Consider the following 72,089-nt stretch of genomic DNA (forward strand, 5'->3'; position numbering starts at 1 on the left):
CAATGTGTTCTATGGGCTATGGGGTCTTTTACTCCATAGGGTCTCATATGTTTTTCTATGTGTGTTACACCGCACCCTACGTGCCGTAACACTGGGGCGTCCTAGCAGACCTCCACCATAGACTCCATACCCGTGGACTGACTACTGTCTCCCCGGGCATGTAAAGTCACCATTGGCTTTACTAGACCTAAATTTACTAACAGAACTAGTACAAACCATCTTATTGTGGACGTACTAGTAGGGGTAATTCGATTACTCCTGGATCTGTTATTCGGGGGGGGGCACTGTCCCGTCCCCCCTCGTCGAGTTTTGGCTGGTGGCAGTGGAAACTACTTGTTATGTTCGACCCCGAACATAACCCTATGGGATTCGTCCCATTGTTGGAGATTGATACTTTTTCTCGTTAATCTCTAACGTACCACCGGTCTACTTATCTTAAATAAGTTTATCGGATGGTATTTTCTGCCAGAACTCGGTTTGTAAAATGGCGTCTGTGTTAGTCTCTGTGACTCCTAAACCAAAGTTTGAGCCCTTTGTTCCACTTTTGGCGGGCTCTGTACAGAGACCCTCCAAAGTGGTGCCATTCTGTCTGGGTTACCACAGGGGTGTGGGAGGGGGTTTAGGCACCCTGGACCGAGTTGCCTTGCCAACTCCGGTCGCACTCTGGAGTGATTGGCCCAAGTGGTGAGCCTCCCCGCTCACCACTTAGCATGTGTTGATTGACAGCTAGGCTGAATGAATGGGGGTTTCTGCATAAAAGCAGGGCTTTTCGGACTGGATCTTCAGAAGTCGCCACAGGACCTAAGAATCCGATGAGGGTAACGCTGAGCCGACCTGCACGATGACACCTCCGGTGGAGCCCTGCGGAACCGACTCACCACTTCCCGACGACAGAGGAGATCTCCCTGCCGGAGAGTCTCTTCCCCTGACTGGTGGGAACAACCAGTCCCCTTTGCTTTTTCTTCGCTCCAGGACGCAGTGGTCGAATTGCCCGTGCAGAGCACCTCGGCAACCGGATAGCCACTACCCCTGTACTGTGACCAAAAGGTGGTGCCTTGTGACGGAGCACTCCGCGGCTGGTCTCTTCCCTGGTGGTGCACCAGACTTCACTTTCCTTCGACGACGAGAACATCTCTACTCTTGGCAAAGACCAGACGTGCATCCACCACCAGGAACAACTGCCCCCGCCGGAGCTGCTCTCCACAACAAGATACCGTGTCCGCCTGGCTTCCCTTTCGATCGGTTCGAGTGAGGTGTCTTAATCCTCTCCTTTCCGTTGGGTTGCCTCCAAGCTTTCTCACATATTGTTCTGAACTGGTTCAATCTGCCGATAACAATTTGCTACAAAGACTCGAACGCATTTCCTCTAGAGACTTTTGGGACATATCGCCTTGCCTCTCTCCGAGTGGGCCTGGCCTCTGAACTTTATGATCTATTGTGATTCTTGCCTTCTTGCCTTGCATTTTTCCCGTGAAGTATTTAACTGTGTTGCTTTCGTAACCTGCCTATTTTCCTCTCCCGTCCTAACTAATATTAGAGTGCCATCTAGGTTGAGGCATACACCTCTGTCTGTAAATAAGTGGTGCTGGTAAAACCTAGACTTGTTGAAATATTGCTAGGGGGATTGATCGTTTCTTCTTCGTAGAGTACTTGTGTTTGATTTGTTTGCCTTGATAGTGCTATAGTGTTTTTGATAGATGTTTCGTTATAAATAAATACCTTAAGATCTTTACACTAAAGCCTTGTTGCGTGTTTGCTTGTCTTACGGTGAAGAATTGTCCTATATTGTATACTCCACATATTGCTTAACTCTTCTTGAGGGAAGTCTGACTGCTCAGCCACAGCTACCAACAGTGAATCTGTGTGGTACAGACTGCTACCAAGTGGGTTTACTGCCAAACACCTGTAGTCCTAAACCTTTTGCAGTGGTCCCAGAGGGAACTGCACAGGTGTCCGCCTAACACCAGCTATGCTCTCCTCCTCTTCCTTCCAGATCTTTCCCTTCTCCAGCTCCAACCTGTCCCCAGCTAGGTTCCCCTCCTCTTTCTTCCAGATCTTTCCTTCTCCGGCTCCATCGTGTCTCCATCTCGGCTCTCCTCCTCTTCCTTCCATATATTTCCATTCTCCAGCTGCAACCTGTCCCCAGCTAGGCTCTCCTCCTCTTCCTGCCAGATCTCTGCCTTCTCCAGCTCCATCCTGTCCCCATCTCGGCTCTCCTCCTCTTCCTGCCAGACCTCTCCCTTCTCCAGCTCGAACCTGTCCCCAGCTAGGCTCCCCTCCTCTTCCTTCCAGATCTTTCCCTTCTCTAGCTCCATCCTGTCCCCAGCTAGGCTCTCCTCCTCTTCCTGCCAGATCTTTCCCTTCTCAAGCTCCAACCTGTCCCCAGCTAGGCTCTCATCCTCTTCCTGCCAGATCTTTCCCTTCTCCAGCTGCAACCTCTCCCCAGCTAGGCTCTCCTCTTCTTCCTTCCAGATCGTTTCCTTCTTCAGCTCCATCCTGTCCCCAGCTAGGCTCTCCTCCTCTTCCTGCCAGATCTTTCCCTTCTCCAGCTCCAACCTGTCCCCAGCAATTTTCCCCTCCTCTTCCTTCCAGATCTTTCCCTTCTCCAGCTCCAACCTATCCCCACCTAGGATCTCCTCCCCTTCCTTCCAGATCTTTCCCTTCTCCAGTTCCAATTGTCCCCAGCTAGGCTCTCCTCCTCTTCCTTCCAGATCTTTCCCTTCTCCAGTTCCAATTGTCCCCAGCTAGGCTCCCCCACTCTTCCTTCCAGATCGTCCCTTCTCCAGCTCCATCCTGTCCTCAGCTAGGCTCTCCTCCTCTTCCTGCCAGATCTTTCCCTTCTCCAGCTCCAACCTGTCCCCAGCTAGGCTCCCCTCCTCTTCCTTTCAGATCTTCCCTCCTCTGGCTCCATCCTGTCTCCATCTCGGCTCTCCTCCTCTTCCTTCCATATATTTCCATTCTCCCGCTGCAACCTGCCCCCAGCTAGGCTCTCTTCCTCTTCCTGCCAGATCTCTCCCTTCTCCAGCTCCATCCTGTCCCCATCTCGGCTCTCCTCCTCTTCCTGCCATATCTCTCCCTTCTCCAGCTCCATCCTGTCCCCAGCTAGGCTCCCCTCCTCTTCCTTCCAGATCTTTCCCTTCTCCAGCTCCATCCTATCCCCAGCTAGGCTCTCCTCCTCTTCCTTCCAGATCTTTCCCTTCTCCAGCTGCAACCTGTCCCCAGCTAGGCTCTCCTCCTCTTCCTTCCAGATCTTTCCCTTCTCCAGCTCCATCCTGTCCCCAGCTAGGCTCTCCTCCTCTTCCTGCCAGATCTTTCCCTTCTTCAGCTCCAACCTGTCCCCAGCAATTCTCCCCTCCTCTTCCTTCCAGATCTTTCCCTTCTCCTGCTCAAACCTGTCCCCAGCTACGGTCTCCTCCCCTTCCTTCCAGATCTTTCCCTTCTCCAGTTCCAACCTGTCCCCAGCTAGGCTCTCCTCCTCTTCCTTCCAGATCGTCCCTTCTCCGGCTGCATCCTGTCCCCAGCTAGGCTCTCCTCCTCTTCCTTCCAGATCTTCCCTTCTCCGGCTACTTCCTGTCCCCAGCTAGGCTCTCCTCCTCTTCCTTCCAGATCTTCCCTTGTCCGGCTGCATCCTTTCCCCAGCTAGGCTCTCCTCCTCTTCCTTCCACATCTTTCCCTTCTCCAGCTTAAACCTGTCCCCAGCGAGGCTCTCCTCCTCTTCCTTACAGATCTTTTCCTTCTTCATCTCCATCCTGTCCCCAGCTAGGCTCTCCTCCTCTTCCTGCCAGATCTTTCCCTTCTCCAGCTCCAACCTGTCCCCAGCTAGGCTCTCCTCCTCTTCCTGCCAGATCTTTCCCTTCTCCAGTTCCAACCTGTCCCCAGCTAGGCTCTCCTCCTCTTCCTTCCAGATCTTCCCTTCTCCGGCTGCATCCTGTCCCCAGCTAGGCTCTCCTCCTCTTCCTTCCAGATCTTCCCTTCTCCGGCTGCTTCCTGTCCCCAGCTAGGCTCTCCTCCTCTTCCTTGCAGATCTTGACTTGTCCGGCTGCATCCTTTCCCCAGCTAGGCTCTCCTCCTCTTCCTTCCACATCTTTCCCTTCTCCAGCTGAAACCTGTCCCCAGCGAGGCTCTCCTCCTCTTCCTTACAGATCTTTTCCTTCTTCAGCTCCATCCTGTCCCCAGCTAGGCTCTCCTCCTCTTCCTGCCAGATCTTTCCCTTCTCCAGCTCCAACCTGTCCCCAGCAGTTTTCCCCTCCTCTTCCTTCCAGATCTTTCCCTTCTCCAGCTCCAACCTATCCCCAGCTAGGATCTCCTCCCCTTCTTTCCAGATCTTTCCCTTCTCCAGTTCCAATTGTCCCCATCTCGGCTCTCCTCCTCTTCCTGCCATATCTCTCCCTTCTCCAGCTCCAACCTGTCCCCAGCTAGGCTCCCCTCCTCTTCCTTCCAGATCTTTCCCTTCTCCAGCTGCATCCTGTCCCCAGCTAGGCTCTCCTCCTCTTTCTTCCATATCTTTCCATTCCCCAGCTGCAACCTGCCCCCAGCTAGGCTCTCCTCCTCTTCCTGCCAGATCACTCCCTTCTCCAGCTCCATCCTGTCCCCATCTCGGCTCTCCTCCTCTTCCTGCCATATCTCTCCCTTCTCCAGCTCCAACCTGTCCCCAGCTAGGCTCCCCTCCTCTTCCTTCCAGGTCTTTCCCTTCTCCAGCTCCATCCTGTCCCCAGCTAGGCTCTCCTCCTCTTCCTTCCAGATCTTTCCCTTCTCCAGCTGCAACTAGGCTCTCCTCCTCTTCCTTCCAGATCTTTCCCTTCTTAAGCTCCATCCTGTCCCCAGTTAGGCTCTCCTCCTCTTCCTGCCAGATCTTTCCCTTCTCCTGCTCAAACCTGTCCCCAGCTAGGATCTCCTCCCCTTCCTTCCAGATCTTTCCCTTCTCCAGTTCCAACCTGTCCCCAGCTAGGCTCTCCTACTCTTCCTTCCAGATCTTCCCTTCTCTGGCTTCATCCTATCCCCAGCTAGGTTCTCCTCCTCTTCCTTCCAGATCTTCCCTTCTCCGGCTGCATCCTGTCCCCAGCTAGGATCTCCTCCTCTTCCTTCCACATCTTTCCCTTCTCCAGCTGCAACCTGTCCCCAGCTAGGATCTCCTCCTCTTCCTTCCAGATCTTCCCTTCTCCGGCTGCAACCTGTCTCCATCTAGGCTCTCCTCCTCTTCCTTCCAGATCTTCCCTTCTCCGGCTGCATCCTGTCCCCAGCTAGGCTCTTCTCCTCTTGTTCCAGATCTTTCTCTTCTCCAGCTGCAACCTGTCCCCAGCTAGGCTCTCCTCCTCTTCCTTCCAGATCTTTCCCTTCTCCAGCTCCAACCTGTCCCCTGCTAGGCTCTCCTCCTCTTCCTTCCAGATCTTTCTCTTCTCCAGCTCGAACCTGTCCCCAGCTAGGCTCTCCTCCTCTTCCTGCCAGATCTTTCCCTTCTCCAGCTCCATCCTGTCCCCAGCTAGACTCTCCTCCTCTTCCTTCCAGATCTTTCCCTTCTCCAGCTCGAACCTGTCTCCAGCTAGGCTCTCCTCCTCTTCCTTCCATATCTTCCCTTCTCCGGCTGCATTCTGTCCCCAGATAGGCTCTTCTCCTCTTGTTCCAGATCTTTCTCTTCTCCAGCTCCAACCTGTCCCCAGCTAGGCTCTCCTTCTCTTCCTTCCAGATCGTTCTCTTCTCCAACTCGAACATGTCCCCAGCTAGGCTCTCCTCCTCTTCCTGACTGATCTTTCCCTTCTCCGGCTGCATCCTGTCCGCAGCTAGGCTCTCCTCCTCTTCCTTCCAGATCTTCCCTTCTCCGGCTGCATCCTGTCCCCAGCTAGGCTCTCCTCCTCTTCCTTCCATATATTTCCCTTCTCCAGATTCAACCTGTCCGCAACTAGGCTCTCCTCCTCTTCCTTCCAGATCTTCCCTTCTCCGGCTGCATCCTGTCCCCAGCTAGGCTCTTCTCCTCTTGTTCCAGATCTCTCTCTTCTCCAGCTCCAACCTGTCCCCAGCTAGGCTCTCCTCCTCTTCCTTCCAGATCTTTCCCTTCTCCAGCTCCAACCTGTCCCCAGCCAGGCTCTCCTCCTCTTCCTTCCAGATCTTCCCTTCTCCGGCTGCATCCTGTCCCCAGCTAGGCTCTCCTCCTCTTCCTTCCAGATCTTTCCCTTCTCCAACTCGAACCTGTCCCCAGCTAGGCTCTCGTCCTCTTCCTGACAGATCTTTCCCTTCTCCGGCTGCATCCTGTCCGCAGCTAGGCTCTCCTCCTCTTCCTTCCAGATCTTCCCTTCTCCGGCTGCATCCTGTCCCCAGCTAGGCTCTCCTCCTCTTCCTTCCAGATATTTCCCTTCTCCAGATTCAACCTGTCCGCAACTAGGCTCTCCTCCTCTTCCTTCCAGATCTTCCCTTCTCCGGCTGCATCCTGTCCCCAGCTAGGCTCTTCTCCTCTTGTTCCAGATCTCTCTCTTCTCCAGCTCCAACCTGTCCCCAGCTAGGCTCTCCTCCTCTTCCTTCCAGATCTTTCCCTTCTCCAGCTCCAACCTGTCCCCAGCCAGGCTCTCCTCCTCTTCCTTCCAGATCTTCCCTTCTCCGGCTGCATCCTGTCCCCAGCTAGGCTCTCCTCCTCTTCCTTCCAGATCTTTCCCTTCTCCAGCTCGAACCTGTCCCCAGCTAGGCTCTCCTCTTCTTCCTTCCAGATCTTTCCCTTATACAGCTGCATTCTGTCCCCAGCTAGGCTCTCCTCCTCTTCCTTCCAGATCTTTCCCTTATCCAGCTCCTACCTCTTCTGTGCATTTGTTCTCTCCTCTGAATTCTTTATCTTCCCTCCCCCTCCTCTAACGCTAACCCTTTCCTGTGTCCCATTCTTTCCTTTTCCTTCTTTGTCACGTTTTGCTCTCCGTCCTCAAACGTAACCCTTTCCCTGCTGCTCGTCCACTCCTCCTCCTCCTGCTTTTCTCTTTCTTTTCTCCCATCACCAATTCCAACTTCAACAAATGTATCAAATATGTTCCTTCGAGACAGTTTCAATCAGCCAACCAGTTTTGCTTTCTGTGCCCTGTTACTCGGACCTATATGGGAGGTAGCGCCATCACGGTGGCCGCCCGACCCTGTGGAATTCTCTGCCATATTCTCTGCGTGCCATCCCTGACCACCTGGCATTCAGGAAGGCATTGACGACGTTTCTTTTTTCGTTAGGCGAACAAGAATTGTTCTCTGCTTTTTGTGTTTTCTCTCTTTTTTCTGTGCACCTCAATGTGCATCTCTCCCTCAAGATACCTCTGGGTCTAAGCTGCGCTCTACATATTTCCGATTAATTCATTCATTCAACCTTTCCCTGCTGCTCCTTTTCTTATTCTTTACCGTTCCCTCTATCCGCATCTCTCTTGCTGTGCGCTCCTTTACCTCCATCTTCCATCCAAACTCCCTCTGCATTTGATTGCCAAGGCCCAATTTGCTACTGTGGGGATATCCTTAACTGGTTGAATAACTCCTGTGACTGGTGGGTCCCTCATGTCACTCAGCTGGATTCGTGGGATCTTCTCCCTTCTCCTGATCTTGCCTCATAATCCACTCAAGGGTTTCATGGGCAGCTCATGAATATTCTGCAGATTCTTTTCCCTTTTCCATTCAAAGCCCTGGGGTCATGATACGAGACCCAAAAAGGGCCATTCACCATCTTGGAATCAGGTTGTCCTGTCATGATGGCCAACGTACTCATCTGAGTGGCCGCAGCTACCTGTTTACCTTTCCTTTCTTTAGTTTGTGGGGCCCCGGAATTCCTTCTCCAGTCTTAGAAGACTGTCTCCATTCTAATGGGGGTAAATGTGTGTATCCCTGAGCATCCATGCGGACCACATCTCAAAAACCTCTGTCTATCAGATATGCATGGGACTCTTCGTGGACTGTGTTCGTGAGCTGCACCACTCTTCTGATGGGATCCTGTTTCACTTTCCACATGGCTGGTGGTGTGGTGGGCAAAGTGCCTGGGCAGTGAGACGGGGGAGGGGAGGCAGGCTTTATGGGATAACCCATATATGGCCTTTGGGGTCAGCACTGAAATAATTCTTTTCTGTCCCCAGAGTCTCCCATAACCCCTCTCCAGTCTCTCATGTGTGACCTAGTGCTTGTTCTTTTTCAGACACAAAGGAACCCTCAGAGGTCGTGAGAAACAAACAAAGGGCCATGAGATACATTGTTTTAAGGAATGTGACTGGGATCATTTGTTTTTTGTGCTCTATAGCGCCAGTGTAGATAAGCAATTACTTTATCCTTGAGGTATCTAATGATTGAAACAAATATATAATCTACTGAGATATTTAAAATGCGGCCCAGCTTATTATATAACTCAAAAGAAATCCCCTGAAGAATTTCCTGAACCATCTGGAAAGAAACATGTTGGTTTAAATAAGTGTGTAAAAACAATTATGCAGACAAAAAGATTATGTACAGTTTCACAGTGCATGGAGTTTTTTCATAATCAAGAAGTCTGCCTCCCAACAACATCTTGAAGGAACGTGGCACACAGACCAGTAATCTCACAGGGTAATCACCATAAACGAGTAAGGTTAACCCTCTTCAGTCTTGTGCTTGTTGTAAAATCTCAAAAAATAGGGATGAGTGATCCAATGAGGATTTCATGCTGGTTGTGCATTTATAGCAATGTTTTCTAGATACAGTATGTATTGTTTTTTCTATCAAAGCCCTGAATGAGCCAGAAAAAGAATACACAGTATTTATTGCATTTCCTCTCAAAATACCAAATTTCCTCTGAATCATGGCTTCTCCTTTCTCACTGCAAAAAAAAAACAAAAAAAAACGAATATATGTAGAGTGGGCCTCTATGCACCAGAACATTATATGAAGACAGTTTCTAGGGAAGAACACGAGTATTTCTTTTATGTTTACAGCAGGCATTGCATGGGTGGGATTCCGAGTCCCATTTCAAGATTTGATTTTGATTTGTGACCTTCAAATATCCGCACAAAACTGACTAGAAGTGAATTTAAGGATCAATTGATTAAACCTACATACTCTGTTAGTAGGACTGCAGAAGGACTAGTGAAACATCTAATTGGGCTCCTCTGCAAGCACACAAAGAGGAACCTAATAAATAGCATTGCTCTAATGGACACACAGTAGGGAATCTATTCATTACAGCTTGTAATGTCCAACAAGACAAAGGCACCAGGTACTGAAACCGATAAAGGCCAACCCCCAGAGAAACTGATCAAACTAGATCCAATGAACCATCACAAACACCGAACAGAACTTCTCTGTGAATGTCTTTCCAACTACAAACCTAACCAAGCAGAAATGCATTATGTAAATCTGCCATTTGACCTTCGTTCCAATGTCACCAGGAATGTATAAGCAGAAATGAGGCTGGCTGCTGGCTGCTGGCTGCTAAGCTAATGCTAAGCACTGCCGGACTCATCAAGCTGTCATTAAAAGTCAATTTGATACCCATGATAGTACCGCCGTGAGCATGAATCATTGCGCTATGGACCACCGCCTGTTTTACAGTTTGTTCCCCGCTGAAGCCAGGTTCTTTCTGGATTGGTGTATGCGAACAGTTTGTTTTTAAGGGGACATTAAAATAAGTATGATATTACTTTCACTTTCTTCCCTGAAATATCATCAATTTTTGTTGCGCAATAACCATCACTCTGAATCCAGCGAGAACATTCCTTGCATTACAAACAGACATATAAGTGTAACCCCGGCATGTTATGGATGTCAAAATACATTTGCAAATAACTGCAAAACTAGACTATTCTCCCTGACTAGGTTTTCTTCTCCAAATATTTTAGGATCAAGAATTGTCCTTAAGTGCCAAGGACGGGTATACTCATCCCTTTTTTATTAGACTTGTATAAAAGTCTGACAGTTTTAAGACAGTATACCGTTAAATGCCCATCCCTGACTGTAGAACCAGTTCCTGGAAGAATGCATTTTGCAACAGCTCGTGCACAATTGATATTGCTGGTGTGTTTTTGGAATCAGAAGCAGAGGCCCTATTGGGCAAGTTGTTCCTGGTTCACAGCAGGGTTTACTCCTAGGTCACTGGGTGAGTTACTGATTGCCCCCCCCCCACATTGGTTAGCGCATTGCCAGGTTCACCTTTCAGCGTGCACCAATTGACCACCTGTAGGCTGGAAACACATGGGATGGAGATCACCCGTAACAATGAAAAACACCCATATAACATCTCCTGACCTACTTCTCAACATTCCTAAGCTTTATACAACGAGCCAGTATGTTGACTGGGTGTTTCAAGCATCTTGTGAAGACCTAAATGAACCAGAGTCAGAAAAGTATTATAATTACTAGTCATATAGGGGAGAACAAGGAGAGAGAAGCAGATCACAAGAGATCAGTAGAGGTGTCAGGGAGCTAACCCCAAGGACTGGTGAGGGTGGGCAATTTGGCAACAAGGTGAGGAAGAGAGAGGATCAGATCACTGAGTCTCAGGTTAGGTGGGGTGTGGACCTAGTTTCTAGGGTGGAGCCATTCCTTGAAGACTAGGTTCTTGAACTCCTTGTATAAGTGAGGGAGTAGGTTTGGTGTTGATGCTGAGGAGGACGCAGAGAAGGCATGTCTTCTGGTTCTTTTCTTCCTGCACCCGCAGAATTCACGTCTGCCCATGTCCTTGCTTCGGGTGGATCTTAGGCCTCTGGAGATGCTGAGCTTCTCATTGAGGTAGCCCAGGGACTTCAGTGTGACAGCCTCATAGAGGTTGGAGCAGGATTTGAAGGCAATATATCCTGGTAGTGACAGCCAGTGGGGTTTGATGAGGGTTGGGGTGATGCAGTTGAATTTGCGCAATCGTCTGATGAGTCGTGCGGAAATATGTAGGACACATCTCAGGGCTGCCAGGGTGGTCACCGGAAGGCCTTCCAGGAGGGAATTTCCACAATCCAGGTGGAAGAGGATCAAGGCATGGACTTCTTATCTAAATTTGGTTACTATTATGAGGGACTATATATCCCACAGAAAATAACATTGCACAGGCAATGCGCATAGAACCGTGTGACACTTACCATAATGTTTTTGTTTCAATCAAATGACAAAAAAGTTAATTAGTTCATGGAAGCTGTTAGCACCTTTACAGAAGAAGAGTTTAGTTCACTGGTGTGCAATGTAAATTAAACCTGATACACTGGGCATAATTAATGTTCTTTTTTTCAATTGGAGGATTTGAGATATTGTGCATTTATTTTTCCTCACACCACTGGCAAACATTCTGAAAATAATACCTGGAAAATCCTTTTTTATTTTTAATCAGCAAAATGAGCAAACAGCAAAAAATTATGTGCGTTGAGAAATTCTGCTGGCATCATGTAGAATGTGTAAAACATTTTTAAAAAACTCAGTTGGAAGACTGCAATTCCTGCAAATGTCAGATGAACTTTTTTAACTTCTCTAATGTTCACCAAGATCGTGAAAATGGCAGAATGTGGTAAAAAACTTGACAACATTTTCATCATGAAATTACCTACTTTTGCTCTAAACTATTTTAGTTTATTCCCCTTGTGAGGAAATCATGTTCTTTCAATTTAAGTTTGTTGCAAACAGATGCACCTTTCCTATCTTTTCATGCTAAGAGAAAATATATTTGCATAGTATAGTAGCACCTTCTGGCGGGGGGGGGGGGGGGGTTATCGCCTTTCAGCAAAGAATATGTTTGCCTTGGAAGGGTTTGTCACTTTGGGGTTTTAGTTGCCTTTGCATTCTGCATTTCTCTGTTTTCCTATGCAGATTTACATATGTCTGTTTGAGCTGTCAAGTCAGGCCATGGCATCTGTGCTGTCACAGTGCCTGGACGCCCCCAGAGGCTCAGGCGTCCCCTGATGGGCTACCTACCTCCCCCTCTGAAGGACTCCTGTGAAGATACTGAGCGATGCAAATCTCCCTTCTGTCAACTGCCTGATGCACAGCACTTTCTGCCAGCTCTCAATCTTTTTAACATTTGAACAAACCAGCTTTCAGCCCTTTCTCATGCCAGGCATGTCATGCAAGGTTTTGATATGTTAGCAATCTCTAGTGCCAGCTTCCACAGAGGCAATCATATAGTTAGCAACAATAGTGTTATACCTTTACTAATTCTAGCTCATCTCCAGGGAATGCACTCTGATAAATGCTCCAGGGCTGTCACCCACATCTTCCCCTTCATCAGAGAATTGCACACAGTAAATCTAATCTGGGCATAATGTACACTAAACAATATGTGACCCCCTAACAGGTCTCACTCGTGGAAGGTGACATGATGTATAGTGCTGGGATAAGAGCAGCCAATCTGTCATCATTCAGATGTTTTAGCCTACAACTCCCATCAGCCCCCGACATCATGGTCAGTGGTGAGGGCTCATGGGAGTTCCAGGCCAAAACATCTAGAGTGTGACTGGTTGACTGCTCCTGATCTAGAGCGTGGTTGGCACAGTTCTTCATCAGAGGCAGTGTGTTAAGTGGGCCGGGGCCTGCCGAGGCCGGACCCCAGGATTCTCCCAAAAGTGGGGTTGATCCGGGGCACTGCTGGGTCCCACCACAACATTGGCGGAATGCATTATCCCGCCGCGGCCGCAGCCAGGACGTGAGATGCGCCTGCCATTAAGTCAGGCAAGCTGACAGAAGTGCCAGCCAGTCACAGCAATGCTGTGACTGGCTGGCACTTCTGTCAGTCACTGTAAATTCCTCTGGTGACCCCTCACGTGAGATGTCACCAGTGGAAGTTACTGTGCCTTTGTTTCCCCAGGTCACTGAGGCGTCTTTAAGCCTCGGCAACCCTGGGAACTCCTCGACATATTTTTAAGGTTTATTTATTTATATTTATGTATTACATTTGTTACACGCCCTGGGGTATCATGGCGAGGTTACAGACAGTTTGGTAATAATTGCTCAGGTGAGGTACTTTTCAATATATAAACATGTACAAATATATACATAATGTGAGCATTGAGACAGGAGGCTAACAATGATCAATTATACAACAGGTAGGCAGAAATATTTACAAAAGATGGTTTATAAAACATGGCTTGAAAAGTGCACAATTCAAGCCATCTTTCTATAAAGCTTTGCCAACAGACAAAGACGCCTCAGAAAAAGATGGATTGAATTGTGCACTTTTCAAGCCATCTTTTATAAACATAGAAATGTTGAAGAAAGACGGCTTGGAAAGTACACAAACCATGAGGTGTGCACACAAATGTATAAATGCTATATATTTGTGTGCGTATCTTACTATGGTTTATGTACTTTTCACGTCATTTAAGTACACAAACCATAGTAAGGCACACAAACAAATATATAAATGTAGAGTATTGAGACATATTTCTATGTTTATAAAAGATGGTTTGTGTACGTGTTTAAAGCCTCGCCCATCCACAAGCCACGCCCCCAAATGCCCCCCCCCCTCGATTTCTTACCCCACCTAAAGCCCTGGTCATAGGTATTACCTTTCAGACACACAGGTTTAGTGGAAGTGATCGCAGGACGGAACTCCATTTGATTTTTTAGAGGTTGCATCATAAACCATGTTTAGTCTCTGGCTCTATCTCTGATCTTACCCTATGATTGCTCCCCTTTGCGTATCCCAGGTCTTTATGGCTGCAAAAAAGTCTTTACTACATAGTAACGCCCCTATTCCTCACCCCAGACTGTCATTTTTTTTTCTGCCACTGACGACCTTCACTGGCCTCTGCCAACCCTAAACTAGGGTGACCAGACGTCCGGGTTTTCCCGGGACAGTCCGGGGAAATCACCTGACGTCCCGGGGTCCCGGGAGTTTTTTTAGTTTATAAACCCCGTCCGGGGTTTTGATTACAGACCTTTTTTGCCGTTTTTTTTTTGCCGGGCCCCGATTTCGAAATCCCGAAATCGGGTCCCGGCGCAACTTTTCCTGTGAGAATGGGCCCCCATTTCCTCCCCCTTCCCCTCCCCAGCGCTCTCCTCCAATGCGAGGAGTGTGCCTGTTAGCACACCCCCTCCATGACCCCCGCAACGGGCCAACGAAACAGAAGTAGGACTAAAGTCGAATGTGTATTTTCTTTAGTCCTACTTCTATTTCCATAGCCCGTCCGGGTTTTTTTTTAAGAAAATCTGGTCACCCTACCCTAAACCCACATGCATGCCCCGAACCATCCACCCATCCCCCCCCCTCCGTCCTCCTGGTTTGGTGCAAGCATTCGGCGCAAAGCCAAATTCCCTTAAACAAATTCAGCGAGAAAGGGTCCCGCCTCTCTTGCACAGGGTGGTAATAGCTTTATACACCTCAGAGGTGGCGGGGAGGGGATTGTTAAGGCCTTTGCTTCTCTTGGGCCTGTAACTTGTGTACACGGGTCCTTAGAAACCGTTAATGCCCTCCTTCCCTGTGTATATTGCGCAAATCAACTTCTATTTTCGCCAGGCCATCCAAGCGTTTTCCCTTAATTTGAAGACTCTTATTCTGTTCTATAGTAACTCACGATTCTCCTCTGATAAGTCTCATCTCATGACCATTTTTTCTAGATATCTTGAGACACACTTTTGCCGAAATTAAGCATCCATCGACATCATACAGAACCTCTCTGTTGGCCACATTCGAATGAAATGGCGGAGGCACAGCAGAGAGGCCAAACAATAGCCATGTCACGGGAATGACTGCTGGCACGGTGAAGTTTCTATTCTACCCCACACAAGGCCTTGGGGAATAGAAGCATTGCCAGGGATGCAAGATAATATCCCCTGAAGGCTCCATCATTATAGGTTGAGGGAACCGCTTTCAAACCTTTACATAGAATGTGTGGGGCTGACCTACCACTGGATTGGTGTCACCCTATCCTAGGTTGGCTTGGCTGTTTTATGATCCTTAATAAACCACGTAAATTATGAGGTGGGGGGAGCGGGTGATTCTTTTAAAATTGGTGGGGTGTACCACATGCTTTCAAGCCACAATAAGAAAACATATCTAGACTGTTTACACCAATGTAGGCCAGTATCTACATGTAAGAACACCCGTCATGTCGGCTTTACCATTGAGGCTAGTAAAAAAAAAAAAAAAAGATAATGCAGTGCCACATTAGGAAACATGTCCAAGTTGCTGCACCAGTGTAGGCAAGAATGGGCATGAAAGAACATTCGTGTTAACTTTCCCCTTTATGACAGTAAAATTACCACCCTATAGTAAGAAAACCTGACTAGATTGTTTGCACCAATGAAGGCTAGTATGTCCAAGTAAAAACAATCATCACGTTGGCTTTACCCTTAATTCCAAGAAAAAATGCCAAGCCACATTTAGAAAGCAAGTCTTTGCTGGCTGCACACATGCCCGCCCATATAAAAACCCTCATCATGTTGGTTTTAACCTTGATGCCAGAAAAAAGTACTGTGCCAAAGTAACCAATCTGTCCAGATTGACTGCACCAATGTATGCCAGTATGGCCACATCAGAAGACTCATCAAGATGGCTTTGCCTTTAACACCAGAACATTCCAAGCCAAAACAAGAAAACATGCATTTGCTGGCTTCTCAATTGTGTCTCCTGTCCCCCATGTAAGAACACTCATGATATATGGTTACCCTGAACACCAGTATACCATGACATGCCACAATATGAAAACATGCGCATGGATGCTGCACACATGCATCCCATGAACACTCATCTCGGTGGCTTTGTCCTTAATGCCAGTGTAAAATGCCATGCTACAGTAAGACAATGTACAGCTGTCTGCAAACATGCCCCTCCATGTAAGAACACTCATCATTTTAGCTTTTCCTTAAACACCAGAAAATAAATGCCACACCACCATAAGAAAACTTGTATTTGATGGTTGTTGGAATACTCCCCTATGCAAGAACACTTGTGATGTTGGCTTTGTCTTGACCACCTGAATAAAATACATGCCACAGTTAGAAAACAGGCCCTTTCTGGATGCATTAATATACCCCTCAGATGTAATAGCACTCATTGTGTTGGGTTTGCCCTTAACTTCACTGTAAAATGCCAAGCCACTGTAAAACTCTCGTTGCTGGTGCAAAGATGCCTCCCCTCCACTTGTAAGACCGCTCATCATATTGGCCTTGCTTTTACGACATGTATACACAATAAGAACACATTTCTTTGGTGGCTCCTCAAATACCCTCACCTTTCTATAAGACCACTCATGGTGTTATTTAAGCACACTCACCCTGTAGGCTTTGATATTAACATTAGAGTAAAATGCCTTGCCACAGTAGGAATGTCTTTTCTGGCTGGCAAAATACCAGGATTGTTTAAAGACTTGCTTGTCTTGGAAAAAGATCTGTAAAGAACAGAGTTGACCTCTACACGCTGTATTGAATAAGCATAGGTGCTACTTAACTGATCCATTTAAGGGTATTCTGGAAATGTGATTACTGATAATCAATCATGCTTTTGTCACTAGCACTTTGCTTTTTAAATGTATGTGATTGTATCATATTTTATGAATATTTAAAGAATATATATGTTTTGTAAGTACTTCTGAGACTTAAGGATTTACTGTTGGTCAGTGTTTGTTAACCCTGTTTCCTTATTTTGGTATCTACCTCATCCCCAACTGAGAGGGTGTATGAACCCTCCCTTTGCTGTTGAGAGTGTTCACATGGGGTTTCCCTGTTGATTTAGAGTTATGCAAACATGTCCCCCATATGTTGGAACACTCATCATGTTGGCTTTCCCCTGAATGCCAGTATACAACAATATGCCACAGTAAAAAAACAGGCCATTGCTGGCTGCAAAAAAGAAACGCCCCCTGTGTGATGACACTCATCATGTTGGCTTTCCCCTTGAAGTTAATATAAACAGCTATGACAGAGTAAGAAAACAAGACTTTGGTTGCTGCACAAATGGTCCCTCCAGATAACAACATTCATCTATAAGCCCCCCATTCATACACACTCACACATTCAGTAGCATTCATTCACTTGCATATTTAATATTAATTTGCTTGCACACTCACCAATCATCTGCATTCATTCACTCACACATTGAAAAGCATTCATTTACATCTACGATGCCCACCTCTCCAGGCCCAACTACACCATCACTAAACACAGATTGGTTGGTGTACTTGCACCTGCTGACCCAACACATTACTTCTGTGCTCTGCAGGGAGAACTCCTGTTCTGCTTACACACTACACGTGGAAAGAAGCCCCTCCACAGAGGATACCTTAGATGAAAAGCTGGTTCTTGATCCGCTTCCCTGCCCAGAACTAGGCCAATGCATGATTCTTCATTGCTAAGCCGTGCCCTCCCAGCCTTCCCAAGGCCTACCTCGTTCCCTTCTTCTGGCCACCCCTCTGAACACGGATTGATCGGTTTACTCGCACCGGCTGACCCAACACATTACTCCCATGCTCTGCAGAGAGAAATACTTTTCTGCTCGCACACAACACGTGGAAGGAAGCACCTCCACAGAGGACACCGTGGGTGAGTAGCTGGTACTCAACCAGCTCCCCTGCCCAGAGACAGGCCTCTCTCGTTCCATAACAAAGGGGGGTCTGGGAATCTCTCTACCAGCACGAACACAGCCCAATGACCTCTTCTTGGGTGAATAACCCCTGGGAGAGACTCTACCAAGTCTTTAGCTCACTGTCCCTTTCACAGAGAAGAAATTTCCCTGCATATCAGCCTTTGTCCTGCCCAGGGGCAGTCCAGCGCCAAAATGCTAGGCAATTCTCCTCTGAACAAGAGTACCATCAGTAACCCCATACACGTGTTTCAGCCTTGTTGGGCATCATCAGTGAGGTGAAACTGTTGCCTCTCTAAGAACAGTGAGCAAGTGGTCCACGTCTGGATCGCCCTGTTAACTTAGGGTGAAACCCAAAGTTAATTTATTCAAAACAAAGGGGGTCTGGGAATCTCTCTACCAGCACGAACACAGCCCAATGACCTGTTCTTGGGTGAATAACCCCTGGGAGAGACTCTACCAAGTCTTTAGCTCACTGTCCCTTTCACAGAGAAGACATTTCCCTGCATATCAGCCTTTGTCCTGCCCAGGGGCAGTCCAGCGCCAAAATGCTAGGCAATTCTCCTCTGAACAAGAGTACCATCAGTAACCCCATACACGTGTTTCAGTCTTGTTGGGCATCATCAGTGAGGTGAAACTGTTGCCTCTCTAAGAACAGTGAGCAAGGGGTCCACGTCTGGATCGCCCTGTTAACTTAGGGTGAAACCCAAAGTTAATTTATTCAAAACAAAGGGGGGTCTGGGAATCTCTCTACCAGCATGAACACAGCCCAATGACCTGTTCTTGGGTGAATAACCCCTCTCTCGTTCCATCCCTCTGCCTGCCCCTCTAAACCTGGATTGGTTGGTGCACTCGCAACAGCTGATCCAACACATTACTCCTGTTCTCTATAGGGAAACATTCTTTTCTGCTCACATACTACATGTGGAAGGAAGACCTTTGGTGAGTAGCTGACCACTCAATTTCTCCTTCTTGGAGACTTTAACATCTACTTGTATGCTTCCTGTCCCTCCTCTGGACTCTTTCGCAACCTCTGCGACTCTCTCTCTCTTTCTATTCTCCCCTCTGGCCTGACTCACTCTGCAGGGCACACTCTGGATGTTCTGATCTCCTCAGACCTCCCTCTCTCCATCCCCCTCACCACTCCTCTCTCCTGGAGTGATCACTTTCTCATTTCCACCCTTCTATATCTCTCTACCCTCAGACCAAGGCAACTCCAGCACTGCCACCTACCTTCTCGGTCATCCGACCCATGAAGCGTGTGTCAGTTGAGGCCTTTGTCGCCACTGTCTATCCCCCTCCTCCTCCTCTGGCTGACTCACATCCTGACACAGCCCTTCCCATGCTACACTCTTCTATCTCTGACACTCTTGATGTTATTGCCCCTGTCATGAGGATCCACTTGAAGCCCAAAGCCAAGTGCAACACCTGGTACGACTCAGGCCTCGCCACCCTTAAACGCAAGTGCAGGGTGGCTGAGAGGAAATGGCTAGTTTCTTGTGCATCCTCTGACAAACTGGCCTGCCCCCTGCTCTGAAGGCAATACTGGCTCTCTCTCCGCACTAAGAAGAAAAACCACATCCAAGCCTGTGTCCCTGCGGCATCTAACAACTCAGCCAAACGCTTTAAAATCTGCAAGGAGCTGGCCAATCCTGCTACAGTCTCTACCTCTCCTGTACCCTCCCAGGCCCCATGCACGGCCCTGGCTTCTCATTGCATTTCTAAAACTCAGGACATACTGTCCACCCTCTCGTCCTCTCCTCGTCCTCCCTCTACTCTCTCCTCTACCACCGTCTCCCCTTGTGGGCACCTCTCCTCCCTCTTTCTCCTCCTTTCCTCTCTTCTCCCCTGACAAGGTTTCTAGACAAGGCCAATCTATGAAAGTCTTGTCAAAACAGGTCTTCTGTGTTCTTCCAAAACCATCAAGGACCACATTGACACCCTCGCTTCTGCCCTGGCAGACTTCTGCAACCACTCATTTGCCACTGGAGCCTTCCCTTCCCCCCTGAAGCACACTCTTGTGCACCCCTTCTCAAGAAACCCTCAGCCGTTCTCTCCTGCCCAGCTAATCTTCATCACTCCTTTCCTGTGCAAACTCCTGCAAAAGCTGCCCGTCTCCCAACTTAATCTTCACACTGAATCTTTTGGTTGTCTCCATGTCCATCAGTCTGGCTTCAGAGCAGCCAGAAGCCTGGAAACTGCTCTCCTGAACATCCGTGAAGACCTGCTCTCTAACCTTAATTCTAATCTGCCCTCTGTCCTTATCTTCATCTTACTCGATCTCTCTTCTGCTCCAAGTGGCTGCAAGGGCTAAGTTCAATACCCTCTGAATTGTCCACAAGTCCTTCTGGGGCCTGGGTCCTCAATACCTCCAAATCTCTCTTTGTCAATACCTTCCTACTCGAGCTCTTCACTCCTCTACCTCCAACTCCCTTAGGGTCAGTCGCTTCTCCAAGCAACGAGTTGGTGGTAGATCTCTTTCTATGGCTGGGGACTTCCTCTGGAACAGTCTCCCTGCCTCTCTGAAACTCAAGAACCATCTCCGGTTCCGGAAGCACCTCAAGAAATTCCTCTTTGCTTCTGCCTTCTCTCTTCCTCTTCCTTGCTGAATTTCCTGTCTGATACTGCACTGGTCACCTGGCTACCTTCCGATTTCGGGCCCAGGTCCCTACCCGCCCAGTTGCACACCTGCACTCCCTCCAAGCAGCCATTGCACTTGGGTCTGTATCTGTAACCCTACAGTCCCCCTACCTGCACTTTTGGACACCCGCTGTCTGCACTTTCCCTTGCACCTGCCACCCAATGGCTGCACTTCTTGTTATTGTTTTGATCCCATGTACAGCACTGCCCCCAACCCTTTCCCCTGGCACTTTTCCCCTCCCTTGCACTTGCACGTTCTCAATGTCACTTGGCCTAGTAAGATTGAAACACTTGTGTATAGGCGCATTACAAATGCCATATCATATCATATCATACTACATGTGGAAGGAAGCCCATCCACAGAGAACAACTTTGGTGAGTAGCTGGTACTCTACCCACTTCCCTGCCCAGAACCAGGCCAATGATTGCTTCCACGATGCTCCGATGTGCCTTACTGCCTCTTCCCTCAGGCCTCCCTCGTTCCCTCCCTCTGCCCCCGCTCTAGACCCACATTGGTTGATGCACTCATCTGTTCTGGTTTTGCAGTCTTTTAAGCAAAATACCCAGGGCAGCCTTCTCCAGGAAGTTTGCTAAGGGCTCAGGCAAAGGGCACCTTCCCTGGGCACTGTGAGGAATTGGACCTCCTGCATGGTGGGTGTGCGCTCACCTGGACCTTTTTGAAATTTTAAATGAAACTGTGGGGCTAATCCACACACATTTTCCTATGCTCACCCCACGATATACACTTAGACCCATGTACTATGGGTGGACACAACCTGCAGGTGCCACCCCCCCCCCTGTCATATTTAGTTGGGATATGACAGCCAAGAGTACATCAACGTATCTAAGAAGGGGGAAGGCTAAACCTTCCTGCTGCCCTAGCCAACCTAATTAACTATCAAAGGCTCCATTGTCCTTTTGTTTACCCTCTGCAGATGATGGCAGCAATTAACATAATTAGCATACTAATAGAATATACTTCAAAGAGGCCCACATGGAACCTGGCTGCAAAGTTTTAACAAAAGAGACATGAAACCTGAACAACCATTGATATGCACTGTGTCAACCTGAAGCCTGCTTCTCAGTATAAAGGGCAGTGAACTGTCATGTCTGGGACTATTTGATTACAGTAGGCCACCCCAACAGGGGGACCCATTTCAAAGGATATGAGTATGTGGATTTATGGATACAGAAAGTCTGTCCTCCCTGCAGCTTCAAGGTAGACCTGCCGCTTTAATCAGGAACCACAGAGAGCTCCATTAACCAGAGAGACCCTTTGATCCTCAACAGGCAGGAAGATGGGTGGCACTTAGTATTACATGTTTTCACCCCTTTACCTATTCTGTTGCAAAGCACTCTGGTTATGACCTCATGCATACAGAATATTGTTGGTGGGGACCCATGATTGGTTCGTTAAGGTAGGCTTAGACTTCTCCAATCACTGTGGCCCATTCGGCTTCAAGCCAGGGCTGAGCCCCTTTATCTGCCAGATCATCTGAAGACTTCGGAAGGAGTAACAAGACAAACTAATTGAACCCTGGCTGAAGGTATAGTCTGTGTTACAGCTTCCGCCAGTGAAGGAAGGCCAGGATTTCCAAGGAGGAAAGCAAGATCCCTTCCCCAACCTTCTTCCAAGGAACAGAGGGTGATACTGAATCCAGAGGACCTTCTGAGCAGCTCCAGAACCGGTACCCAGCCTGCACACAGAGTGCCCTGCTAGGTTCTGCAGCAAGGTTCCACGGTGGGAAATGCCAGAGAGTCTCTGAACCAAACCAAGGACAAGGCCGTTGCCTGCAACATGCTCCTCAGCTGAAGAAGCTAGGTGGAGTGCATCAACAAGCATTAACCAGCATCCACCTTACAGGATCAAACCAGTTGAGTCCCTCGAGCTACATCCGACTGAATCACTGACTGTTGTAATGCTGCAGTTGCTAACATCGTCCGAGACACCTCGACCAGTGCTTTAGACCTGCCAACCAGCAATGAAACAATAATTCCTGACTCAGAGATACTCTGTAGGCCAGCCTGCAGCCATCCGTCCAGTCTCGCTCCCCGAACTGCCTGCCGCCTGATACCCGCAGTTGTCTCCCATCTTGAACTCTGTCACAGGAGCTGCAAAGTGCCCTGAAACTGACTCGAACCATTGAGCACCAACAACTTTTACAAGCACAAGTTACATTGTGGTTCTGACCCCCTGGTCCTTCTCCGAAGGCCCCTAATGACATTGTATGACCCATTGCTCCCTTTGGGCTTAAACCAAGTATCATTGAACTATTGTGATTAATTACTTTACCGACTACCCTCCTGTCAGTATCCAGAGTACATACATTTTCCTTCTTTAAACTGTCTGTCCTCTGCATTCCTTGAGTGAGTTGCATTTTGTGGTGTTGCTAGAACTGTCAGTTGAATAATAATAAAGTAGATATTTTTATACATCCTTGACTGGACAGTCCCTTATATCATTGGTTAATAATTGGATTTTCGCTTTGTTGAACTAACCAACGATCCTTTCGGAGATACGCCTGCTGCTCTATCCACATTACCAAAATTGGACAAGGAGGTGCATAATTTGTTTGTGTTTCCAATCTGCTCGGTTCCCTTCTGGTGTACTAGAGGTGTGGGGCTGATTGATGGTTTAGAAACGAATATTCAACTCTGGACCACTTGTGCCGGGAAGTTGATCCTTCACAGGCACCATCCATACCTGTTTGCCCTGTTGCACTGTTTGCCCTGAAGGATTGAGCCCTGCTTGAAGCTACAATCACATAGGATATTACGTGGTGTGCTTGCAATTTGATTCTCATTGTAGATGTGTGCATGTTTTCTACAGGGATTGTGTTCTGGGTTTGCAATTTGATTCTCACTGTTGCTGTGTGCATGTTCTCCACAGGGATTGTGTTGTGGGCTTGCAATTTGATTCTTGTGGTTGTTTTGTACCACCTCTATGCATTTATTTCCGGCAGGGATGGTGTTGTGGGCTTGCAATTTGGTTCTCGCTGTTGCGTTCTCCCACCTCTCTGCATTTTTCCCACGGTGATAGTGTTGTGGGTTTGTATTTGAATCTCACCATTGATTAGTGCATTGTCTCCACAGGGATAGTGTTGTGGACTTGCAATGTTGTTCTTGCTGTTGGTTTGTGTCACCTCCCGTGGCACAGCCAACCACACGCATTTAACTGCCATAACTGCTACTCGAATTCACAACACACATCACCACTGCCGTTAGAATGCAGCTGAGTCCCTCGAAACATGTCTCCTTGACTCACTTACTCTCCTGACTGTCTATCAAAGCACCCTCGCACTGTCCAGATCTTCATGGGTCGCCATCAGGGACTTAGCCACCCCTACCTACCTTTGTGATGGCTATAATACACACCTCATACTTCGGTCCTCCAAGGGCGTTACCCCACAGCTCTTTGAGGCCATACCAATGGCAGTAGGCGCTATACAAATGCCACATAACATAACATAGAAATGCTGCACTCACTCACAAGCACACACATTCCCAAACACACACCTATACACAGTGCACTGCCCATCAGGCAGTGAACAGGGCTTGTCAGGTGTTTATCAGGAAATTGCTGCAGCTATCAGATCCCCTGATTGCTTTTCCCATGAGCAAGCCCCTGTGTCTCCAATATGGCCCTGGCCCCCCTCAAACACAGCCAGCCACAGGCTAAAAATCAATTAATCCCTCCGCAAGCGCCCTCGCTCCCTCACCCCTCTCCCACACCCGACACCCAGCTCCCCACCTACCTGGTGTTGTGGCATGTAGCAACTCTTAAATTTTGGCTGCAGAATGTTGCTGAAACCCTTTTGAATGGCAATCCAACAACACACAATCCCGAAGTTGTGGTTTCTCTGGCTCCCTGAGTAGCTCCCGAGCTCATTCTAAAGCTCTGGTCAAGAGCCAAAGTATGAACGATGGAACAAGACTGCTGGATGGACTGTTCCATTGCAGACGAGAAAAGGGGTGTGTTTCCCCGCAGGCAAGAAACTTAAAAAGATCCCCACATCAGGTGCAGGCAGTCACTTACGGTTTCACAGTTCACAAAGTAAACATGCATGGAGTATTTACTACATGTTAAGTGCTTGATCAGGGAAGTGCAGTGAGGGGGTGGGCACAGGACCCTGGCTACACAGAGATAGGGTGGGGCTGTCAGGGCTTCTCCTCTACACAGGGTGTCAACTGCCCTCAGGGGGTGGAAGGAACAGCCTCGCCTCTAGCCAGCTACTTGCATTGAAAAACAGTAGGGCACTGGGCTGACTTTCTTGAACAAAGTGGTGTTCTGTCTGATTCATACCCTTTATTAGTACTTTTGCACAGGTTGGTATGATATCCTAGGATATCATCAAGATTATATTTGCATAGTTTAGAAGCTAGTCCAAAAGGTTAATAAATGGCATATGTTTCGGCCAGTTGGTTCTCTTTTGATGACTTAATCGTGACTTTTTGCATGAGGATTCCAGCAACCTGATCCAAGTCTCATTGCCCTCAGCTGGATTTGTCCCATTGAAAGAATGTGTCACAAGTCGCGACCTGGACCTTCGTTTGGCATTTTGGAACTTAATTGTATGTGATCAAACTGAAAAATCACAGTTTCATTGACATGTTTTTCTAGTCACTCCTTGTTAACGTCAGCGAGAAATATTTCAACATCACTGGAAAATGACATTAAATGTATTAATAAAAGCCAACATCCTATTATATTAAGACTAGGGGGGCTTATGTTTCATGAGCACATAGTGTAAATTAATGCCATTCATGTATGTAACGGCTCATATTCAATCATTTGTAGGGCCGAGAGGATGGGGGCGGAATGCAACTTACGTTCTGCCGCCTCCCTTCCTCTCCGCCACGCAAATGCTCCAGCGTTTGCACCGGCATGGATCTTCATGCCGGCGCAAATGCTGGCGATTAATCATCAGCAAAAAGTAGTTACAATTCTGTGTCATAGTCATTATTCCGATCTCAGCAGATTGCTTAACGTTAACATTACAACATACTTCAAATTATTAAAAAAATATGACGCCGACAGATTTTAAAATGGCAGCAAAGCCTAGAAAGTCACACAATTTGCCAACTAAGGATCAGAAATGCATTTAACTCCACTTTATTTTTAAATTTTTTTATTTAATCATTTTTTTATAACACACCCAATATCATACCTGAGTTTGGTTTCTAAGCACGGATCCAGGGTTCGAACCTCCGTTGCTCTGCATTGTCTTGCACGGTCTTGCTTCCAAGACCAGCATGTTGTCCCTGTGCTTTCCTCCGTTCACGATTTTCATTCATCGCTACCCCATGGTAGTGTCTTTACTGGCCTGCATTGTGTCCTAGGTGTTTTCTAAACTTGTCCTTGATCAATGTCATCTTTTTAAGTTGTGACATGTAAGCATGCGTCCATACGTGTGACTGTGCATGTGTGCATGTATATAATATAATCAAAGGCAACATATAGATGATGCAACATGAGTATTGCCTGCCCAGCTGTAATCTTTACTAGCAAAAAGACTGCACAGATTAATTGACAAAACATTAGTTTCACTAACACTTTCTTCAGGACCCAAAACCCTAAAACCATTCAAATCTGCTGTGTAAATCCATGTGCACTGTTTCTCTGATGTCCGGGAAAAGAGAATTCCATGCAAGTGGAGCAGGAACAAAGAAAGAGCGAAAGTGACAAACTGCACAGGGAGGGCGAGGAGCCACAAGGGTAGTCGTGGAGGCAGAGCAGAGATTACGAGAAGGCTTGTAGAGTTGGATAGAGAAGGATCGATACAGTGGGGCCTTCCCGTGGATAGATTTGTGAACCAGGAGACGACATTTAAATCTAGCCCTGTTTTGCATCGTTAGCCCTCCAGTCTGGTGACGGTACGAGGAAGTCGGTGTGAAGTGAAGGAGTTCAAAGATAGTCCTGCTATATAAGTTATTGACCTCATTGAGAAGAGAGAAAGCATAGCTGGGCAGACCAAAGAGGATGCCGGCACAGCATGTCCAGTTTAGAGAAGAAAAGATGATACATAGACCACCTTTTGGCCCTTCTACTTCCCTGAAGGTGCCACCAAGCGGCTGATTTGCCAGCCAGTCTGTGCCACAGCATCTCATGCCAGGAGTGTCATTCAGGTATCCCCAGGGGGTGAATTTTACAAGTATTTATTGTAAGGATAAAAACTTGCATCATGTCAGTTCTTGCAAGGTATTTAACGTCAAAGGTCATATGCTACCAACATCTCTATTTCACCAAAAAGAGAAATAATCTGTTTTAATCCACATAGTGTAATGGGATGGGATAGTTCAAGAACATTCAAGCAAGAGGGCCGTAGTGACATGAAGTCATACTCACGGATTCTGAGACTGACACAAATGACAAATTGGGGTCAAAGGGCAGGTGAGATCACTTTGACTACCACTATGTTTTTGAGAGAAACGATGCTTGTGGTTTCTAACTCACGCCTGGCCCTTTCGCTCACCACCGTCCCAGTGATTTCTTACTCACTATCTGGTCACAAGTCCTTTGTGTCACCCCCTGATTTGTAAGTCATGGTGACACCCTCATTCCTCCTACTGTCTTCCCCTGATTCTTTTCTCATCGTTTGGCACTGATTCTTCTCGTTTCAGCACCCCCGAATGTTCCCCTCTGCTCTCAGATCAGTTTACCAAGGACCGCATTCAGAGACAAATTAGTTTCAATTGTGTACGTGTGGCAAGGAAATAACACAACACACCACAATCTCAAAGGCTTTTGGGGAAAGGTTCTTAAGCTAGTACATTGTAGAGAGTTAAACATTGTGTTTGTAAAAAACATCACTTTTTTCATTGTATTATTGGTTTGTAAGACGCACAAGGGAAAGAGCATAGCAGAACGGTGCACGGGGACGATTTGTGGAAGGACACCTGTGAGGGGGTGTAAGGTGGAAGTTTTATGTATTACAGATGTAAACCCCTGAGTTTTATTAAGGTAGTTATTGAGCACGGACCTGGCTTTGGGACTTACGACATAGCGTAGCAGAAGGAGCAGTGCAGAAGGGGCAGTGCACAAGGAGCAGTGCACAAGGAGCGGTGCAGATCAAGCAGTGCAGAAGGAGCAGTGCAAAAGGAGCAGTGCCGAATGAGTGGAGCAGAAGGAACAGTGCACAAGGAGCAGTGCAGAAGGAGTGGTGCAGATCAAGCAGTGCATGAGCAGTGCAGAAGGAGAGGAGCAGAAGGAGCAGTGCAGAAGGAGCGGTGCAGATCAAGCAGTGCAGAAGGAGTAGTGCAAAAGGAGCAGTGCAGTTGGAGTGGAGCAGAAGGAGCCATGCGGAAGTGGCTGTGCAGAAGGAGTGGAGCAGAAGGAGCGGAGCAGAAGGAGCGGTTCAGATGAAGCTGTGCAGAAGGAGCAGTGCAGAAGGAGCAGTGCAGAAGGAGCAGTGCAGACGAAGCAGTGCAGAAGGAGCGGAGCAGAAGGAGCGGAGCAGAAGGACAGTACAGAAGGAGAAGTGCAGAAGGCGCAGTGCAGATGAAGCAGTGAAAAAAGAGCAGAACAGAAAGAGCAGTGCAGAAGGAGCAGAGTGTAGCAGAAAGAGCAGTGCTGAAGGAGCAGTGCAGAAAGAGCAGTGCAGACGAAGCAGCACAGACAGAGCAGAGCAGGAGGAGCAGTACAGAAGGAGAAGTGCAGAAGGAGCAGTGCAGATGAAGCAGTGCAAAAGGAGCGGAGCAGAAGGAGCAGTACAGAAGGAGCAGTGCAAAAGGAGCAGTGCAGACAGAGCAATGCAGAAGGAGCGGAAAAGAAGGAGCAGTGCAGAAAGAACAGAGTGTAGCAGAAGGAGCAGTGCAGGAGGATCAGTGCAGACAAAGCCGTGCAGAAGGAGCAGAGCAGAATGAACAGTGCAGAAGGAGCAGTGCAGAAGGAGCAGAGTGTAGCAGAAGGAGCGCAACTGAAGGAGCGGTGCAGAAGGAGCAGTGCAAAGGGAGCATTGCAGAAGGAGTGGAGCAGAAGGAGCAGTGCAGAAGGAGCAGAGCAGAAGAAGCGGTTCAGATGAAGCGGTGCAGAGTGAGCGGTGCAGAAGGAGCAGTGCAGAAGGAGCAGAGCAGAAGGAGCAGCACAGATGAAGCAGTGCAGAAGGAGCAGAGCAGAAGGAGCGGTGCAGATGAAGCAGTGCAGAAGTAGCAGAGCAGAAGATGCAGTGCAGAATGAGTGGAGCAGAATGGGGGCAGAAGGAGCATTGCAGACGAAGCAGTGCAGAAGGATCAGTGCAGAAGGATCAGTGCATAACGAGCAGAGTGTAGCAGAACGAGCAGTGCAGCAGGAGCAGTGCAGACGAAGCAATGCAGAAGGAGCCGATTATAAAGACAGTACAGAAGGAGGAGTGCAGAAGGAGCAGTGCAGATGAAGCAGTGCAAAAAGAGCAGAGCAGACGGACCAGTGCAAAAGGAGCAGTGCAGAAGGAGCAGTACAAAAGGAGCTGAACAGAAGGAGCAGTGCAGAAGAAACAGAGTGTAGCAGAAGGAGCAGTGCAGACGGAACAGTGCAGGCGAAACCTTGCAGAAGGAGCAGAGCAGAAGGAACGGTGCAGAAGGAGCAGTGCAGAAGGAGCAGAGTGTAGCCAAAGGAGCAGTGCAGAAGGAGCAGAACAGAAGGGGCAGTGCAAAAGGAGCAGTGCAGTAGGAGCGGAACAGAAGGAGTGGCACAGAAGGAGCAGTGCAGAAGAAGAAGTGCAGAAGGAGCAGAGCAGAAGGAGCAGTGCAGAAGGAACATTCCAGAAGGAGCAGAGTGTAGCGGAGGAGCAGTACAGAAGGAGCAGTGCAGACGAAGCAGTGCAGAAGGAGCATAGCAGAAGGAGCAGTGCAGAAGGAGATGAGTGTAACAGAAGGAGCAGTGGAGACAAAGCAGTGCAGAAGGAGCAGAACAGAAGGAGCAGTGCAGAAGGAACAGTGCAGACAACGCAGTGCAGAAGGAGCAGAGCAGAGGGAGCAGTGCAGAAGGAACAGTGCCTAAGGAGAAGTGCAGAAGGAGCAGAGTGTAGGAGAAGAAACAGTGCAGATGAAGCAGTGCAGAAGGACCAGAGCAGAAGAAGCAGTGCAGAAGGAGCAGAGTATAGCAGAGGAGCAGTGCAGACGAAGCAGTGCAGAAGGAGCAGTGCAGAAGGAGCGGTGCAGAAGGAACAGTGCAGCAGAATGTAGCAGAAGGAGCAGTGCAGACTAAGCAGTGCAGACGAAGCAGTGCAGAAGGAGCAGAGAAAAAGGAGCAGAGCAGAAGGAACAGTAAAGAAGGAGCAGTGCAGAAAGAGCAGATTGTAGCCAGTGCAAAAGAAGCAGTGCAGAACGAGCAGAGCAGAAGGAGCAGTGCAGAAGGAGCAGATCAGAAGGAGCAGTGCAGAAGGAGCATTGCAGAAAGAGCAGAGCAGAAGGAGCAGAGCAGATGGAGCAGAGTGTAGCAGAGGAGCAGTGTAGAAGCAGTTCAGACGAAGCAGTGCAGAAGGAGCATGGTGTAGCAAAAGGAGCAGTGCAGACGAAGCAGTGCAGAAGGAGCAGTGCAGACAAAGCAGTGCAGAAGGAGCAGAGTGTAGCAGAATGAGCTGTGCAGAAGGAGCAGTGCAGACGAAGCAGTGCAGAAGGAGCGGAGCAGAAGGAGCGGTGCAGAAGAAGAAGTGCAGAAGGAGCAGTACAAAAGGAGCTGAACAGAAGGAGCAGTGCAGACGAAGCAGTGCAGAAGGAGCAGTGCAGACAAAACAGTGCAGAAGGAGCACAGTGTAGCAGAATGGGCTGTGCAGAAGGAGCAGTGCAGACGAAGCAGTACAGAAGGAGCAGAACAGAAGGGGCAGTGCAAAAGGAGCAGTACAGTAGGAGCGGAGCAGAAGGAGTGGCGCAGAAGGAGCAGTGCAGAAGAAGAAGTGCAGAAGGAGCAGAGCAGAAGGAGCAGTGCAGAAGGAGCATTCCAGAAGGAGCAGAGTGTAGCGGAGGAGCAGTGCAGAAGGAGCAGTGCAGACGAAGCAGTGCAGAAGGAGCATAGCAGAAGGAGCAGTGCAGAAGGAGATGAGTGTAACAGAAGGAGCAGTGGAGACAAAGCAGTGCAGAAGGAGCAGAACAGAAGGAGCAGTGCAGAAGGAACAGTGCAGACAAAGCAGTGCAGAAGGAGCAGAGCAGAGGGAGCAGTGCAGAAGGAACAGTGCCTAAGGAGAAGTGCAGAAGGAGCAGAGTGTAGCAGAAGAAACAGTGCAGTTGAAGCAGTGCAGAAGGACCAGAGCAGAAGAAGCAGTGCAGAAGGAGCAGAGTATAGCAGAGGAGCAGTGCAGACGAAGCAGTGCAGAAGGAGGAGTGCAGAAGGAGCAGTGCAGAAGGAACAGTGCAGCAGAATGTAGCAGAAGGAACAGTGCAGACTAAGCAGTGCAGACGAAGCAGTGCAGAAGGAGCAGAGAAAAAGGAGCAGAGCAGAAGGAACAGTACTGAAGGAACAGTGCAGAAAGAGCAGATTGTAGCCAATGCAAACGAAGCAGTGCAGAACGAGCAGAGCAGAAGGAGCAGTGCAGAAGGAGCAGATCAGAAGGAGCAGATCAGAAGGAGCAGTGCAGAAGGAGCATTGCAGAAAGAGCAGAGCAGAAGGAGCAGAGCAGATGGAGCAGAGTGTAGCAGAGGAGCAGTGTAGAAGCAGTTCAGATGAAGCAGTGCAGAAGGAGCATGGTGTAGCAAAAGGAGCAGTGCAGACGAAGCAGTGCAGAAGGAGCAGTGCAGACAAAGCAGTGCAGAAGGAGCAGAGTGTATCAGAATGAGCTGTGCAGAAGGAGCAGTGCAGACGAAGCAATGCAGAAGGAGCGGAGCAGAAGGAGCGGTGCAGAAGAAGAAGTGCAGAAGGAGCAGTGCAGATGAAGCAGTGCAGAAGGAGCAGAGTGTAGCAGAATGAGCTGTGCAGAAAGAGCAGTGCAGACGAAGCAGTGCAGAAGGAGCGGTGCAGAAGAAGAAGTGCAGAAGGAGCAGTGCAGATGAAGCAGTGCAAAAGGAGAAAAACAGAAGGAGTAGTGCAGACGAAGCAGTGCAGAAGGAGCAGTGCAGACAAGCAGTGCAGAAGGAGCAGAGTGTATCAGAATGGGCTGTGCAGAAGGAGCAGTGCAGAAGAAGCAGTGCAGAAGGAGCAGAGCAGAAGGAGCAGTGCAGAAGGAGCAGAGTAGAAGGAGCAGAGCAGAAGGAGCGATGCAGAAGAAGTGCAGAAGGAGCAGTGCAGAAGGAGCAGAGCAGAAGGAGCGGAGCAGAAGGAGCGGTGCAGAAGAAGAAGCGCTGAAGGAGCAGAGCAGAAGGAGCGGAGCAGAAGGAGCGGTGCAGAAGAAGAAGTGCAGAAGGAGCAGTGCAGACAAAGCAGTGCAGAAGGAGCAGAGTGTAGCAGAAGGAGCTGTGCAGAAGGAGCAGAGCAGAAGGAACAGTGCAGAAGGAGCAGTGCATAAGGAGCAGTGCAGAAGGAGCATTGCAGAATACTCCCATGGTATAGACTCTAGAGCGGTGGTGTTCAGGCTGTGGGACTGGCGCCTCTACGGGGGCCGAAGGATGTGTTGGGGGGCGCGATCCTTTTTCAAAAGGAAATACAGGAATGGTTTTAATAGAACATATAAGCCGATATGGCATCTGGGGGCCCAGCAAAAATATTTGTATTCCAGGGGGGTTGGGGCTCGCCAACAAAACGTTTACTAAAGGGCGGGTGGGGGACACAGTATAAAAAACGTTTGAATACCACTGCTCTAGAGGTGTAATTTCGTGATAAATTAATGTAAAACTCTTAGTAACCCTTTGCCAATGTATTCCCAGTGTACATACTTGTGTGTTTTGGGCCAGGGAGCCGTTGTTAGGCTACTGAGGCTTTGCGGAGGTTGCTGTGTTCATGAGTTCAAAGGGATTCACAGGGTTTGCATTGAATGGATAAGAGGGGGGAGGCCTTGCTGAGTAGCTTTTGTGCAGGTAAAAAAGACCCGTCTCGCCAAAGCTCTGCGTTAGTAACGCCCAGGGTCTAAAAAAGGTGCTAAGCACTGTCCCCAGTTCTGTTAGGTCCACTACACAAACTGCTTTTCAAAACCAAGCAAGAGCCGCGTTTAACTTGATCCGAGAATAATTGTTCCCACAGGCGGTGGGATGGCGCCCTGGCCTCTGCAGCGGTGGCATGGCAACCTGCCTCTGCAGCGGTGGGAGGGCACCCTAGGCCTCTGCAGCAGTGAGATGGCATCCGGGTCTCTGCCGCAGTGAGATGGCCCCCTGGCCTCTGCAGCAGTAAGATGGCACCCTGGCCTCTGCAGCGGTGGGATGGCACCCTGGCCTCTGCAGCGGTGGGATGGCACCCTAGGCCTCTGCAGCGGTGAGATGACACCTTGGCCTCTGCAGCAGTGAGATGGCACCCTAGGCCTCTGCAGCAGTGGGATGGCACCCTGGCCTCTGCAGCGGTGGGATGGCACCCTAGGCCTCTGCAGCAGTGAGATGGCACCCTGGCATCTGCAGTGGTGGAATGGCACCCTGGCCTCTGCAGTGGTGGGATGGCACCCTGGCCTCTGCAGCGGTGAGATCGCGCCCCGGCCTTTGCAGTGGTGGGATGGCACCCTGGCCTCTGCAGTGGTGGGATGGCGCCCTGGCCTCTGCGGTGGTGGGATGGCACCCTGGCCTCTGCGGTGGTGGGATGACACCCTGGCCTCTGCAGCGGTGAGATGGCACCCTGGCCTCTGCAGCGGTGGGATGGCAACATGCCTCTGCAGCAGTGGGATGGCACCCTGGCCTCTGCGGTGGTGGGATGGCAACCGTGTCTCTGCCGCAGTGAGATGGTCCCCTGGCCTTTGCAGCAGTAAGATGGCACCCTGGCCTCTGCAGCGGTGGGATGGCACCCTGGCCTCTGCAGCGGTGGGATGGCACCCTAGGCCTCTGCAGCAGTGAGATGACACCTTGGCCTCTGCAGCAGTGAGATGGCACCCTAGGCCTCTGCAGCAGTGGGATGGCACCCTGGCCTCTGCAGCGGTGGGATGGCACCCTAGGCCTCTGCAGCAGTGAGATGGCACCCTGGCATCTGCAGTGGTGGAATGGCACCCTGGCCTCTGCAGTGGTGGGATAGCACCCTGGCCTCTGCAGCGGTGAGATCGCGCCCTGGCCTCTGCAGCGGTGGGATGGCACCCTGGCCTCTGCAGTGGTGGGATGGCGCCCTGGCCTCTGCGGTGGTGGGATGGCACCCTGGCCTCTGCGGTGGTGGGATGGCACCCTGGCCTCTGCAGCGGTGAGATGGCACCCTGGCCTCTGCAGCGGTGGGATGGCAACCTGCCTCTGCAGCGGTGGGATGGCGCCCTGGCCTCTGCGGCGGTGGGATGGCACCCTAGGCCTCTGCAGCAGTGAGATGACACCCTGGCCTCTGCAGTAGTGAGATGGCACTCTGGCCTCTGCAGTGGTGGGATGGCACCCTGGCCTCTGCAGCGGTGAGATGGCGTCCTGGCCCTGCAGTGGTGAGATGGCACCCTGGCCTCTGCAGTGGTGTGATGGCACCCTGGCCTCTGCAGCGGTGGGATGGCACCCTGGACTCTGCAGTGGTGGGATGGCACCCTAGGCCTCTGCAGCAGTGAGATGACACCCTGGCCTCTGCAGCAGTGAGATGGCACCCTGGCCTCTGCAGTGGTGGGATGGCACCCTGGCCTCTGCAGCGGTGAGATGGCGTCCTGGCCCTGCAGCGGTGAGATGGCACCCTGGCCTCTGCAGCGGTGAGATGGTGCACTGGCCTCTGCAGCGGTGGGATGGCACTCTGGCCTCTGCAGTGGTGGGATGGCACCCTGGCCTCTGCAGCGGTGAGATGGTGCCCTGACCTCTGCAGTGGTGGGATGGCGCCCTGGCCTCTGGAGTGGTGGGATGGCACCCTGGCCGCTGCAGTGGTGGGATGGCACCCTGGCCTCTGCAGCGGTGGGATGGCACCCTGGCCTATGCAGCGGTGGGATGGCACCCTGGCCTCTCCAGTGGTGGGGTGGCACCCTGGCCTCTGCAGCGGTGAGATGGTGCCCTGACCTCTGCAGTGGTGGGATGGCGCCCTGGCCTCTGCAGTGGTGGGATGGCGCCATGGCCTCTGCATTGGTGGGATGGCACCCTGGCCTCTGCTGGCGTCTGCAGTCGTGGGATGGCACCCTGGCCTCTGCTGGCCTCTGCAGTGGTGGGATGGCACCCTGGCCTCTGCAGTGGTGGGATGGCACCCTGGCCTCTGCAGCAGTGGGATGGCACCCTGGCCTCTGCAGTGGTGGGATGGCACCCTGGCCTCTGCAGCGGTGGGATGGCACCCTGGCCTCTGCAGCGGTGAGATGGCACCCTGGCCTCTGCATTGGTGGGATGGCACCCTGGCCTCTGCAGTGGTGGGATGGCACCCTGGCCTCTGCAGTCGTGGGATGGCACCCTGGCCTCTGCAGTGGTGGGATGGCACCCTGGCCGCTGAAGCAGTGGGGTGGCACCCTGACATCTGCAGTGGTGGGATGGCACCCTGGCCTCTGCAGCGGTGAGATAGCACCCTGGCCTCTGCAGTGGTGGGATGGCACCCTGGCCTCTGCTGGCCTCTGCAGTCGTGGGATGGGACCCTAGGCCGGCTTCAGCGCAAATCAGATATTGCACGTTGGGTCATTCAACCCATGTTTTATTTGCCCCATTTTGAATAATTTAAGAAGAAAGTGTTTTCTTCCTATATCTAGGTATATAAAGTGAGAACATGAAAGGAGGCCAAGATGCTGTGTGGCTCTTTCTATGTGTGGTTTTATTTAAAAACAATGCCAATGCCCTTAGAAAGCACAATGTTTTGTTTTTTTGTATTGTGACTTTTATGAAACTGTACTTCTAAAACAAAGTTTAAATTAAGAGCAGCTGCCCTTGATGGTTTGTGACACCTGGGGTGGGTTGTATTTAGTCGTGTGCCTGTGCGTGTAGTTCCAGCGCCTGGGTGACGCCTTGGTTAAGGACCATAGGCCAGAGCCGTGTTTCTTTTTTTGTATCTTGGTGGGACAGCTAATTGATTTACCTGGTTGGGGAGCCTTCTGGAAAACGTGTGAGCTCTTTGGGTGCTTCGAGGTTTGATGCACAAATTCGAGAGTCATTCTGGACTCCACTGCAAGGGCTAGCGGTGGGCTTCTCGAGTCCTGGCATGTGTTTGTGGCATGAGGGAGTGGTCAGCGTCGAGTATGGTTCCTAGGTGTTACACTTTGTCTGTTGGGCTGCGGGATGCCCCTTGAGTCGGGCCACTCAAATGCCAGGCGTGTAGGTGAGGGCATAGGGCGATGCTAGGTTCGGTTTTCTCGTCATTGAAACCCAGAGCGTTGGCAATCGTCCACTCCTGTGGCGCGACGCGTCGCCAATGCTGCATCTCCTTGCAGGAAAGTGTCGGCATTGCACGTTCTATTTAACGGTTGAAAGGAATCTGAAATATTGCATTTAAAAATTAAAAAAAAACATCTTCCAGCCAGCAAACCTATTTTGTTGTGTTCGTTGAAAAAATCTAAAAAAATGCTACCTTTGCGGGTGCCGCATCTTCGGGGACCCCAAGTGAGACATATGACACATCCTGGCACATGCACAGACATATGGCAAGGGCTGCCCGCTGCTGGGATGCACCACAGCACCGATAACACACACGATCGCTGTGCCACTTAGGCAGGAAGTGTACATCACATCTCAGCAGATGGCAAGAGCTGGACCGCCGCCCGGCCGAATGCCCACAAAGCTCCCCAGTTCTGTGAATTATGCATGTTACCATGCGAACAAATGCCATGCATATGTATTCTGAGCTGTTATTAACCTCATCAGGCAAAGCCGGCGGGTGGGGGGGGCGTGAAATCTGGCCTTGATCAGCGGGTCACTGAATGGGGCATGCTATGCCATGCAACCGGAAACGGAAACGGGAGTGCATCAGTTCGACGCCCAGGAAGCTACAGCGTTTCAAGGAAGCCGCGTCCGGCGTGGCGGAAGAAAAGGCGGGAGATACGATAGACTAAAAAAGGACCACGTTGGCAAAAGACAAACCTCATTTTGCTTCCAAGCGTAATTTGACAGCTGGGAACGGTTACGTTAGCACTACAACCTAAACGGCGTCCTGCGCGTGGCAAATGTGTGTCATTTGCACGGCAGAGTGAAAAAGTGCAGAGCAAAAGGTGGCACAAATGTGCACGTTTGCACTTCACCTGCATGCCAGGCAGCTTTTACTTTGAATTGTGAGCGCTGCTTCCAATGCTCGCATGTCGGGTAGGGTTTAAGTCCAATGGTGAACACTCTTTACCATGCACACAGCAGTCTTCACAATTACAGTTAAACCCTGCCCTGCCATTTGTTAAACGCTGCCTGCCATGCAAGTATGGCCGGCAGCGTGCACAATGGATCCCTGTGGGGTCTGCCTACTTTAGGTTGGTGAATAAAGTTGCCGGAGCATTGACGGAAAGAAAGGGAAGCAGTGGAAATGCAAGTCGTGTTCCGCCTCTCCTTTCCGCCATACAAATGACGGAAAATAAGCTGTGAAATGAACAAATGCGTTACAACAGTGTGCCATGATTTTACATCATTCATTTGCGTGTTGTGCTCATTGAACTTGAGCTTTCTTGGTCAGCGAGCGGAATTCAATATTGAGTGAATGGGATGGGCAGTCACTCACTTTGACAATAAACTGATTTTCAGTTTTTAATCATATTTTAATTCGTATTTATAACTATCATTGAAAAAATCTTTTACACACATTAATAATACACACATATATGCTATGCCACATCCATCATGCTTTAAAGCCACAAAAAATGCTCTGGCCAGAAGGAAATTGGGCCTCATTCCGCATTGGGCAGTAAATCCACCAAATTACCGCCAACATCGGTTAATGTTACCGCCACTTGTTCCCATGTGTTCATGATGGGATTACATATGGTGGTAAGGCGTAATTCCCCACTTTTGAAGTCTGTACTACTCACTGGGTAGTTGTGGCAGATTTACCACTGGCAGAAGGACCACATGGTAAAGACGCTGATTTGTCGAGGTACAGTTGAGGATTTACCTCCAGCAACAAGCTAGAGGTAGATCTGCCACTTTTCCTCCAAAAATCAATGGATTTACCATGCGGTAATACCGCCAGCGGTAAATCCACCAACTATTATAATTTGTCCGTGGGGGGAAAATTACAGTAATTCTGATACCACCAAAAAGGGGTAACAGAATCACCACCACTTTTTCCCACACCACCAAACTTGGAATGAGGCCCAAAATGTAAGGAACACATGGTACCAAACAATAGGTATTCTGCAAAAATACTTAGGTCCAGCAATGCTGCACTGGTATTAGTGCCCAACTTCAACAAGGATTGGTAAGGGGGATCTTTTTTCTTTAGTTCTGGCCATGCCAGTGTGGGACACCAAACCCAGACCTCTCCACCAGGAAGTGAACCACCCGACTTTCAGAAAACAGCTAACGACTTAGCTTTTGAACCAACCACTTTGAAAGAAATTAAACATAATAGCAACCGACTAAAGATTGTGCACCAGACACTTGGGCACATTTACAACAAGCAATTTTTTAAAAGTCTTGGCACTACCATCTGTGGGAAACCCGTTTGATTCTTTGAACCTTTGCATTGAGACACTCCTACATACATTCATCTCAGTGAATTCTACAACCAAGAGCCAGGAAGCAACAACACACTCAATTCCCCTTCTCCCCTCTCTGCCGCCCTCATCCCTCAGCTACCTCCTCACTACTAATTTCTCACATCATTACATCTCCCACCCTCCTTCAGACGCGATCCATCCACTGTCAACATCCATGCTCCAAAATCCAATAGCGGCCCCTATGGCTAACCTACCTGGTCAGTACCACCTACCAACAAAATAGAGATTTTCATATCAGAACCCTGAAAATGGGTTCTTCCGACCTGCATCCATCAACACTAAAGCTTTCTACATCTGCCTTCTTGCTATGAGACTAACACACCCTGCCCTCCTGCCAAAATTATCTGCAGAGGGTGCTCCATGAGGCCACTTTACATTAAATTACAAAAAAGCAAAGGATGGTCTACTGCACCCAACTAGCTGTTCAAAATGTCAAAAATAATTAAAATATATAGCACAACATAAAAAATAATCAGAACTGCAAAGAATAATCATTCACACGCAACATGAATAAGGGCCATAGTGCATGTGCAGTAGGATTGAGGGGGCAAAATGAATTGAGAAATATCAAGCATAATGAAGTATATACTGTGAAAGACATAACTTAATCCACAGCACCCAATACACATTTATCAACATAAATCAAATACGAATTATACAATACTTTCTCTAAAAAATGCTATAAGTATGATAGCAACTGTGTATATCGATTTTACGTTTTAATGTGAGTAGCTATTTTAAGTTTTAACCTCATTTTTAACAATAAACATAACATAAAACCTAAGTTTCTGGAACCTTAACTCACCCGCAGGAATAAGTCAAACATAACATATGTGAGCAAAAAGCAATGGCTGCGAACTCTCAATGTGGTTAATAACCACTGAACAGGTTATCATGCCTTGTTCTTTCGAGAGAGGGGCGCCTGCTACCTTTTTTGTACAAACATAACATATGTACATCTTTAAAACATACACCAACACAACACTGAAAAAGATAGAAAACATATAATACATTCTAAAAACGTCCATTGAAATTTAACCAATTGTCATAATACATACATTTAATACAATGACATAACAATTCATCTATGCTTACACATATAAAATATGTATGCTTACTACAGTTTTTGTATATCATTTCACACCAAGCAATAACTATCGAAAATAAAAAGAAGCAAACATACCAAATCAAAATACAAACACAACACTAGTAGCACATTAAATCATGAACAACAATCTAAACTAAAATGACGATTTAAGGCTCTACGAATGTTTTTAAACTCGAACCTTTTATTAGTAGCTATCTTAGCATTGCTTGCAAGCATTCTTTCCCACTCATTTATGTAAGTGAGACCTTCAAAAGAAAAGAAAAATGAGACCCTATTAAGACCTAAAAAATAATGTGAACTTCGTGAAGTTTCCAAAGCTACAACATTCCAATCTCAAAGTTGTACCTCTGTTTATACACTATTGCTGAAATCTTGAATCAACACTTTTTTGGGGATAAGTGTTTAATGATGAATAGTTTTGTCTATTGTTTGTATACTGCATGCGTACATGTTTGCACTTAGTATGTGCAATTGATGTTAATTCTTTTTTAGTATTCAGTATGTTTTTGTGATTGTGAAAAAAATGTTTTGTGATCATGGGTGTATGTTTCTGTTATTTAAATTGAGCTGTTTATTAATACCATTCCTTGGGATTATCATTTTTTTTGTATGTGTTGTATGTTTGTTGCATATGGTGGTCTGTGAGGAAATAAACAGTGCTGACATTGTTGCTTGTGTTTTATGGATAGTGTTCAATAATAGGTTAAATCTTAATATTGGCATTTCAGATGTTTGCAGACTTTACATTTTTATACAAAGTATGCTCGAAATTTAAATACACGTTCTTACTGATTATAATAATTTGGTGTTTGTTTATATAGCGCTTTAATCTACAGAGCTACACACAGGAGATATTTACATACATTACTATTATTACTTCTTTTTTCAGGGCCATTATATTAGCTATATGTATTTATTAGCTATAGGCGAGTTATATTGACAGCTTTGTGTTTAGTGAAAATGTATATTTTTTGCATGAAACTCATTGTGTCTCATTCGTATGTGTAGACTGTTAAAATATTTTGGTGTGCTAAGTGGGTATCTCTAATTTAGCACCTCCCTGCACATATGCACTCCCGTCCCACAATTACGGTACAAAAAACAGGCTGTATTACGAATCAAAATTTGCATTTATTAAAATAAAATCACTTGAAAGGTAATCCCCTAACGTTATGCTGGGGTGAGCCACCACAGTAAAATATACACATACTGATAGCTGGTTGAAGGTATAAGAATTGATGTGCCCGCGCAAATATCTATTAGAAACCATGCATACAGGCAGTCATTTCATCCACACATTTATGATATTGCTAAATATTTCTAAACATCTATCTCTAAATGATGCAATACAATTCATATTTCCTTGCATGTGATATGATATGATATGATATGATCGTTTATTTATATAGCGCCTCTACACAATGTGTTTCAAAGCGCTTCAAGGTAAGGGAGGGAACAAGGGAAGATACAACCACATTCTTACAAGCCATGATCAGTAAGGATGTGAAATTAACTATCGTACTCGGCCTGACGACATTTCACATAATGCAAGAGCTAAGACATAGATAAGGAAGGGAGGGGGAGAGTGGGAAGGAAATGGAAACAGACAGGCAACTACCGTACTAGGCCTGACGACATTTCTGGTAGAGCCAGCGAAAAACAAAAGGTAAGGGAGAGGGGTGCAGAAAGGGAGGGGAGGAACAAAACAAGCAACTATCATACTAGGCATGACGACATTTCAGATAGTGCTGCAGGGGTGGTGGGGAGGAAAAAAACAGTAATGGGAGGGTGGAGGAAACAGACGAGGTTGCTATCACTTGTCACTTATCTGCCAGTATAAGTTACACTTTCACTGCACATGTTCAAATTAGATCACTCATTTATTTTCGCCAATCTCCAAACAAATATAGGTATTAGTGAAATGTCACACAGAAAAATTTGCTTGATACATATTTCCCGCCAGCAATATGTCCTTATGTGCAAGGTCCTGTGGTTGGTTTTTAGCCTATAACTGTACATGAATTGTAAGCTCTTGTCTACCCAAGATTCTGACTTTCTGTAAGGCAACCTTTATGTGCCTCGAATCCCTTTGGATGATGTGGGTGTATTTAATGTGGGTCCCTCCACTTAAGGACAAGATCACTGGGGAAATGTTTGTGTTCATTTGCAAGTTTGCCTTTTCTATGGAAATGGAAATTCTAATATTTCCAGTGCCCAAAGTGACGGTAAGTGTTCAGGGAACATTATCCGAGAATCTTTCCCTCTACAGGAGTACGAGACAGGGCTGCCCTTTGTCCCCACTGCTGTTCGCCCTAGTCATTGAACCCCTGGCGGCAACCATAAGGCAAAGAGCAGAGATACACAGAATCCGAATCGGAGGGAAGGAGTATACATTGGGCCTGTTTGCAGATGATATACTCACTGGTGTAAAGGGGGTCCCCGCGGTGCATGGGGCCCCATGCTGCTCATGCCTAGCAGTGGGGTCCAGTGGCAGTGGTAGGCCCACAGCAGGGCTTGCAGGGGGGTCCCCACATTTTGTGTTACGCCACTGGATATACAGCCCTTCTTGACACAGCCGAGGGAATCGATACAGACCCTGCCAGATACCCTGCAGGAATAGGGTAGGTTGTCTTGGTACAAGGTCAATGCTGATAAATTCCAGCTCCTCTCAGTTTGGCCCTCACCCAATGTGATGACGCAATTGGTCAGAAAATTCCCCTTCCAGACACATACTGCCAAACTAAAATCCCAAGGGGTGTTTATATGGAGGGAATTGGATTCCTTATTCCAGTTCAATTTCCGCAATCGATGGGAAATCATGCAGGCATATCTGGAGAGGTGCTGGCTTGCAGTGGATGGGTGAGGCTGAAATGCGATGAAGATGAACATATTGCGCCATGTACTGTTTAAGGTGCAAGGGTGTGCGCAATGCAAAGAAGGTCGGTAAAAGGGTTATTTCTAACCCGTCTTTGCATTTCCTTTCAATGTGCTTGCATTTCTATCTCTGGCAACTCTGCCTCGGCTTTTACTCTCAAAGAGTATTACAGAACAGGAGCAGGGGGGTGTGCAATGCAAAGAAGGTGTGCAATACATATACAGGTAATGTCTGACGCTTCTATGAACTTTCTTTCAACTTGCTTAGAGTTCTATCTCTCAAACAGGGAATTAAATGAAATTTAAAATTTTAGAAAGTGTCACAGTGCACTTTAGGGGACCATCTACAGGAGACATGGGGAGTCTACCTCAGCATTGGTGTACCCAGTGAGGGGAAATGCTGGACACCATGTGCCCTGACAACTCGATCTGGCCATTAATAAGGAATAATGGCACATAATGTCAGAATGTTCCCACTCTGTCTGGGGTAAAAAAAAAGCCTTTTAGCACACAGGACATGGCTGACGTGAACCCATAGACCTAGGGCTCTTTAAGACGAGGTAGCAATACTGAGAGATGGATGGGGATGTAGAACTTACTCATACATCAATAATCAAACTGACTCAGGAAGCTGGCAAAATATAGTGCTGTTTTATATGTATTTATCTAAAACAGGGAGATACAACAGACATCGACGGATATCGCAAAGCACGTTCTCAGTGAATTTAATAAAAAACACAACTTTTATAGTCAAAATTCGTCATCAGTGGCATCACACTACATAGCAAACTACAAAAACCTACTTTGGGATGTGATAGGCAAACAGGGAACATCTAGGTATCCGTTCCATTCTAACAAGGGTTGTGATTGGGTCGCTAACATCATGTGGTCATCTAAGTCCTCCTCTAGTGCAAGTCATCTTCATCGTCACAAAATACAAGATGATCTATTGGTTACACAAACTATAGGGCTCTCTGTTAGATGGCCCTCTACCATTGGTTGGCAAACTTCTACACTTCTGGAATATTTCACACTCTAGCAGCACGCAGGCTAGTAGCCCAGGTACCTGTTGGCCGTCTTGACCATAGCTTCCAAACTAATTAGCCTGACATCATCATCACTCTGTGGTTTGTCATTCAATTAAGCCTATTAAGTCTTTGAACATGGCCTTGCAGGTTTTATCTTCTGGTTTCGATGTAGCTCGTACCAAAGTCTATTTCAATCTGCCCATGTGACTCGAGACCACGTTTTTTCGAGCCTTTTGCTGCATATAATACTATTAAATGATGAACTCTTGACGCCTTCAGTGGTTTTTCATTTCACCTCAAACAGAAGTTTGTTTCTTTCTCATGGTTATGTAACTACTTGATGGACAACCAGGATCACAGTGGCCTCGATTTCTGAATTTCTCCTTCGCCATTAGCTGTTTTCCAACTATGTCACACTGAAAAACCTTTTCTTTTCACGGGGTTCAAGGCTTGCTAAAGTGCATCGTGAAACAGCCAGATTTCTCTACATTCCTATGTATATAAGTTGGAGCATCGCCGCAATCTATTCACTATGTATCCAGCCTCAAGATCACTTTGTCTGCTTGCGTTACTGTATCTGTACAAGTGTAAAATGACTTGACATGTTCTTCAGCGTTTCCTTATATGATCATCTTCATCTCGAGCCTGAAATGTTGCTCATCTTTGACACCTCCTCTGAGGTCTTATGGAATGTCTATGCTCTTTCGTCATCTGCATCTTTTCAGGGTGCGTCAGTTCTGTTTCGCATGACATCACCAGTCTTCTTTCTCGCTCATTTTCATACTTCTTCCAGGACTCTGTCTAGAAGACCATTATATATTTGTGAATGCATGTAGGGTTTTCTCACAGGATACCTGGTTTCCAGGATTCTCTGCAGTACAGGAATCCTCACTGGTACTGCACGTGTCCTAATTTCCGGTTCCGAACGTATAGGTAACATGGGGGCGGAGCTTTTAGTAGGGGCTTTTGACTGTTCCTCTACAGTAGGATCAGTGTAAAGCAAAAAGGGAGGAGAAACATGGAAGCAGCCATGCTTGGCATGCCATGTTGCTTTGGTGATGTGCCAGCCGGGATGCAATGTGAACGACAAGAGAAATGGGGTAAGCACTTTGAAGCACTTCCCTTGTGTATAAGCACTTTACAAATAAGCAATTACAATTGCTTTGATGCTCTGAGCTGACAGCAGCGCAGCGTAGAAACCCAAAGCAAAAAAAACGCTGGAGATGTAAATGAGGGCAGGTAGATGTAAATGAGGGCAGGTATGCAGTGGAGATTGGGGTGGGGGGTTGACAGGAGGAAGGCCCAAAGTAGATACAGTACGGGTTGGGCAGCACCAAAGGATGTGTCCTGCACCCCAGTCAGACGGAAGGCCAGAGATTAGCTAAACTGCTGGCAGCATTCCATAAAGGGTGCTAAAGCATTAGCGCCAAGTGTATATTTTCAAGGGGCACTAAGAGCACTATTAATTTGGGTGTGCACAGTTCCTGAGAAACGCAAAAGTCAACTTTGCAAATAAATTCAAGTTTACACCAACCACAACCGGGTTAATATTAAAGTCCCTGCTGAAAAACAGAGTAAACCTGGTTAAAATGGTTTGCCCCATATTAGTATGGCAGGTGGAACGGGATATGGAGTGCAATTACTATTTCCATCTGCCACATATGCTTTTCCTTCCAAAAAACATGAATGACGCCGGCAAGACATGTTTATGCTGGCTTTGATGCATAGGACTCCATTGAAATCTGTCTGTTTTTAGCATGCCAGTGGAATCCATTGTAAATGCCTCGCACAATCATTAATTTCCAACGGAATCAACACTTTACTACCGAGGGCCCGATTCTGATGTGCGTGTTAAGTTCCCGAAAAGGTTGGAGAAAGCGTTAACGACTTTTTCGGTACTTAAGACCTATTCTGAAGGTGCCACATTCTTCCGAAGTCGGAATGAATGCGCCACTTTCGGAATATAGGTGGTGGTTGCTAGGATGGTTGGGAAACCAACGTAGCAATGGCCACATTCGGTAGCAGCCATTTAACATGGGTATTCTTGTGGCACGCCTCCACTTTATAATGTTCGTTGAAATGGCACACCGATGCGGTACCATTTCAGTGCCGGTATTGTGGTGAAGTGCCACAGGAAGCCGCTCGTTCAGTATTCATACACATGCATTCATACAGATGCAAGGTCATCTTACAGAGCAGCATGTCAATGCACCCATAATTTCATATCTAGTAACGACAGTGTACCCTCTGATCCTCTGCTTCTATACACAAAAGCAATGTCATCTTACCAGAACAGATATGCAATGAACCCATGCTTTCATACATAGCACCATCTCCCAAATGGGTTGTGGGTAGTCGAAAAACTAGGTGCTACCAGTGTCCCCCACTAGTTCTAGCCAGTTCCCAATCGAACCCTTTGACCTGAGAATGTAAAATGTATACCGTTTTCTCGGCAGCACTTTCGTAAAATAACGATTATCTCGTTATGTAACGAAAGATCTGCCAAGAATGTGCATTCCGCCCGTTGTCTACACACATAGGTGGAATGCAAGTGGTGCACTGTCGTGCCCTCTGTGGACCTCCAGGACTACTTAAGAATAGTGGTGGAGCCTGGGCGTTCAGATTTGGCGCAGTTAAGCATGCTCTTCTGCACTCTCACTGCGCCAACATGAGAATCGGACCCCAAGTGTACAAAACATGGGTTAACTTGTTTTCATTAGGGTTAACATGTAAATCTTGTCGGTCTGCTCTGCACATTTTACGCTGTGTAGGCACCAGCAAATAGTCAATGATGCATTGTCAAAAATCCATTTACCACAGCACCTTGATGACCATGTGATGAGGATAATATGTTGGGGACAATGTATAACCCTCAAAACCTTGTCATCAATGCATTGGAGCTCATTTTGCCCCAGGCCGGAACATGACTCCCCACGGCCATGCCCGCATGGTAGGCAGCATTTACGATTGCAATTAAACAGAACCTGCTATGCACGCATCCCAGGCAGCGTTTAACTGTAATTGCGAATGCGGCCTGCCATGCATGTATTTTAGGCAGCGTTTAATTGTAAACACTGCCTGCCATCAAGCATGGTAAGCAGTGTGTATAATGGATCCTTATGTATCCCTCTGGAGTCCATAGGGATCCACAACTTTTGACCCAGCATGAAAATGGGGCATAGAGGAAGGGAGGCAGCGGAAATGCAAGTTGCATTCTGCCACTCTTCTCTGCCATACACATGAAAATGGGGCATGGCATGAATGAAAGGTGTAAAAGCCTACCATGCACGTTACACCACCCATCGCTGAGATCCACTGTCTCAAAACACGTTGCTACTGATGCAATTCCGCCAGTGCATAGTCTACAACACGTTGCTACCAATACAGTGGAGCCAGCCCATGGTGGTCAAGGACATCCCAGGGGAAATTAGCGCATGGTGGTCCACCTACAGTCACCAATTTATACTCTTGAACGTATTTTCACAAGCACATTATCACTAGCACGTTGTCACCAGAACACAATCTCTCAATCATTGGCACCACACACTTGCTCACCTCTCATGCAGTAAGATATCTCAAAAGGTTAATGCACCTGTTGTGGAGATCTGTGAGTAACATGCAGGTGTAGTGGTCAATGGTGAGAAGGAAATGCAGCCCTGCACCAGTGCATGCCTACGGCAATATCATGCAGATAAAATGAGTCCCTCGGCCAGTTTCTGACCCTTCAGTAGAAGGTAAAATATGTACCACGGAGGCGTTAAATAATGGAAGGCCGGGAATGCAGATAGGCCCTTCTGAAATACCTACACGGCTGGTGAAGGGTGAGTCGCAAGTTACGATGCAAGATGCAACATTTCATTCTCCTGCATTAGCTCAGTAACTACCAATATGGTGGGCAAATCTGCAGTATGGGGACCACATATAATTAAACAAATGCCCCTCAACATTTCATCTTTTTTTTCTTCTTATAATTTCAATTTCACAGTTTTTTGCTACCACTAGTACCTCACATTATTGGGTTCTGAAGAGGGAAAATGGGACGAGCCCTTCCCCCGATTGTCATCCAGACCATGGCCTAGGACATCACGACCCAAACACCGCCCGTGAGAGGAATTCGACCCGCTCACGGCCGCCCCAGATGTCAAGATCCACTGTGGCCACGCCCCACACACCCAGGGAAGCTGCCCGTCAATCAAACCGCGTGCTGGAACCTCAGGTGGAGCTGACATCGACCATATGGATCAACTCGATTAGACAGCACCCACAAATACTGCCATCGTTAGAGATGCCATGACGACATAGCCAGCGGACAAGAACACACGTGCCTCCAAGCACATTGGTCATACAGACCAATCCACACGAAGAACATACTCAGTACTATGACATAGAGGACCACTTAAACTCACACATGCATCGTTGTTATTTTATGTTTATCTACATGCCGCGCTCCTCGCGCCAAGGTTACACCTGCCACTGCTAAACGCTCCTCAGAGCTGAAATACAAATCAAATGCTCATAATTCTGCTCCAGCCACGGTCTCACAACACGTGACCAGGCCCTACCACTCGGGGAGCCAACCCAAGATGGTGTTAGGTTTTGGGGCTAGTTTTCCCAGGTGACGTACGTAGATGCGTCATACATCTAAAAAAAGGACCTGCGAGCCCACCACGAACGAGATGTCTCCCGGATGCCTATGAGCCGAGAGCTCGTCCCTGTCTATTTTGTGCAATAAACTGCAGTAACCCTTTGCTCTTGTGTGTGTCTCATACTCCTTTGGGACGCAGGAGGAGTTGGGGCCTCCCCAACCCCGGAGGTCCGCAGACGGCCCTGCCGGCCCCCGGGAAATTACCCCGACAGTTCCCTCTTGTCTTACGAGAATGGTGAGCACGTGGATGGGAGGTGATTATCTTGGAATGATCACTTGGGTTAGATCAGAGACAGTAACATCACAAGTATCCATGATGTAGCTATTCATCCTTCATTTCTGATGGTGCTTAATTTACCATCATTGGGGTTGATAATATAATTAATTATGTCATTTATAATAGGAAAATGAATGTTGGGAATTTACCTCTACAAAGCCCTGTTGGGCTGGGAGAGAATCCACACCATGCCAAGCATGCGTAAGCAGGCTATTCATTCCACAATTGTCAATTGCATGGGCACCGTTTGGATGTGTGTCATTGGCATGTTATGAGTTCATGGCAGTCCCAGGCTGGGAAACTCCAGTAAAACAAATAACTGCAAAGTGATTTGAAAATGATTATTTTTTGGAGTCCGAAAATAATATTTTGCTTTCCATATAGGAAACACTGTCACAGTAGGTGCAAGTCTTTAGCAATGCAAGTGGACAATCTATACACTTTAAATGTCCGCTGGCAGAAAAAGACTTCCACATTTTCATCCCAAGGATTACAGGAAGCGAAAGCATGAAAGACCTTAACCGAGCTGAACAGATTAACTTCTTAAAAGTTGCATTCCGCCCCTCCTCTCCGCCATACTGTTGGGAACGAAATTAACCTCTCCCACCCCCATAGGCGCTTTAGAATAAGGTGTAGCCAATAACTACACTTGCGATGAACATTTGTATTTTTGCTATGTTGCAACTAAGCATTGATCCAAGACCTTGTGGAGATAAGCGGAGATAAGCCTGCCGTTCCATCCACGTTACCAAAAATTGGAGAAGGAGGTTTGTAATTGACTTGTAATCCCTTCTGGTGTACTAGAGGTGTGGGTTTGATTGATGGTTTAGAAACCGATATTCATCCCTGGACCACTGGTGCCCCAGAAGTTTCTTTGTCACAGCTTGTCCTCTCCATTGTCTCCTCCCATCAACAGACTCCCCAGATCAACTTCAGTTTCTGGGTTACAATCGCAGAAAGGTATAGAATAGGCCATAAGACCTGTACTCTTTTCGTACGTGGGTCACTAGCTTTTGGAAATGGCAACTCACTAGAAACAAAGTCATTTTTGGCAGTGGGAGGTGCACAACATTACTCAGCTGGTCTGCTTTCCACCGCCTCTCCCTCTGGTGAGCTACTGGTGCAGGCCTGCACCCATAGAAATCCTGGTACGTATAGAAGAAGACAAAGAACTTTGGCAAGCATTGGGAGCAAGAGGAAGTGATACTTCCCAAATCCCATAACCTGCCTCTGGGGCAGGAATGGCTCTGGGAAGCCCTGTGGTAGGCCTCCTGACCCACGTTGAGGGGGGTTCTAATCTTCGGTTGACTGGGTCCGGTTGCTGATACTGTGACATACCTCCACCCTTGCTTCCAAGTCCTCTTCTCTAAGGCATCTGCCTACCTCGGGATACCGGGAAGGTGAATCTGATATTTGCTCCCATTGTAGCTCACGGAATAGGTTGAAAAAGGGATACCATGTCCCTAAAAGAGCCTCTTCTGGGAGTCCATTAGCCCTGATGACCATCCTCTTCCTCTAAGAGTCCAAGAGAGCATTATATGGAATGGGCCTGTCCAGTTGGTTGATATCGGTACGTCCCACTTGTCCGGAAAAAGGTTGGCCAAGCCTGCAGAGGCCGTAGGCTCCTCCTCCCATTATGGTGCTTTCTCCTCCTGGAGTGTTGATGCCTGGAGGTCATGAGCCTGATGTCCATTGGTTCTTCTTTGGGTTTTTGAGACAAAACTTGGCAATACGTCCAGGTTTCCCAGCACAATAACACTTCACTATCTCAGGATGCGTTCTGGACCATATTTCTCTCCAGTCCGCCAGTATGGTTGGCCTTGCTTTTTTCTTGTGGTGATGTTGGGTAGGGCCCAGTGGCTTTAGGACTGAGATTTCTTTTCTTTCTGGAATGCTTGTGTTTTTGTTGCTGGATTTCTTGGATCTAACCACTGGCTCCCTCAAGTACATGGCTCTTTGGTGAACATTGGCTGTTTGTACCTTTTCTTCCAAGATGGGCTCAAGTATCTCCAGAAGATTTCCTTCAGATACGGGGGCAGGGAATAGATGGACCAATCCATGACCAGCATTTCCCTCACCTCTTCATAAGTCTTATGACTTAGCCACTTATCTAGAATGTTCCTCACTCTGCATGACAGCTGGTGGGGAGTTTCACACTTTTCTAAGATCTAAGACCTCTACATTTACAACAAGGGAAACAGATCAGGCAACCAATCAAATTCAAACAGCTGCCCCTGAACAGTAATCATCACCAGGCAAGCATCCTCAATTTGACAGCTTGGATTCATCCCTCAGAAAATCTCCATCACATAGTCAGTTAACAACTGCACCATCACTGCTAGCTCTACATCACAATCACGTTCTGCTATGTATGTGTTTTGTGATACATGGCTGATTTCTAACCTATTTGGCATGTCAGCTGCATCTAATGCTTCTGTCATTTTTAAAGGGTCTCCAAAATCACCCCCCCCCAAACTGAGGTCACAGTGCATCCTGCTAGACAAATACCAGGGAGAGGCAGTGTGGATGTGCACGCATCATGCAGTCCCACAATAGTGCAAGGGTTTACTAAAATATGCAATGCCCTTGTTAAGTTTGAGGTTATTATCGACTGTCATAGCCACACCTTTTCAGATTTCAACCAGTTGTAAATGTCTGCCCTCCCACCAGACACCTTCACTTCATTGCAGAAGAAAAGCAATTGGCCCTTACAAGAACGCCCCAGGGACACACTGAAATACGTTACACACAGGCTGCTTCACAGTGTCCTGGAGGTCTATCCCCAAAAGACGAATTGGACAAAAGTAAATGCATGCAAACAGGTTAAGGGAGAGAATACGGCTTTCTCGAGCGACTGAAGAAGGGTCCCAAATGCGTCGATCATGGCACCACAAGCTGTGGTTTTAGCATGTGTAATGGGGCTGCAGTGCAGGTTTGTGCACACTGATTGGGAAGGCAAGCACCTGGCTGAAATAGTATTAGCTGCACAGCATTTTCATGGAAAGACAGAAGTGGAACACTGAGGCTAAACTAATGACATGACAAATCCGACAGATCCAGCTGGCAGAGGGAGGGACGACGCATCAAGCACGTGTATATTATGAAGGCTCTGAGGCTGGAAGGTATTGATCAACACCTCTCATTTGTGAAAATATCACAAAGTAGCAGCCCCGACCATCCAGCCTCCCTCATCCCAAGACACTAACTGATTTCTCTGGAACCCAACCAAAATTACAGGAAAAAACACACACTCCAAATTCCATTATCTCACCGCTCCAAGTTCCATCACTCCCTCAAACTATAACCAGACCAGATATAACTCATCTCCCTTCCTTCCTCACTCAGCACTCCCCGCATACCTGCACCTCCTCATCTTTGCAAACTCTACTTACATTCAACACATGATCTCCCTCACTCCTCACAGCCCCTCTCATCACTTTGTCAACCTGTACCAAATCACTCTCTATAGGATCGCCCTTCCTCCTTACAACACCCTTCCTTGTCCTTCTCCATCAACCAACACATATCTCTGTAACTTTATACCCTTTCCTTTCATTTGCACTCCTCAATTCCTCCTCCTTCCTTTGACCCACTCTCGTTCTCACATCTTCCACAGCACAATCTGACTCTCTCGGCCTTCGCAACCACGGAGGTGAGACCCTCGTATTTCCTCTGCTTCCGTTCATCACGTTGAACGTGCTCCCCGCCATCATCCCATGAGGCGACATCCTGAAATCATACATCTCCTCTGTCAGAGACACATCCCTATTCGTGCCACACACACCAGCCATCCTCAATGCACCCAGGATGCTCCTGTTAACTCTCTCTCTTGCTGATGATATAGCGCCATTTCTTTGTGCACAATTCTACACCTTCTCAAATACTCTACAAATGTCTATCCCACAAATTGACTCCCATTATCTGGTAAAATGCTCCCTGGGTGTCCTTTGCTCTCAAAAATTGCATCCAACGATTCTGTCGTTGACTACCATGACACTAACTTCCCTCACATTTTTATTCACCACCCGCCTTGACAACACATCCACTACCACCACAATGGACCTCCCATGACTCCCTCCAACATCAACCAAGACAAACACCCCCAAAGCCAACTCATGGCACCACCACCTTGATCAAAGGTTGTGCGCACACCTTCACACCCTCAGCTGCCTTCACACACTCAACAAATCCTTCCAGTATCCTCTATATTGCCTTGTGATACCTTGGCAACCAAAAGGAATCTCTTAACAATGCCTTGGTCCTTGTTACTCCTATATGCCCAGAATGAGCCATCTCCACCAGCTTCTCCCTTGACATCGTAGGTATAACAATCCTATCCCATTGGTACGACAAATCACCATGCACTCATACTTCCTCACTTACTCCTCAATAGGCTCTCTCCTTCCCCTATGATCTCCACTATTCTGGTCATTCTGAATCCACACCATGCATTGCACACCCGATGTCCATGTCTTCCCTTATTTCTGTCTCTTGTTCTGCCTTACTGATAATACCATCAAGTGACACATATACCATATCTGTTACTTCCTCTTTTCAGCCACCTGACATAGACAAATAATCTGCGAAAACATTATCCCGACCAGGAATTATTTCGATGGTAAATGCATGGCTCTGAAATCTGGCAACCCAATGGCATCCCGTCTGGTACCTTATCAAAACCTTTCAATTCAACTATTGCCTTCACCGGCCTGTGATCCATCTGCAATAGGACTTCAGCCCCCCAAACAAATGTGCAAAACTTTTCCACAGCCCAATGACATGCCAGAGCCTCCTTCCCCAATACGAGCAACGCTTTTCTGGGCCAGGCAATACCCTTGATGCATGGGCAATTACCTTTTCCTCACCTTCCCCAACCATTTGTGTCAACACCGCTCCGAAACCCACATCACTGGCATCAATCGTTATCACTGACTTCCTATATGTGTCAAACTATTCTAAGACCTTCACCAAATCACTATTCATCTTTACTGTTTGATCTTACTTTTCACATTTACTATTCCAAACAAAACCTTCTCCTTTTCTCATAAAACTTCCTCATTTCCCAAATTCCTTCACACATTTTGGGGACAATTCTTTCATTCTCAAAAAGGACGGCAATTCCGCTGTTGTTTGAGATGATTGTGCCTTATTTATACCATCGGCAGTCTCTTTCTTGGGCCTAACTCCTTGTGCTTTTATCGCACGGCACATATATTCACTGATTCCTTGTGGAAAACACACTTGTTATTCCTTACAATCATCCCCCTTTCTGCCAAGATGTCCACCACTTTTCCTATTGTCCTCTCATGTTCTTCCAATGTCTCCCCACAAATCAGAATGCCATCCTGCAAACAATGGACACCCCGTATGTCATCAAACAACGTGTACGCTACTTTTTGAAATACAGAGGATGCAGAGACCAAGCCAAATGCTCCTTCACCTCACCTTGTGCAGGTGCACCGATCTGCAGAATGGAATTCCCATAAATCCATGAGCAAGTTAAGATGGCCGCTGTCATTCTAAAACATCTACCAACAGGGGCGTTGCTAGATCTGGAAAAGATCCCGGGCTACGCTAATTTTGGGACTCTCGGGACTGGGGGCTAGCTAGCCTTTTTGGTTGTAACCCCTACGCTTCTATCGGGGGCTACAACCAAAAGAACTGGGGCTATAGCCCCCTCAGCCCCACCCTAGCAACGCCTCTGTCTACCAAGCTCCAACAGCCTCCTCGACTCTGCAAGCATGGAGCCTTGTGATAGGCTACCATTGGGCTCCTATCTGCCCACTTATGTGAGCCTGCAGGCGGAGTCGGCCAACATCAAAGGCCAACAACTTACAAGGCATGGTCATTTCATCTCAGGCAGTCTCTGACAGCGTTGTCAAATACCCAACCTGCCTGCTGCCCAACCTCCATCCCGACCTTCAAATCTGCAATTTGAAACACTTGTGTATAGTCACATTATAAATGCCATATCATGTCAATATGAAGGTAATCCTATGCTTAAGCCTTTCACACATGCATCAGCAGTCACACGCAGTGCACAGCTTCGCTCAGTTGTAAATGTAAACTGTAATGTAAGCCCACCACTAACCCCACCGTCAACATTCCTGCCTCCCCTATGCCCACGTAGTGCCTCCGCTCCCTCAATGCTCAATGGTTTGAATAGGCCACTGACCTCCTTGACCTCGAGAAACGGACCCAACCTTGAAGCCCATGCAGACACCTACACGAACATCGAGCCTGATTTTGCATGTCTGCAAAGTCTAATCTTCCGACCATGGCATCCATGTGGTGTCTCACCGCTCCTGAGGGCATGATATCTCCCAGGGCTCGTGCTAAGGTCACATGGTGGTGACCATGTGAATTAAATAATATAAGGGACAAGCCAGTTCCGGCCCGTCAGTTCATGCAACCTGACTCCTGCCTGCGGTGTGTGTCCTTGGCTGCAGCGTGATGCTGGCGCTGCGTAGTAGGCAGAGGGCCTGCTGCTACAGGGCCCTCCACCCTTACAGTACCCCTGCTGGGCCATGCTGACGCTGATGCCCACCACCCCTGTGTTCCCAGAGCCCCTGCTTGGCAACTCTGTCTTCTTGACCCTCTCCAACAGCAGAGCCCCTGCTGGGCACCTCTGCAGCCATGATCTGGAGCCCCTGCTGGGCAACTCTGGCTCCGACAGCCTGGGTGCCCCCAGACCATTGTCCGGGACTGTGCTCACGGCCCCTCAGGGTGACCCCTGCAACCAAGTATGGTGGGTGCCCCCACCACCCCATGAGCTGGCTCACGTGCCTCTGAGCAGGCCCACCGTGGCAACTGAAGGAGATCTTGCTGGGTGCTCCCAGCAACAGTGTCCTGGACCCTGTGGCCTGGACCGATGGACACCACATTGGCGACGAAGAGGCAAGAACCCCCGCAGTGAGCCCCGGTGGCATGGTGAGCCCTACAGCTGCCGGCGGTCTCCTGTGCTGCATGGAGAACCCAGGAGCGGCTCTGCGATGGGGTGATCCCCATGCACTCCCTGTACGGAGTTTGGGAATAAAAGGAGAGGGGAAAGAAGTCACGTCGCTGCCTGCGCTCCTCCTCCACCGCACCTCGGACCCGAGTGTAGTGAGTTCAAGGTGCTCCGTGTTCAGAGTAATAAAGAGAGGGAGACGCTGTAACAGCGTGGCCCGGCTGGTCGCTGGAGCCGACCCGGCCTGTGAAGGTGGTGAGTTTTAAAAGGAAAGGGGAAGTTGCGTGACCCTTGCGCACAGTGTCATTGAGAGCGCTCTGCCCAGAGAGATCCCGGGCCGCTAGGCGGTGAATGCCAGTGTTCTCCAAAATCAGAGTTTGAGAACAAGGAAATGTTCCGCCTGGGCGAGAAGGCAGCACTCTGCGCCATTAAATAAATAAATCTCCCGCCAGAGGGGAAATGGCGGGCGAACACGCCAGCGAAGGTGGCATGGCGGGCGCCGCCCGTTAGTGGGGGCTGCCCAGCCGACCTCCTCCCCCATGACTCAAACAGGTCAGGGGGCGGGTGTTGGTGGGGGAACACGTTAGCCCGCCCCCGGAAGTGGACGGGAGCACGCGAAACGTGAAGGGCGGGGCAGGGAACCGAGGGAGAAGCAGGCCCATAAAGGCACAGGCTTTTGTAGACACTAGCACATTCTCCCTCGGTTTCCTGCCTCCCCGGATCGTGGTTTTGTTGGAGAATCCGCGTGCATCCTGCTCCCCGGGCATCGTCGGCATCACGGTCCGTTCCGAGCGTGGTCCAGGAGTTGAAGACTTGTTGATTTCGGGGGTTCCTGTCGCAGCGGGTTTCGGTTCCAGCCGGGCATACTTAAGGTATGTCGAATAGTGGTATGGTTCGAGGGATGGTGGCCCGTGGTGGGCAGTTTTGCGGTCGCCGAACGGAAATATCGTGGGGGTTAGCATGGTCGTGAGGGGTGGGGTGTAGTTGCTCGGAAACAAGGGGTTGTGGGGGGAACGGTTAAGGATCACCACATGTTTGAGAAGGGCGAAGGGGGGGTTTTCTGGGTTGAGGGAAGGGTCAGAGTTAGGGATATTGCGCGTGCATGCATGTTGGACATGGGGGCGGGCGGTTCTCGGTGCATTGGGATGGTCAATGGTGGTTTCCCGAGTTGCCATCGTGGGGGCAGCGGGCTTTTGAGGGCAGGTCACCGGTGAGGAGAGAATCAGTGATCATGAATCACGGTTCACCGCTGGTTCTAGTACAGTTTGAGAGTTTGCATGGGGAGGCGAGGTGAGGCCGTGCACACGTTCAGTGTTGAACGTGGCGGGTACAGGAGTAGAGCCAATGTCGAGGGGTGCGAGGTATGTACTCGGCACGTTCCGGGGGTCGGCGGAAGTCAGGGGTGCCGTGCGTGGTGGGGACTCGGGTATGATTTAACAGGAGCGATAATCAGAAGGAAACGGAGGGTGGTTTTCCAGTCGTCGCACGCTGGCATACGGGCCGGATAGGGACAATGGTCCAAAAGGCGGCGTGAGAGAATGACGATCGGGGCTGAGTTCTAGGGTGCTCTTGTTGCGTTTGGGGCACAAACAAAGGGGTGCAAATGGCTGTTCGGGAATATAGATTTGTAAACGGCAAGTGGGTGGTTTTGAATGATGCAGACACGGGGAGGGAGTTACCAGGGTGCCGCCATTACCACGTGGTGGCGCGCGTTGTTGGTGTGCGACTCATTAGCGCGTGCCTCGTATGTGGGGGAGATCTGCGGTCCAGAGATTTCTGTGTGTTTGATTTAGTAATGTTGGTCATATGGGGGCAAGAGGGGCAGGCGGCTTGTACATATGCGGGTAGAAACGCCCTTGCTTGAGATTGCGTTCGAATCGTTGTTGGGTTTGGGTATGGGCGTTGTCTTTGAATTGTTGTTGGGTGTTGGTTTTGGCTGAGGGCAGCACGCCATGCGAAAATAAGTAGTCATGGGCACACATTTAATTTGCAATAATAATATAAATAAGATTACAGGGGCATACCTTCTTGTTGTAATAATTGCATAAATAAGACAGAATAATGAAAGACAGTGATGGTGAGCGGTGAGACCGTTGGAGCACGGGGATCCAAGCTCTGGTTCACGGTAGTTGAGGGGGGGGGTTCGTTTATATAAAGCCAGCCACGTGTAATATGGCCACCATGTTTTTGCCGGGTGACTGGTGCAGTTAGCTATGGGGGGAAAGGTTGGTTTTAATAATACAATGTATATGCCTTGCGCGTGTGACATGGCCGCCATGTGTATGCCGGGAGACTGTCACAGTTAGCTATGGGGGGAAATGTGGTTCCAGAAACGCAATGCATATGCCCTGCTCGATCGCGTTATATAATAGTTGATAGCAACATGTTGTTGGGCACGTCGAGAATAAGGCGCACTAGGTTCACCACTTCTATGGCTTGGGGGGAGTTTCTACGACACGGGCGGGGACCTCGTAAGGGGGCACGCGAAAGGGTTTGCACGCACGAATGTAGCGCCAGGTGCAATACGTTAGTCACAGTTTCAAGCACAGGGTCAGGGCAGGCGTGTGTGTGAGGTCCGCATGCGGGGTCAAGGGGGCCGGCGAAACATTGCGAGCACCAGTCATGTTCAAGCACGGGGGTGGGGGGCGAGAAGAAAGCGTGCAGTGCATTATGGGCAATGCAGGCCAAAAAGGTAATATGGCGGGAAACATACAGACAGTGAGTTGGCGAGTAAGGGGCAGAGATGTTGTGGAAGGAGATGCCTTCCGGGGAGTGTGTCCTACGAGTGTGCAGGCGCTATGCAAGGCCAGCCTCACAGAGCAAACGAATACAGGGTGCGCAAAGGTTATTAGCCTTGTATTTTACAAAGGCTTTGCATGTGTCATTAAGGGGTGAATCATGTTTACAGCTGGGTTTGTGTCCTTAGGTGCCACATAGCCCTTGGCCACAAGGTCCAGAAAAAACGTGTTCATTTTCGGGGGAGCAAACGAGCCTAGCGCGACATGGAGGCTTGCTTTCCTGTTTGAAATAAAGGACGGACAATGCTGGCACAAATCCAATGCGCTCTTAACTCGGACATCACAAACATGGCGGCCATCTTCATAACGTATAAACAAAGAGTTCCGATATTGTGTAATAATCGTAACTGACCGTGTAGACCATACCAACATGCAGGCTGGAAATGTTAGCGAAGTCCCGATTACAGGGTGTTACGGCCTGTATTTATTTATATATTTAATTTTCCATTTCTAAAGCGTGCTCAACCCTCCGGCATCAAGGCGCTGTTACATTAGATGTTACACATATAAAGCAGGTTGAGATATTTGGGTGGGGCATCTCTTCAGTTCATGCAAAGAGAAACATTTTCAACACTTTCCTGAAGGACCAGTATGATCGTTGTGTGCAAGAATGGTGGCAAAGAGTTCCAATGCTTCATGCGATTTTGTCAGCAGCCTTGTAACACAGCAAAATATGAATTTTCTATTTTGTTCATGGGCTTAAATTGAGGGCGACATGGAGGGTCAGGCTGAAAGCTACAGAGGCAGCCGGACAGGACAGGCACGGTGCTTGCTTTATTTTATGTGGTTCTTACAACAGGGTGGACAGGGCACAATATTGCGAAATAAGGCTGCACTCGAACACGCTTCAAGTAAACTGTTACAGAGGGGAGGGCTAGGGTTAAGGGGTTAAACAGGTAGGGGGTTGGGAGTTCATACATGCTGTCTCGACGTTATTTAAAGGACTATGTATGCTGCTGTTGTCCCTAGATTCTTCATTTGGCTGGAAAATGCTTAGTACGGCGGCGGTAGAACAACAGGGGGCGTAGGGTAGAGGGGCGGAATGGAGGGGTCGGCCACTTAGGGATCGTAAAGTGATGTAATACCTTCATCCATCAAAGATGCAACTAAAACAGGCAAGCAGTATGTACTCCACAGTGACCCACACATTTGTTTCACATAGGTCGACATGTCGGTACACGCAGTGCAGTTAATTCGGCCCTCGACGTCATAGAGCTGGTGCTATCGGAAGACGGGCAGGCAGTTGAGGAAGCAGCCGGATCATCAGCTACGGTGCGCGGAATGGATGCACAATCTTGGGCCGAAAATTTAGCCCTAGCAGAGGTCCTGGGGTGGCAGGCAGCCATGGCAAGGATGGGTGGTCCGGTGATTGCCAACACAAGCGCCACCCCGGAAGGGGGCGTTGGCTGGGAGCACATGGACTCGATACAGCGCTAACTTCGATACTTTCATGGAGAACACCAAACATCTGGGGGGGTTAGCGCGGAAGAGAGGGTCGACTGTTTTGTGCTCTGGGCCAAGGGGACGGGCAAATCAAGATCATGGCTGGCAGGGCACCTCAGCGCAGTGGCATTTCATAGCCAGCTGGCGGGCCGGCATGACCCAACAAAGGGCTTTTTGGTAAGAGCCGCACTGAAAGGTTGGGACAGGGGCAGGGGGCCATGGTACCAACTTCAGTGAGGAGGCCCATTGATTTTGAGCTATTACAGAAGGTCATGACAGCAACTACGGGGGTGTGCTACTCGCAATACGAGAGCACCATGTTTAAAGCATGCTTCGCATTGGCCTTTTTTGGAGTCCTACGGATCAGTGAGCTAGTGGCAAAAGCAAAGAATGACCAGAGCTTCAGAGCCCTATTATGGGGAGATGTATTGCATCAGGGAGGGGAGATATCGATCACCATCAGGATATCTAAAACAGACCAGCAGGCCAAGGGATGCGAGCTAGTGTTGGCCAGACTGGGACAGGAAGCGTTCTGCCCAGTTGATAGCATATTTTGCGATCAGGGGAGGAGAGCCGGGTTATTTGTTCCGACACGAGGACGGAACCCCACTTACCGAGTTCCAATTCAGGCGAGTCTTGGAGGGGGCCCTGGCAAGTTCCTGCGTGAATCCGGTGGAATATTCAACTCACTCATTCCGCATAGGTGCTGCAACGACGGCAAGCAGGGAAGGCCTGGGGGAGGACAGGATCAAAAAGATAGGGGATGGGTATCCGACAAATACAATATATATGTATGCTAACCAAGCCAAGGCGGCCAGGGTGGGGGGGGGCATGGGCCCCCGTGTGGCGCCGTGGGCACCACCTATGCCACATATCTAATATGACCTATCATGTCTCCACAGAAACAACCAGGGCATGGGTCGTGGGCCACTCATTCGTGGCCAGGGCAGCTGCCCGAGCACGGACAGCGTTTTGGGACGGTAACCTGGGCCTCCGGAATACACAGATCAGTTGGATCTTCAAGGGAGGCTTAAAAAGCGCGTTCTTGTGGGAGACACTGGAACATGCAGCTCAGCAACACCCTTCGCCTGACATTATCTTGATACATATCGGGGGTAATGATCTTGTGACAAAAGGGAGGAAGGATTTGACAGAGCTATTAAGCACTCTACTAACCGGAATAGGGAGGGCATTCACGGAGTGCGAGGTGATGTGGTCTGAGATAATTCCAAGGCAGGAATGGAGGGGTGCGTTATGCCACAGGGCCGTAGAGGAGGGAAGGAGGAAGACGAACAGTCAGCTGGGGGGTTTCCTAAAAAGTAGGGGGATGGTATGGATTCGGCATCCCCTAATTACCTTAAAGGTACCTGGTTATTTCGATAGGGACAAAACGCACCTGTCCGAGGTGCGCACAGCAATAATGTCATTAGAATGGATGACGCCGCTAAAAAACGCGGGATGCGCATGATGGGGTACAGATCAAAGGGGCAAGGGTGAGGGGTAGGGAGTAAAGGGGAGGCAATTCCCCTTCTTACCCCCCCTCCCCTTGGCCCCCATTCCCTGCTCCCCCCCCCAACACATCCACACGAATGAGCAGTAGTGGAGGCATGGGGCCACGCTAGGGCAAAATCGAATACTAAGAGGGGAGTGCCCTGTGCAGGCTGGGGGGAACTCTCCGCCGCCGGCAGCCAGCAGAGAGTCTTGGAGGTGTCACAGGCCAATCCCTTTAACGAAGCACTGGCAGACCCATAGGGGAATGATCAGCCAACAGATTAGATTTACGGAGCACCAAGAGTAATAGGCTAAGGGGAGGCCCTGGGAAAAAGGGGATGGATGTAGGGGACTTGGGAGCCAATTCCAAGCCCAAAATTGCGGGTGGCGGGTGGGACGAATAACAAACTCACAAACAAGGCCACCAAGGGAAGTCGGTTGGGGGGGGAGCAAGAGGAGTCTATGGGGGGGTCAGAGAACGGTGACAAAATAACAGCAAGGGGAAGTCTTCACGGAAGGAGGGGGGCATGAGCGGGAGGGAGGTGTGGGATCCAAGACAGGGCGGCAAGGCGAATAGAGGGAACAGGGGGGAGGAAGCCAGTCCCAGGGAATAAGGGGGGGGGGGCAAGGACCAAAAGCTGGGGGGACAGGAGACGGGGTACGGAAGAACAGGTCGGGGAAGTCTGCCTCTGGGGGGAAATGAAATGGAGCTAGGATATGGAGGGGCAGAAATGACAGGGAGCGGGGGTTTGGCGGGACCCAAAAAACTGGGGACCTGGGGAGTGGAGGGGCAAGCTTGGGTAAGGAAGGAAGGAGAAGGGATAGGGCACCCAGAAGAGATATGACGCTGGCAGGGGGGCACTGGGTCAGACTTTACAGGGAGGCCTTGGGGGAGAGGGAACTGGGAAGTTCTTAGGGGCTCGGCAAGACGGAAGGGAGACATGGGGGGCAGCATAGATAGGATTGGGCTTACAGTACAAGCGGCAATTGGGGGACGAAGGGGGGACAGAATAGAGTAGAAAGGTCTCAAATAGACGGGCATTGCCAAGCGATGACCATATAAGCAGGCAGAAAGGTTTGGGCCGGCACCGGAGGGCGGTGTCGGCCTTAACGACGGATGTGGGATATGTGTAGCATTGGGGCACTTGTGGTGGTGCATGTATAGGAACCTGAACACTAGCGAGGCACCGCGTGGCTGCCGGTTTTACCTGGACCCAGACACAGGATACGGGGTAAGTGTCACGGTAGGAGGGGGGGCAGGGCATACCCAACAAAGACCTAGAGCAAAAGGGGGGGGCATGTGTAAAAACTCGGGCATGGGAAATCCACAAACGGCCAGGGGTAGAGAGAGGTTATTAGCAAGGGCCGGGCTCAACCTGAGGCGTCCACCGGACGAGGACGGTAAGGGAGAGGGGGGGAGGGCAAGGGATAACTAGGTAGCCGCACACAGAGTAGTATACCTGTGGTGGTGAATTACGGATCGTCTGTAAGATAACTCCAAGACTTTATGCAAAATAAAGCTGCTGAGGCATTTCACTCTTCCAACTTTACAAGGTGTCTGAGTTGTTTTTTCCAACGTGTAATGTATGACATATGTCGGGTTGCACAAGGAGGAGGGGGGGTGGAGTGAGGGGACAGGGCATGGAGGAGGGGGGGAGGACAAGGCACTGGGGTGCCCACACTATGGAGAGAGAACAGTTCCCCGGGCCGCATGTGCAAAAGTGATGTTCCAATCAGCCCACCTGTAGGATTTGAAATATGTGTAGGCGTACGGCCTGTTCATGAGCACCAGATAATACCAGCTATACTACATGAAAAGCAGACAAACCAGGAATGGTTTGACTTTGGACAGGTGCCAGCCCAAGAAGCTCTTAAGCACATACAACCTATTGAAAGTGTTGCCTGCACCCTGCCGTGTGGCATTCTCCGTGTGTGGCTGGGCCCAGTGATGGTGACGTTCAAAACAACAAGGACGAGGGGAATGTTCGCTCTGTGGAGCATTTGAAAAGGTGTGTGTCCCGCTGCAAACGGATAAGAAGAACTGATCTAACATATGCGGGTTACAGCTCAGTGCGAGTGCTTTTGCACCGTCTGCTGCCGTTAGTGCCCTGCCAACAACAATTCCTTGGAGAGGGCCGGGGAGTGAAGCAAGTGGCACACACACCCTGCCACCAGTTACTGTGTGTCTGTTCTGCTCCACCATCCATGGACTGTGTGCCGGTGTGGCCCCCTTGTGCCCCCAGGTGCGGCTTTGCCGGCCCCTTGAAATGATATGATATGGCATTTATAACGCGTCTATACACAAATGTTTCAAGGCGCGATGAGGCAAGGGAGGGGGAACAGAGGGAAGACAGACAACGATCCTACCTACTAGGCCAGGTGTCATTCAGATTGTGCAAGTGCATCGGAAGGGGGAAAGGGGAAAGTGCGGGGGAGGAGAGTGCAGTACATGGGATAAAAGAATAAATAACAATAAGTAGAAGTATGGCCAGCAGGTGGAAAGTGCAAGGGTAAGTGCAGACATCAAGTGCTGGTAGTGGGTCTGTAGGGATGAAGACAACAGTCCCCAAATGAGGGGGGTTGCCAGCGAGGCAGTGTGGGTGTTCGACTGGAGGGGGAGGGGACCTAGGCCCGAGATCAGAGGGTGGCCAGGTAACCATTCCAGTTTCAGCCAGGAGGTCAACAGGGGAGAGGAGGAGAAAAAGCCGAAGCAAAGAGAAAGGTTTTGAGGCATTTCTGGAATTGGAGATGATTCTCCTCAAGTTTCAGTGAGTCTGGGAGGTTGTTCCAGAGGGAGGCCCCAGCCTTAAGTTTGGTGTTGTTGACTGTCCTGAACTGATGCCTGTGCAACTATGAACTAGTTTCTCTCAACTTTGCAAGTGCTTAAAGTGGACTCAGTAGGCATCCATATGAAGGCTGGGAGCTTGCGGACTCTGGACATGCTTAAAATGGCCACAGCCAAAATGTCATGTGAAGCTGTGCTCCTGCGCTTGTGGGCATGCTTTGAATGGTGCCAGGTGAGAAGCATGGTGTCTTTCGGTGGGTTAGGTTCCACTCACCCAGGTGAATAAAGGGTCTTTGGTAAGGTGAAATTTCCAACGTGTCACCAGCAGTCCACCCGCCCTGACTGTCACCCCAAGTGTGTACCAATGCTCAGTATGTGTGTTATGCTTGAAACTACCAAAGTGAGCTCAGAGGTAGTGATTGTCCCAACCTGAGTTCCAATGTACTTGACTATTATTTGCATCCGGATGTCAAGCACTGCTGTTTGTGACTGGTAATTAATGTAATGTCCAGTGGTGTTTCCCATTTATTTGTTTGTTATGGAAAAGGAGGAATGTAGTGTGTCACCCCTTCTGGGGACATGGTATCTCCCAGGGCTTATGCTAAGGTCATATGGTGGTGACCATGTGATTTAAATAATAAAAGGGACGAGCCAGTCCGCCTTGTCAGTCGATGCAAAATATCTCCTGTTGTGTGTGTCCCTGGCTGCAGTGCAATGCTGGCGCAGCAAAGTAGGCAGAGGGCATGCTTCTGCAGAGCCCTCCACCCTGACAGTACCCCTGCTGGGCCATGCTGCCTCTGATGCCCACCCCCCAGTGTGCGCAGAGCCCCGACTGGGCAACTCTGTCCCCATTTTCCCCTGTAATAGCAGAGCCCCTGCTGAGCACCTCTGCAGCCATGATCCGGAGCACCTGCCAGGCAACTTCGGCTCCAAAAGACTGCATGCCCCCAGGCCCTTGTCCGGGTCCATGTGAGCACAGCCCATCAAGGTGACCCCTGCAACCAAGTATGGTGGGTGCCCCCATCATCCCATGATCTGGCTCTTGTGCCCATGAGTCAGGCAAAACAACAACACAACTTCCCCAGGGACTTCATTAGCTAACCACCATATCACGGCCATGTCATTCAGGCGATCTACCGCTACTGCGCTGCATATGTCATCCCAAACCAACAGCGATCACCCTGCAGCATCCTGTATCCACAAGCACCTGGAATGCCCCCTCTCTAGTACTATGCCGCACCCAGACCTTGCACAAACCAGCAACCTATTTGTTATGCTTCCCAAGGCCAGCATTACCATTCCTATTCACAAGCACGCTAGCATGCGGACAGCTTCCACCGCACTGCCCGCACACACCTCGCCACGCCATCACGCCACGCCTAGGCACTGGACGCGTCCATCAGCTTGCATCTCAAACGCAAGATCTGAGAGTGTCCTTTGCTTCCATCCCTCCGACAGCCTCCAGTCGAAATTGCTACCTCAGGCTCTGCACTACCCCTCTCTGCACCCCTCCCAAATATATACCTCCAACTCCTCCCTGACCAATGCTACCAAAACCATCCTCACCCCTGCCTCTTAAATGTTCCCTGGTCAATGCTAGGCCATGCTCATGACATCCTGGACCTCATTACTGGACACAAAGTTGACATCTTGGCTTTAACTGAAACCTGGCTTTCCCCAACGGCCGGCCCCTCCCTTTCCATTGCCATCCCCCATGGTTAGGCCATACTACATCATGATAGACCTACCAAAAAAGGAGGTGCCGTCGCCCTGATTTACAGGTATTCCCTCCCACTGCATGCCATTGCCTCCAACCCAATCTCACAATGTGAAGCCATCTCAGCTAAGCTGAGCCGGTCTCCCAACTATACTAATACCATCTGAAGAGGGAAAACCGAGATCAAACCCATGCCCCCTCACCCCAGGCGCATATACAGAAGAACAGCAGGAAGAACAAGGAGCGCACTTATCATTTGAACCAGGCTCCAGCGCACCCATGGGTGACAAATATGCTGAAACACACCCACTTCACCAACAGTGCAACTTCCATGCTACATTAGAATCAATGCTGCAATATCAGAATCTACAAACACAAAAATCCCTGTTTAAAGGCTTGCAAATGCCTATATGAATTAACATGGTCTAATTGCACAGTGTAAAGCCATGTTTCAGGAAAATTACAGCCAAGTTAATTTCTCTCACTGAACACTGGCTGCAGAAGCCTTCAGCAATGTTCCTCGCAAAACCCCCGAGCTGCCAAGGTCGCACATTCAAGATAAGATTGCTTTCTACAGACAAACATTTTTAATTCTCCACAAATGCGAATAAACCACGGCAACCCAGTGTGTTTTTTTTCTTTCTGGGAAAGAAAGACATTTTCTCAAGGACTCGCACAACATTTGAAACATAATTGTAACAAGAATGGCTCAGCCCAGCCAATCAGCGCTCAGAGCTCAAGTGCAAACTGCTTGCTTCAGCTAAAAAGTTATGGGAACAAAGTCATAATGTAACAAGTTAGAATTAGGTAATGGGGGCTGGCACAGCTAAAGCAGCCCACTGACGCAAAAGGCTAACATCCAATTGTCAGGCTCTCTATAAGGGCTACATAGGTAACCTATCACTTAACAGCCAATAGCAGGAGGAGTTAGGTTTCTGGGAACTGATCCAATTCTGTGAGGTCAGCCTGCAGTGTGATTATAAAGCTGGCTTGCAAGCCAGCCCCGGGGGAGACGACGCCTGAACTCTCGATGTGCACGATGCTCTGCGTGTTTTTTTCTTTTTTGCTGCCCAGAAATAAACGCAGTTTGGAACATGCTGCTGGCTGCTTGGGACTCTGTTGCATTTCTGGGGGCCATATGGGAGGTGTTGGGGTCTCCCATAGCTGGTGAGGGTATGGCTGCTGGCCCTCCACTGCCCTGGTGGGGGTCCAGCTTCTCCCCAACACATCCACCTCATCTTCTGAGCTCCCAGCCCTGCTGCCACCTTCGAAGAGGAGCTTCTCCAGCTCACATCTTCCAACCACAAACCTACCTCCCAGTTAATTATTCTAGGCCAACTTAACCTTGGCTACAATGACCCAGCAGACACTAACCCCTCTGCCCCTGCAAAATCCACCTCCATTCTAGACGGCGCCCTGGCATCCTCAACCGCACCCACCTGCATGGCCACACGCTGGACTGGCTCCTTGACCATAACTGCAGCACTCTTATCTCTGCCAACCAACTATGCTCATGGTCTGACCACAAGAACATATCCTTCACGATTCCCAGTCCCACTAAACCCCTGAAAGTCTGCACTCCTCTAACTCCCATACTAGCCCACAGCACATACAACCTCACCGAATCTCATCCCTTTACTTGACCAATCACTACCTCCATCCTTGACGTCAACTCCCTAGTAATCCATTGCAACTACCTGCTCGCCTACTCTGGCAAAACCTTGGCCCGGCTTAAAGCCTGCAATGCTACAAACTCTCAGCAGTACAAAACCTGTTTTACTAGTGAACTCCACTCATTATGTGCAAGAAATAGTACTGCTGAAGCAGTGTGGTTAAAAAACCCTACATCAGGTAACAAAACTATCTTCTCTGGCATTTCGCAGTAATGTAGACAAGCTATCCACTCCACCAAAGCAACTACCTATAACGAAAGGATCACCTCTGCATCCTCAAGCTCACGAGAAACATTTGCCATTCTCAGTGAATTAGAATCTCCTGCGCCCCACCATTACTCCATCGAGAAAGACTCCCTCTGGTGCAATGGCATCCAAAATGCACTCACTTGGAAAATCAAACAATTGCAAACTAAAATACATACCAAGTCCTCACCGATATTGGCACCCTTGGAACCCAACCTCTCTGCAGAGCAACCTGCTCACATTCCACCTCTTAACTTCCAACCCATCTCGGACAACCAGTTCGCCACCATCATCAAATGTCTGAAACCATCCCCATGCAATGGCAATACTTGCCCAGCCTCCTTAGAAAGGAATGTGCAGAGCTCCTGTTACCTCTCATCAATGTATATATATTTATAATTGGTTATTTATAACGTGCTTAATACCCAGAGGTTTTTAAGCGCGGACCGGGGATCGAACCTGTGTTGCTACACAATCTTGCTTCCAAGGTGAGCACGTTGTGCCTGAGCTATCCTCCCGAGACACTGCTATTGTCAACGCATCATTCACTTCCTGTCAGGTACCATCCTCCCTCAAAAAATCATGGGTCTCCCCCTTTCTCAAAAAATCTTCACTTAACCCAATCGTTCCTACCAACTACCAGCCTATAACTACCGCCGGCCTACCTCCAAATACAGAGCTTCCTGGAAACTCGCCACATTCTCAGCTCTCATCAGTCCAGCTTCCGGGCCAGACATGGAACAGAAACAGAATGGCGCAGATCCGCAAACCTCAGTTAGATGCTGTTTTTGCAACCCTCACTCCTGTCCCTCGAACATTTCAGGGTAGTGGTTGCCCCCCTGCATTTGGGCCTCCTTTAATCTGCTGGATAGCTGATTGCAATCCCTCCAAAATAATGAATGACTCAGGCCTGGGGTTCAGGGAAAGAGATGACTTTGAGCACGGTGCATCCTCTTCATTTTGAGGCTGCTATTTCATCAGTCCAAAAGCTCTCTCACTCTCCAGCACAGCAGCCCGCCACCTCAGCACAAGCAGGACCGCAAAAGCAGTAACCACAGTGACACGAATACAATTAATATTATTTTCTATGATCAATAGTCTCATATGTTGCCCTCCTCTGCTCTGAGTGATCCACTGACCCGAGTTTCACCTCAATCAATGCTCAATTCTCAATGAAAGATGCAGCCAATACTTACTCCCTGTTGGAAGCCGTGTGCAGAGCAGGGGGATGCAGTTGAACTGCGGCTGACCCGCTCCTGGCAGATCCAATCAGCGGCCTCCACACAGGACCCATAATGGAAGGTGGAAGGCGGGAGCAGCATTAGTCTTCTCGTGCACTGTGCATCGGAAATGATGGAAGGAGGGTGAGCACAGCAAACGTGCAGTGCCGAAGATGCACTCCCAGACGCCACCACAGCGGCTGGGCTCCTGTTCTGAATCCTGGCTTGAAATAACTGGAATTGACAAAGCCAACAGTTCTGACTTTTAAGTAGGCGTGACGTAGGCATTTGCCACGCATTGCCATATTGGTACTATCTGGCCGTAAGATTGCAACAACTGAAAATGGTGCGAGTACCGGGGGATATGATAGCGATGTCTGGCACATGCCTGATGCCTACACAGAAGCCCAAACTGTTTGCTGCTTTTTTCAACAGTACTTCAGTGCAAGAAACAAGGGTGAGAACACACATTGATTATTCATCAAGCGTCTGAATGGACACTTGGCTAAGACATTTTTGTTACACCAGAAGATCATGTACAGCTTCCATTAACAGCTTAGTAATAACTCGGGCAGGCCCTATAGAAATGTGATGTTACTGCTTGAAAGAGCTGGCTCAAAGAGATCCATGGAGGATGCACTTTGGTCAGGGAGAGGCAAGTAGTCGTTGGGAATGCCCATATGCCTTAACATGTCCATAGTCAGTCAAAGGTTGGGTAAATATTAACCAAACAATACCCGCAAGCTGTGTGTACTGACTCTCACCCCAGCACTCTCCTATCTCTACTCAAATCCAATAGTTTCCATTTTACATGCGTTTCCTAAACTCCACCTAATAGCCACAAATGAAACATTAGGCTCCCTTGTTCACAATGTGAATGCCTAAAGAATATGACCATGCATTCATTCCGGGTTTAAGCCCACTCATGAACTAATGAAGGGGTTGGAGATGACAAGTTTAGATTTAGCCAATAGCCTGCAACATGGGGTCAGGCAACATGTATGTATGTCTGTTTTCGCAAGCACTTATGTAATTTAGCAAGCTTTCTGTAACAGTGCTGCGATGCTTGAGGGCTGTTGTGCGCTTTATAAATAAAAATAAATACATTTGAGTAGAGGGTCGCTTGTTGCTTGTTCGTTCAACTTTATTTCGGTAGAGTGCCATAAACGTGACAACAATACAATATTTCAACAACTCATACCATCATCAGCACGCATAGCTAGGTTTAGGTCCAGAAGTATTCCAGAACAGCAGGACAGCAGGTCCGCCTGGGTGGAGCCACAAGAACCCTTCGTATCCATGGGCAGGGAAGGCCCCACAAACCTTGCCCCTAGTGCTACAGTGTTTGCTCCCATCAGGGCAAACCCCTGCAGCGGTTACCCCAGGGGCAAGAGCTCAGTACCATTTCTGTGTTTGCCGGGCAATTGCATAGCCTGTTGATGCTCAACATGTCCCTTGCCAATTTAGGGGTATCTGAGCCTTAGTTCCAGTGTCAAACGATTCCTCTCGATTTTTTTGAATTCTGATGCAATCCAAAATATGCTCCCCAGTTACTAAGTGACACCCTCTCACAAAACGGAGCCAATGGAGACATTTGTTCCAAGGCGTTTCCAAGGGCTCAAACCACTTGAAGGATGGTTTAGGTACGCCATGCCGAAAAATTGAAGGGGGAGGGAGGGTGGCTTCAGGGGTTGACGGGGCAGGACAGGAGAATTGACGTGTTTTAGGGTGAACAGACGTCCCGGTTTTTCCAGAACTGTCCAGGTATTTGCACATCTGTCTAGCGGTCTCGAGACATTTTTAAGTTTAAAAAACCTGCCCCAGGATTTGGGTATTGGGTGGATACCATCCCTGTTTTTAGCCGGATATCATGATTTTTCCATAGGTTTGCAAAAAACCAGGATGGATCCACCCAAACCTCTAATCCCGGACAGGGTTTTAAACTTAAACTATTCTCAGGACCCTGGGCGCTACAAGATGATAAGGGATAGGCCACACACATAGAGGTAGGACTACAGTTTCACCCCTGAAGCTGTAGTCCTACTTCTATGTCAGTGGCCTGTCCCGGTTTTTTTCTTTTCAAAATCTGTTCACCCTAGAGCACGTTGGCAGAGGAAGGCAGTGAGTTGTGCAGTGGGGCTTGTTGTGTAGATGCCTATGGTGGGTCATGGTCTTTCCTGTTCTGTGGGGGGCAGGAGGGTGCAGGCATATGCAGCAGTTTGGCAGCAAGTTATTGTCGAATTATATGCAGGAGGGTTATGCTTGATGCAGCGGGCCGTGTGCTTGGGATTCGCAATGCAAGGCATTTCAAGGCAGCCTCCGCTAAAGGTTTGGTAGGAAGCACCCACTGAATTCGGTTTCAATTTCTCTCCAGAGGCTAGGGCTTTAAGTGGACCGGGGCCTGCCAGGGCTGGTCCCCAGCCGTCTCCAAAAGGTGAGGCTTAGCCGAGGCCCTGCCGGGGCCACCCCAGTCCCACCCCTTCACGGCGGATTATTGTCTCGCCACGGCCGCAGCCGCAACGGGAGATGAGCCTGCTGTCATCAAGTCAGGCAGGTGTGACTGACAGAATGCAGGGCAGTCACAGCTTTGCTCAAAGCAAAGCTGTGGCTGGCTTGCACTTGTTAGTTACAGCACAGGAAAGGCACAGGGTCCCCACCAGTAACACCCCTTTGTCTCCACTCCGTATTGTGCCCTGTAGCAGGCACAACAGAAGTGGAGACAAAAGGATGTTAATGTTTGACCCATTAACCCCATGGCGTCTGAAAGCCTTCACTTCAGGGGGAATTGCCATCCCAGCCAGCACGTCTACCTTTTGCAAATAAGGCATGAATAGCAATGGTCATTTACAAAAGGAAAGAGGTGATGGAAGGCCTAATCTTGTAGACTAGACCCCCCTGTTCATTTTTACATGTTCTTCTTTAGGCCACGCCTTCAAGTTTTAGGCCACACCCATCAGACACGCCACGCCCCCAAATGAGCCCCCCTCAATTTCTGACCCCACTTAGAGCACTGCCAGAGGCTAATGCCTCTGACCAGTCTTTACTTATAACAACATCACATACTGGGCCTCATTACGACCCTGGCGGTAAGGGGTTTACGCCAGCGTTAGCTGCGCCGACCCCTTACCGCCAATTACGAGGTCCCTTAGCGCCATGGAGGTTTTAACACCCGCTTTTGGCGGGTGTTAAAATCCATGGCGCTAAGGGACCATGGAGTTAATTACGCCACCGTAATTTACGGTGGCGTACTTAACGCCTTCCCCACTCCCATTATGCCCTATGGGGCAAAAATGGGAATGGGGAAGGGTAAATGGGGATTGGGGACTTACCGCCCCGCCAAGGTCGGAATGGGGCGGTAAGTCCGCCAACCACCATGGCGTAAACGTAGTTTACGCCATGGTGGTAAAGTCACGGCCCAGGCGGTAACTTACCGCCTGGGTCGTAATGAGGCCCACTGTCCTGTAATCTGCAATTTGCAATCACTCAAAAGCATCTGGTCTATAATGTCTGGCTTACGCCACAAAGAATACGTGTGCAAATACAAAGAAATAACCACATATAAATAAATATACAACGGTAAAGACGGAAATGCAGCCAACCACAGTGGTTGCCATCCCATCATAGTCTTGATCATTAAAATTCCTGCTGCTGTGGAGTAAAGTGATCTGCAGTGGTGTGCTCAAGAGCACACCATGTCTGTCTTGTAGCTGGGAGTGGAACTCAGCCTTCCGTTTACAGTCTAACAATTGGACCACAAAGGCTTCTTAAAATGTAAAAAACATTGGTTAGTTCTTGGAAGAATGAAAGCCTTTGAGGGCGTTTTCCAAGCGCAGAGTCGCGAGGTGCAGGGAAGTTACAGGTGGACCAGCGAGCGTCACGTGCTAACCTGCATCTCGAGGCTGCCCGCTTGTCTCGACTCGAGTCCCTCGTAACGGGAGGTGGGGGTGGGGTGACAGGTGGCATGTGCAGTGCAATACAGTATTGTTGGCATGAACCCGGGCCGGGAAGGGCAGAGGGGAGTAACATGAGGAGGCAGAGAAGTGCTTTTGGGTGCGAAGGCCAGGGAGCGTACCTGGCAAAGTAGGCAATTGGCTACAACATCAGTTATTCTGACGACAATGTCACCCCACCCTCCCG

The sequence above is a fragment of the Ambystoma mexicanum genome, chromosome 10 (genome assembly GCF_040938575.1).
Source record: "Ambystoma mexicanum isolate Mex_15411 chromosome 10, UKY_AmexF1_1, whole genome shotgun sequence".
Classification (NCBI taxonomy): Eukaryota; Metazoa; Chordata; class Amphibia; order Caudata; family Ambystomatidae; genus Ambystoma; species Ambystoma mexicanum.